The sequence below is a fragment of the Nicotiana attenuata genome, unplaced genomic scaffold (assembly GCF_001879085.1).
Source record: "Nicotiana attenuata strain UT unplaced genomic scaffold, NIATTr2, whole genome shotgun sequence".
Classification (NCBI taxonomy): Eukaryota; Viridiplantae; Streptophyta; class Magnoliopsida; order Solanales; family Solanaceae; genus Nicotiana; species Nicotiana attenuata.
This window is the reverse complement of record NW_017671567.1, coordinates 150019-211232: the sequence shown is the minus strand read 5'-3', so window position 1 is coordinate 211232 and position 61214 is coordinate 150019. Positions and strand designations below refer to the sequence as shown.

The following is a 61214-nucleotide window of genomic DNA, read 5'->3' as shown; positions in this document are numbered from 1 at the left end:
TCCCTTGCTCTCCAGGTGGGCTCCTGATTCCAAAACTTGAACTGTAGTTCCCTTGCTCTCCAGGTGGGCGCCTGATTGCCGAAACTTGAACTGTATTCCCTTGCTCTCCGGGTGGGCGCCTGATTGCCGAAACTTGAACTGTATTCCCTTGCTCTCCGAGTGGGCGCCTGATTGCCGAAACTTGAACTGTATTCCCTTGCTCTCCAGGTGGGCGCCTGATTGCCGAAACATGAACTGTATTCCCTTGCTCTCCAGGTGGGCGCCTGATTGCCGAAACTTGAACTGTATTCCCTTGCTCTCCAGGTGGGCGCCTGATTGCCAAAACTTCAACTGTATTCCCTTGCTCTCCAGGTGGGCGCCTGATTGCCGAAACTTGAACTGTATTCCCTTGCTCTCCAGGTGGGCGCCTGATTACTGAAACTTGAATTGTATTCCCGTGCTCTCCAGGTGGGCGCCTAATTGCCAAAACATGAACTGTATTCCCGTGCTTTCTAGGTGGGAGCTTGATTGCTGAACTTGAACTGTATTCCCGTGCTCTCTAGTTGGGCGCCTGATTGCTGAACTCTAACTATAATCCCGTGCTTTCCAGGTGGGCGCCTGATAGCCAAAACTTGAACTGTATTCCCGTGCTCTCCAGGTGGGCGCCAGATTGCCAAAAGTCTAACTGTATTCCCGTGCTATCCAGGAAGCCGCCTGATTGCTGAACTTGAACTGTATTCCCGTGCTCTCCAGGTGGGCGCCTGATTGCTGAACTTGAACTGTATTCCCTATTCCTTGAAACTCCGTGTTGATCTCCCTTGCTCTCCAGGCGGGCTCCTGATTTCAACAAAATAGACAAAAACAAAAGAGAATATTCTGCCCCAGTTTGGTAGCTGTCTGGTGCTTGCTTTTCCTTACAGAGGTTTCTCTCGAATAAATGAAATTTTCTGCCCCTATTTCAATCAAAGAAAAATCTTGTCAGTTTAATATATGGTGGTTGGTTTGTGGCCTTGACTTTGAGGGCGATTGCAATTTTCACTTCCCATGATAACTTTGATTTCCACTCGAAGACCTTGCTTGTTTTTGACTAACCACTTTCTCTGTACCCTTATCACAGAAAATACCTCTGATCCGTTCAACCCAATATCATTCATCTGTTACATTGTGTTCTTGCATTGACATATAATGAACCTTTGTGTTTCTCATTGTGACGACCCGACCCGTCGTCTCATGTGAACCGCTCCGTTTCCCCATGTTATGCTTCTTCATGTTTCATTATCAGTATTTGATGTGTTAGAGTTGGTTTGGAATGGTTTTGATAAGAAATGAGACACTTAGTCTCTTTAAGAAGGCTTAAGTTAAAAAAGTCAATCGGATTTGACTTTCATGTTAGAGGGTCGGATTTGAATTTAGGTGATTTAGTTAGCTTCGGGGGATGATTTGGTGACTTAGGAGTGGCGATCGGAATTGATTTTTGGAGGTTCGGTGTAGAATTAGGCTTGAAATTGGCGAAGTTAAGTATTTTGGCGAATTCCGGTTGTAGGTGAGATTTTGATCCGGGGGTCGGAATGAGATTCCGAAGTAGTTGCAGTAGCTTCGTTAGGTGATTTTGGATGTGTTGTGGCAAAATTTCAGGTCATTCAGAGGTATTCTGGTTGGATTTTTTGATCGAATGCGTGTTTTCGGAGTTTTAGAAGAACTTAGGCTTGAATGAGATGAGAAATGATGGTTTTAGTGTTGTTTGAGGTGTTTTGATGATTGGAGCAAGTTTGAATAAGGTATTGGATCATGTTGGTGTCTTTGGTTGAGGTCCCGGGGGCCTCGGGGTGATTTCGGATGGCTAACGGGATGAAAATTGAAGTTGGAGATTGGCAGGTTCATATCTGATATCTGGTATTTTTTCGCTTCTGCGAAAATGGACCGCAGAAGCGGTCGCGCAGAGGCGAAAGGAGGATCGCAGACGACTTTTGGGCCTGGTGTATGTTTCGCAGAAGCGGTTATGGGAGCCGCATCTGCGAAGCCGCAGATGCGGAAGGGAGACCGCAGAAGCGGTTTTTGAATTTTAGGAGATTCCGCAGAAGCGGAAATATATACCGCAGAAGCGGTAGTCGCAGAAGCGACAAAGGACCGCAGAAGCGGAAATAACTGATCAGAAAGGATTTAAATTCCCTTCGCGAAATATTTACAGAACACATATATCTACTTCGGACTTGGGGTGTTCTTGAGCGATTTTGAAGAGGAAATTCAAGGACTTCGATCAGGTAAGCATTCTTGGACTTAGAACACAATTTTATCATGCAAATACATGAAATTTCACTGAAAACTCAAGGAATTAAGGTCAAAAATGGTGGTTTAGGGCTTGAAACCTAAGAGAACAAAAATGAGAATTTGAGGGGTCATTTGGACTCCGATTTTGGTGTTCTTTATATGTATAGACTCGTGGCGAGATAAGGAATCCGGTGATGTAAAATTTATAATTTTTCGAGAAGTGGGCCCGCTGCTCGGGTTTTTGCCAACTTCGTGATTTTCGATGTTTTTCGAGTCTTTTCGATTGGGTTATATTCCCTTAGCATATTGTGACGTATTTGTTGTGGTTTTGGTCAGATTCGACGCACGAAGAGGTGAATTCGAAAGGCAAGGGCATAGCAAGCTAGGACTTTGGCCGGCTTGAGGTTAGTAATAAATGTAAATGCTGTGTTGAGGGTTTGAAACCCCGAATTTGCACAACGTAGTGCTATGTGAGGTGACTTGCACGCCGGATAACGGGCGTGGGGTAGAGCACCGTCAAGGATTGTGACTTGGTCCGTCCCGCTTAATAAAATTGATACCTATTTGATTGTAGATTTGTAATATCCTTATAAAAAAATGGATTAATTGTCATAATTGGGCTTCGTGCCAACTACTTGAATCCTTCAGGGATTATTTTAATGGTTTCCTACCATATTTATAAATATTAAACTCAGTCATGGTATTTAATACTGTGTTTGAAATCTCAGCCATTTTCTTAAATTAGAAATTAAGTTAATATTTTTAAACGAAATTTGGGCTGAATATTTTTATACTATTGTGTGATTTTTGGACTGAGTATGGGATTGGGCTGCACGCCGCAGCAGTATTATAATGATATTGATATGAGGCCAAGGGCCTGTTTGATGCCACGAGATGACTTATTATTGCGCTTGGGCCGTAAGGGGCCCCTCCCGGAGTCTGCACACCCCCAGTGAGCGCCGTCGATGTTAAATAAATGGAGCGGGCTGCACGGCCGCAGCGGGGTACTGGAGGTACCGGTTTATGTGTTGCATTGCATATTTAATTGTCATTTATTCTTATTCTGGTGTGACTTTATTATAACTGTTTTTAATGTTTACTGTATTATGCTATTGGTTCACGTTGTTATAGTTATAGCTTTGCTTTGTGTTTATTTAGGATTTCTTATCCTCAGACTTTATTTATGTTTATTACTTTTTGAGTTGGAAGTACTCACAATACTCCCTGCACCTTGTGTGCAGATTCAGGTGTACCCACTGAGGCTGAGTGAGATCTATCTCTGCCTAGCATCACATTCGGGAGATTCAAGGTAGCTGCAAATTGGCATTTGCAGTCCTGATCTTCCTTCTATTTTATTTATCTGTTTTCCACATTTCTAGAGAAACACTATGTAGTAGGTTAATACTCATGCATTAGAGGCTCAGACTTGTGACACCAGATCTGTGGGCTATTTAGTATTTTAGATTGGGGGTTTTTTCGGATGTTAGAAATTATTTCAGAGTTCCGCACTTAATTGTTATTTTTTTTTCTTGGAATATTTATTTATCCATCTAGGTATTTGGTTAAGGTTGTGTAAATGGTCGGGCTTGCCTAGCAGTGTGTTGGGCGCCATCACGACCGGGGTATGGGTCGTGACACTCATGAATCCCAAAGCACGTTAATTGTCGTCCCCTCAGTGTGCCTGCTGTTCTTTCCTGACTTAAAACACCGGCCTTGGCCTTGAGGTCTATTGCTCCTTCACTTGCCATAATAACTTTGATTTCTGCTTGGAAGACCTTGCTTGTCACTGGTTAACCACTTTCTTTGTCAATCTCATCACAGAAAATACCTCTGATCCGTTCACCTAACACCCTCCATCTGTTGCACTGTTCATGAATTGATATATACTAGACCTTTGTATTTCACATGGATCCCAAAGCATGTTGATTGTTACCAACTCAGTGCACTTGTTGTTCTTTCCTGACTTATGACACTTTGATGTGCTAGCCAGATCCCGTTTTGTACAATTGGAAAGCTGGTGGCTAATTTTGAAGTCATTTCTTACTTGTTCTGACCAAATAGACTCAGGAAGAGGAAGTAAACAGGACAAAAGGAACAGAGTAAAGGACAATGGAAAGAGATGATTCCTAACAAGAAAACTGCAAAGTAGAAACCTATCCGATGTGGATACCAACTCTAATGACCATGACATGCACCTGTGGATTAAGTGGCCTAATCTGTCAAACAAGTCTGATGTTCAACTCTTGTTGTACCTCTAAAACGTGAAACTGGGCTTCAATGCTCCGATTATCTAATCTGATTCACGATCCTTATTCGACTTGTGGTGCCCGAAGGGTTTTTACCATCAAGCCTCTCTCATTTTGTTCTTTTTCTCAACTCACCATCGCCTTATGGTGCCTGTGAAGGTTTTCACCAATAAGACTCTCTCATTTTGTTCTTTTCTTCTTATTTCCTCTGATTCTGCAGATGGCAAGGCATCAACCATGGTAAAAATATCATGTGCTCCTGGCATAGCTGACTCAAGCACTCTAAAAGATTATCCGGGAGGTCTTTTTAGACTATAATGTGGCTTTTGGACAGGTTAGAAAGAAAGAATATCATAAAGGCTCAAAATAACTAAGACAACGGGGTTAATTTATTTACAACTTTTGGAATCCGTTCTAAAAACTTTGCCCCAATTTCTAAAACAAAGGAATTTGATTCTCTTTTTCCTTCTCTTTTGATGGAGTTACTAAGAAAGACTGGCCCACTCTCGACTTCGTGGGATTATGAAATTTTTTTTTTTTGTTGGTATGACCGAACCCTAAGGATGCCTACGTATCTTGTGGTGACAAGAATCAGGTCAAACGCAGTTCACAAGACTACTTTTGTTGTTGCTATTTTTCTTTTTCTTTTCTTTTTCTCTTTTTTTTTCTTTTCTTTCTTTTTCTTTCTCTTCCCTTTTTCTTTTTTTTTTCTTCTTTTTTTTTTAAATCTCTACTTTTCTCTCTTTTTTTTGAATTTTCATTTTGGGAATGAACTTTCTAGAATAAACTTATGGGGGCATGAACTTTTTTTTTCTTTTCCTGTGACTTTAACTTGATTCCAAAAGAGGGGAGGTCAAAGAAATTAGACATAGGCTCAAAAGGGTATCAAATAGTATAAGTGTTTGGTTAGCTGAAAGAGGGCCTCCCAATCCCTGAAAATGCCAAGTACAACACATGCAACTTGAAATGAAAATTGAAGATCATGCACAATATTTCTTTTAGCTTCGGCATTGATATTAATGATATGCCTTCCACTTTACTTTAATGCCTTTTCAAGTACAGTACCCTCGTTGGGTGATTCCTTTTCACAATGGATATCCTCCGTCAATTCAGAAAAAACTTTCTTGACTTTATCTTGTAACTAGAGATGCACTTGAACTCAAAGTTGCTTGCTTCAAATCTTCTGAGATGCACACTACTTTAACGAATTCTTGCCACCCTATTAACTTCCCAAATTATCTGCCCCAGTTTCACAGTTCGGGCTTCAAATGATCTCAAAATGTCTTGACTTACTTCTCACAAATGTTCCCATCATCTTCAAAATTGTTTCATTGCTCCATGATTAGGCTAACTTTTAAAACCAAGCCTAGAATTATGCATGCATGTCATGTCACTAGAGTCAGCAGGGAAAAGAACTATAATAGGAGAAGAGAACTAAATAAAAAATGACTAGAAATAACAGAAGACAGGAAATTCCATTAGACAGACAGTGAAACGGTTCGAACAACAAAACAAGCACTAAACTGGGGTTACAACCCTGGGACAAACCTAGACAGCACTAAACGAGTTACTACAACTAAACAAACCAGGCAAATAAAAGGATAGAAGGGTTTGAGCCACAAGACAATATCCGGATTACAACCCTGAAATAAACCGAACAACAAAAATGACAACAAAATAAACCACCAAGACTCCTCCCTGGCTATTCAAGAGATGGAGCGTCTTTTCAATTACCAAGCACGACATCTTAGCCACTGAGTTCCACATCAATATTACCAAGACCATTACCCATTTCACCAAGTGGCTCCTTGACTCCTTTGACCAACCCTTCGTCATTGCCAGCCATCCCAACAATCTGTGCGTTGTCATGTACCTGTAGAGGATTATGTGTGATACTTGGGGTACTACTGCCTTGGACGACAATCATTCCTTCTTGAATCATTCTTTCTATTTCCCTTTTCAAAGCACGACAATCTTCAACATTGTGTCCCTGGGCATTGGAATGATATTTGCACATTTTAGCAGGGTCAAAGCTTCTCGCATGTGGATCTATATAATTTAGAGAAATAGGTGCAATCATGTCGTAATGCTTTAATCTCTCAAACAAACTTGCATAGGACCCTCCTATTGGTGTAAAATTATCTTTCAGCCTTTGTCCCTTCTACACCCTTGGCTTGAATGTGGGTTATAGGGCACTTGAAAATTTTGTGGAGGCTGGTGAAGCTTTTGCGGTGCTAGTGCTCGCCTGTTGGAGTGACCCAGCGGTTGGACAGATGGCCGGATGTTGTTCGGAGGATAATGCTGGGGTGGATTATGTGGAGTTTGGGGATGTTCATGGGATCGGTATTGAGGCTGAAAGCGTTGAGCGGAAATGCCCACTAGACCATCCTTTCATTGGCGGGGCTCAACAACATCTTTTCTATCAATGGGAGGACTGTCCCGAACAACTTGTTCGTTCCATCTGAGCCAAAAATCCTTAAAACTTTCCTTGGATTTCTTTTCCATCTAAGATAGGGAGGAGCGGTCTGGGACAATGTCTACATTGTACTGAAAGCGTCGCACAAAATCTTGAGTCATGTCGCCCAATGTATGCCACTTCTCGACATCTTGACGATTATGCCATTCCAAAGCTGCCCCAATCAAGCTCTTACTGAAATATGCCATCAACAAGTCATCTTTCTCTCCAACACTTCTCATTTCACTGCAATAAACCTTCAGGTGGGCTACCGGATCTCCAAACCCATCATACAGGTTAAACCTTGGCACTTTAAACCCCGCAGGCAGACGAACGTCAGGGAACATACACAACTCTTTGTAAGACATGTTAACCTGGTCTCCCCTCCCTTGCATGTTCTTTAAGGACTGTTCTATGCTTTTCAGCTTCCTGGATATCTCGTCTCGCCCTTCTTTTCCTGTGACTTTTTCATGTTCAGCATGAAGCTCATCCCGAGGGCTTTTCTTGTATGAGTCAGGAACCTTGTGGGCAACCTTTGAGGGGTAATATTGGGCATCATGGGCTTTGAATGGGTGTTCACTGTTGGGAATAGCGGATATGACAGGAGGGCAATTTTGGAGAGAGGTAATTGGAGGACGAGTGATGGAGCTACTAGGGTGGTTGGGAAAGCTGTGATAAACGGGTGGACCTGGAGAGTATGGGGGATCTTCTGGCACTATGACCGGAGTTTGGGTAAGGGTAGCATCTGAGAAGCTAGGTATGGCGGGGGTGGTGCCTTCCTAGTCATCCAGGCCTGATACATGTCCGTCATGTGTTGTCTTAACATCCTTACCTCATCAGCCAAACCAGTGTCCTGTTCAACTAACTGCTTTCGGGCACCGGTATCAACCAACCCAATTTTGTTGTTGTCCGCCATTGCCTTTGATTTTATGTTGTGGAGAGGAGTTACTACTTCGAGAACCACAAACCAACCACCTTTCTGCTGTGAAGATATCAAAAGGAACAAAAATGGGGGCATCCCGTTAGCATTAGGGCTTTTAACAGATAGGCAACCGCACATTGGGGAATGTAATGCACCTAAGCAGTTAACCGTTTCTATTATGCATTTGATCGGTTGCTTGCATCATCCCGGCTTTGCCCTAATTTCCGATTGCAACTTCTTCTTTCTCTTTTTTCACTCATGCCTCTCTTTGCTTGATTTCACGTTGTTCTTATTCTCTCATTTCTCTCTCTTGTTTTGCCATTGTTTCCTCCCTACGGTTTCTTATTTTTCTCTCTCTTTTTTTCCTCTCTTTTTTTTCTTTTCTTTTCTCTCTTTTTTTTTCCTTTTCTTTCTTTTGGTTATGGTCGAATCCTATGGAGATTGCCTACGTATCATGACCCCGCACGAATCAGACCGAGCGTAGTTCTGGGAGATAAGTGTAAAATAAATAATAAAAACATTTTGGGATTTTCAAATTTTTCATAAAATAAAATTGTTTTGATTGCAACGACTCATCCTATCACAAAACTAACAGACTCGAAAGCGAAACTAAAAGACTCCAACAGAAAGATGAAAACACAGACTCGAAAATAGACTAACAGACTCCAACATAAAGAAAATACAGACTTGAGTAAAATCATGAATACATCAAAGCCTCAAATGCTCCTGGGGCCCGCGGGACATCATTCGGTCTCGCCACGGGCCTACACGCTAAATCCCCTTGGAGGTGGTAGAGATCTTCCATTACCTGGCGGACAAAGGTCATCACAGTGGCAAAGAACATGGATCTAGTCATATCCTCACAACTACTGCACTTCATTGCGATGTAGTCAGTGATCCTTCTAACTCTCTCTCTTATGACACCCTTTTCTTGCAACAAACGCACAATCTGCTAGGCCCTGGCTTCCAAAGTTTGTTCAGCTACTTGATTCTGTTCGTGAAGCTGTTGCAAATCTTTTTCTAACTGTGCCATTGCTATATAACAGTGTTCTCTTTCAGCCTTAAAGTCTTTCGCCTACTTGATCATTTTGTTTTCCACGATGATGACTCTTTTCTTCAATCCCGCAACCTCATTGTCATATTTCTCTTTTAACTGTTTAACCAGGCGCGCTCGTTCCTCCGTATTCTTAGGAAATTTTGTTCGAGCCCTGGCTAGTTCACCCTCTGCTTCGTTCAAATCAAAACCATACTCACTCACCTTCTGCCTAAGGTTATCTATAAGCTTTCCATCTTTTGCACTTCTGGCGGGGTTTTCAGCTGCTATTTTCATTTCCCGAATCTGGGCTCGAAAGGCCTCATTTTCTTTGGCTAACTTTTTCTTTTCACCCTCATCCGTCGCGGCTTGCAGACCATTCTCAAATTTAAGATCCTTAACTTGCTTTTCCAGGTTTCGTATGGTAGCCCTATGCTCATTCTCCTTGGCCAACCAAGCCCACTGTTCTTGCGACGCCTCAACGAATTCCTGAATGTGAGGCTTTTTGGCTGGTCTTTCAGGTTCGGCCCTTGCAGTGTTCTTCTTTCTATACCAGGCAAAATAGGCGGGTGAGACCTCGCCTCTAGATAGGTCACGCACTCGAGTGTTCGCTGTCAAATACTGGCACTCGTTCCAAATAGAACGAACTGTTTCTTTATGAAATTGGCCGTCGGAGCTAACCTCGACCGCATAAACACTAAGATCTTCATCTGGGTGCGTCACCTTGCACCTTCCCAACTATCTCATCACCCGGTATGGAGCGTAAGGCTGAATGCCTCGAAGATCTATTAGGAGGAAGTAAGGACCGGTGGCGGGCATATACACAATTTCTTCAACAGGAAGCCAACCCAGTGTCCACTCTATTTGCCCCGCAGTGATGGAGCGAAGGCGGGCTACCCAATCTCCAAACCTTTCTGGTAACTTGGACCCTGAAATCCTTGTGTCGAACTCTTCAATGCAACTTTTCTCTGCGGACCCATAACTCATATAATGAGGGCGGTGACACAGGTGTTCGATCATCCACATCTGTAATACCAGATTGCATCCCTCGAAGAAATCCGCCCCAACTTTACAAGCTGTGGGAGCTCGGCATATCTCAGACACTATCATAGGGGCGAGGGTGCTCTTGGCGTTGGTAATCAAGATTTTGACGACTCCAGCCACCCGCAGATCGATATTCCCATCTTTCCGGGGAAACACCACGAGGCCTAAGAAAGCTACCATGAAAGCGAAATGCTTATGCTCATCCCGTTTTGCTCGGTTCCCTTTGCTACAAACCCCACTTTCCGGGTTGTCGAATCCTCCTACATACCCGTACCTCTGGTATATGAAACGTAGAGTGGAAAACCCGTCCTCCAACTCAGAGTACGGGACTCCCTTGCTTATTTTTAGTAGATCCATGAATTTGTGAGAGTTAACAGTTCTTGGAGCGATCAGATACTTATGCCTCAGACCTTCAGTACTTCCCACATAACCTGCCATCTCTTCCAAGGTGGGTGTGAGTTCAAAATCTGAGAAATGCAAGACGTTGTGAGCTGGGTCCCAAAACGTAACCAACGCCTTTATGATGTCTCCTCTAGGCCTTATCTTCAACAACCCGGTGAGACCTCCCAAATGTAGACTGACCTTATCTTGCTCTGATTTACCCAGATCATCCCACCACATATGCAACTCCAAAGGGATCTTGCTCATGACTGTTATTGGAAATTTTTTACTCGTGCTCATTCTGCACATTTATTAGGGTGATTAAGCAAAAATCATGATTCATTTGACTCAAAAACAAAGCTGACACTTTTTTCAGATTTTCATTTCAAAAGTAAAAACCCGGCTTTACAAATACGGCCTTTCAGCACTTCCGGGGAAAGATTTTAAGGCTGTGCTCGCTAACCGGCCAAAAATTTGAAAAAGAGACCAAAGGCGGCTGTTCTTGCAAAAACAGCCTTCCGGCGTCCTTTTGGGACATTCGGCTATTTTGAAAAGAATGGCATCACCTTTCTTATTTACGACAAGGCAATAAAATTTTGGTTCTTTTTGGGCTATTTTTGCAAAAGGGAATTTGGACCCGATAGGGGTTGCCTACGTATCCCACATCCGGTGGAATCAAACTGGCGTAGTTCGGGCAATTTTGATAAAACAAAAACCAACTTTTTTTTTCTTTTTTTTCTAAAAAAAACACAAAACTTTTCTTTTCTTTTTTTTTTTCAAAATTTCGGCAGAGTTTCAGTATATTTTGGACATTGATTTTTCAAAAATAGACAATTATCTCTCTCAGTCCTCCCATTGACTTTCCTTCTCAACTTTTCCCCTATAAGCCGGTCAACATGCAAATCCAAAGCAAATGAATGCACAAGTAGAAAGTAAGATACATCAGGATGGTCTTTTCATTTCGGGTACACCTGTCCTAGACAGACCCAACCCCTGTGTTGAGTCTCCAAAGTCAAATGCACATGATGCAAACAAACGTTCCTACTAGGGATCCGGCATGAAGCTGAGTTATTCTAAGTTCAAAACCTGGGTATGTGTTCTAGACTGTGTACCCGAGCGGACAACTCGAGCCGAGGAGGGGGCTACGTACCGGGAACCAAAAGGCCATCCGGCTTAGTAACTTGTTCGAGCCTCTTTCTTATTTCAAGGTATGACACTAACAGAATAGGGAGTCTCGACCAGCGAGCACATCCCCGAAGATGAGAAGAGAATGGTTTCGTAGCAGTTTATGTGCAGTTCAGATAATATCAAAGCGGTAAAAGCATCATTTAGCACATTAGGCCCAAACATATAATAAAATCAGATAACAGATAAAGCCAAAATATAACAATTCATCTAAGCTCGAATTCTAAACCCTGAACCAGAGATTCTGGGTTCTTATCCCCAACAGAGTCGCCAGAGCTTTCACACCTCCTTTTTACCTACACCCCCGAGGAAGGAATACAAGGGAGTTTTTTCCAACTTAAAGTGACAATCGAAACGGGATTATTTTATTAAAAGATTCAGAGTTGCCACTTGAGATATTTATGGTGTCCCAAGTCACCGGTTCAAATCCCGAATTGGGGAAAAGATTGACTCTGTATTACAGTCCGCGAACACCGAAATCCAGGTAAGGAATTCTGTTAACCTGGGAGAAGGTGTTAGGCATTACCGGGTTCCGTGATTCTAGCAGGGTCGCTCAACTGTTATAATTGGCCTATTAACTGATTTTTTAATACATGTTTTAGTATATGGTTCAATTTTAACTTCACCGCTTTATTTATTTTTAGGATAATTGCAACGTCATTTAAAATACGTCTTGAACCACGTCACATAAATGCACCCGCGGCTCTTGACATATTTTATCTAATATTGTTGGGATTTGAATTTGGGTCACATAAATGCGCACCCGAGTTTAGGAAGGTAAATTATTAAAATAACGTGCCTAAAGCAACTACGCGTTTGCAACTTTGCGAGGGCCATGGAAATTCGCTAAATGGCACGCCTCAATTTCTAAGGATAAAACATTAATTAAATGAGGGCCACGCATTTCAAGATTTTATTGGGCACGGCATGCCTCGATTCATTTCTAACCAAAGGGAATTAACTCATGAGGGCCATAAACTATATCCTATTTAATGGCGCACCTCAAAACTACTTTAAGAATCTGACTAATTAAGCACTAAAGAAAAGGAGATTTGTTCAGACTAGGTGAATGGGCCTAAGTCAATACGTACTAGTAACCAGAAAACATGCAGAAGGGGGCAAAAAAGGATCCAAGTCCTATTCGCAAGTATTTGGGCCCAAGGTGAGCCCAATTTCAGAGCCCCGGAGCTACCACAAACGGGACTCAACATCGAACCTTCACAGCGTACAAGTAGTGATTGAACGGCAAAAGATCGAAGTAACTCCAAATAGTCAGTCACGGAACTACCGTATACACAACAGTTTTAAAACATCCTTTAATTGACAAATGGATAATTACATGAAACTTTAGCAATGCCATGATTTTGAAAACAATTAAGGGTCCAATTCTTGAGAAACTATACAGCATATGACTCTGAATTTTTAAAGCCCTAAATTAACTTGAAATACTGATATTTAAACCTCACATTAACAAAACTTGTAGGATTTAAAACCATGATCTTAAAACCACCAAATCTGCTCAATTGACATGCAAACAACAGTAGACGACCAATGAATCATTTTAACATAACTAAGCTAAATTGAATTTCCCCTAACACTGACAGTCACCAAACCAGTGAATTAGAATCTAGTTTTCCATGAATCCCAGAAAATCATACTAAGCTTTCAACATAATCATTGGACATTTTAAACTCATTCAAGAGCAAATGTAAATACAGAACATGCTTGCAAAATACTTCAAACATACTGATCTCAAATAAGAATCATACATACATGTCCGATTACTCATACATATGACTACTGAACAATCACAGCTTTAAATGTGCAGGTGATAGCTTAGATAACATCTAAAACTACATATCTACTACAGAATATCGAAGCAGTAGGAGAAACAGGGGAAACTAAGTTAAAATGCAGCCTTATCGAAGCGGCATTATTTGATGAAGGAGATGAGAGAAGGGGTTCGTTTGGTCTTAGGTTTAACTGGGGATTTCGGAAAATCTTATGTGGGATAGGGGATGTGCTAGGGCCGTTGGATGAAACCAAATCAATGGCTCAGATGAAAGGATGGCAAAACGACGTCGTTTGGCTCAAGTGGGGATCGGACCGGGTTGGGCGGATCTGGGCTTGGGTCAGCCGATTTTTAGAGGGGAAAATTGATTTGGGCTTGGGAAAATTAATAGATTTGGCCCAAAATTGATCTCTTCAAATCCTATTTTTCTTTTCTTTTCTTTTCAAATTCAAATCCCTTTTTTTTCAAATAAGAAATAATATCCTAAATTAATTCTTAAAACTAAATTAACCTACAAACTATATTAATTACCCAACATAATATTCACCACAAATAAATTAACTCCCAAAGAAACTACCAAATTTAAGATTAAAAAGTTAAAAATGCAAAGTGAGTTATTTTTGTAAACAACTAAATTTATAATTAACTCAAAAATGCAAAATTAATCCTAAATGCAAATGCAGCGTATTTTTTGTATTTTTCATGAATTAAATAAAATAAACGTGCACAGACAAATGCAAGCAATTAGCAAAAATGCTACAAAAATCTACGAAATTGCAATTAATGTGAGAAATTTATTTTCTTGAATCTATGGGAGTAATTCGTATAGGGAAAAAATCACGTGCTCACAAGTGGCTAACAAACACTCTAAACATCATACTTGATAAACCCGCTCAAAGGGAGAATAGAGACATTGCACACACAGATGTCACGACATTCGTCGGCGAACCAGATGTCCCCCGCACAGGTAACACTCATACTACTGATGACGCAGGTAGTAAAGCACTCGCAGTCACTCTAAAGAAAATGGAGGAAATGGAAAACGAGAATAAGGCACTCCACGACCAGATGAAAGAGCATCAAGAAAGGATCAATAAAATACCAGGTGCCCCAAAGCTGTTACCAAAACGGGACGTTGGTCGGTTCATTGAGCAACCCTACAACGAGGAAGCATCCCCCCACGCTATTCCAAAAACCTTCAAAATTCCACTATACCTGAAGATATATGACGGTACTACAGACCCAGAAGATCACATCATCAACTACATCACAACCGTAAAAGGCAACGATCTTTCGAAAGAACAAGTACCATCGGTGCTACTAAAAAATTCGGCAAAACCCTAACAGGGGGAGCCCCGACCGGGTACTCACAACTACTAGCACAGTCAATAGCAACGTTCGAAGAAATGGCGGACAAGTTTGTCACCGCTCATGCAGGAGCTAAAAAAGCGGAAGCCAGGGTAAACGACATATTCGCCGTTAGGCAGACGCACGCCGAGGGACTTAGGGACTTCCTGCCCCGGTTTAACAGAGCGAGAATGAGCTTGCCGAATGTGTTAGAGAGGATGGCGGTAGCAGCCTTCCAGAATGGTTTAAGCAGGAATGGGTCGAGAGCGACCAGAAAGCTGTTAAGCAGGCTCATGAAATACGCTCCCACCACTTGGGAAGAAATCCACAACGCCTATTGCGCCGAGGTAAGAGCCGACGAGGACAACCTCAATGGCCCAATCCAATGGCTGACGTCAGTTCAAGCTGAAGAAAGGAAAGATCGTCGCAATGACGGTCAAAGAGATTAGTTGGGACCCCGCCTCGGCAGAGAGACATCGGCCCTACATCAGGACGTCCATCCCACCTCCTCCGCGGCACACAAATGCCCCCCCCCCCCGACTTACCGCGCCACACCAAAATGAAAAAGGTATGCCTCCACTCTTATTTGCTCACAATTTTTGTATTTCTCCTTCAGAAATAGTGTACGCAATAAAGAATCTTGGCCCAAAGGTACAATGGCCGCAAAAGATGAAGTCTGATCCAAGCACCCGGAAGTCTAATGTTCTTTGCGAATTCCGCCAGGAAAGGGGTCATAAAATCGAGGATTGCTTAGGTCTACAGAAGGAAGTAGTGAGAATGTTGAATTAGGGACACCTAAAAGAACTGCTGAGCGACCGAGGACGAGCTAACTTTGCCCGCGAATGCGAACAACCCCAGGGACCTCCAAAATTTCCCTCTCCCGCTCGTTCCATACAGATGATCATCGACGGAGGTGACGACACAGCAGTCAACCATGTAAAGTTCACCACTGCACACGAGCTCAAACGGCCGATCACTCATGAAAGGTATGATGACCTCGAAGATAGTATCATCTTCGATAAGTCAGATACCGACGATTTGTCTGTCCCTCACTACGATGCTCTTGTTATCACCTTACGTATTGCAGATACTGATGTAAAAAGAATAATGGTGGATGACAGAAACGGCACGTGTATTATCCATCCTCGAGTCCTCGTGCAGATGAGACTCGAAAATAAGATAGTACCGCTTTGCATAACACTAACGGGTTTTAATAATGCAATCGAGTGAACCTCTGGAGAGATAGTGCTACCGGTCCTAGCCGGAGGAGTCACCCTAGAAACGACGTTCCACGTCATGGACCAAGATAAAGCCTACAACGCTATCATAGGGCGTCCATGGATACACGCCATGCGAGCAGTCCCGTCAAGTCTCTATCAAGTATCAAGTTTCCTACTCTATGGGGGGTATTCAGAATCCGGGGCGTACAACGCACCGCACAAGAATGCTATTGCATCGCCCAGGATTGCGCACACACCCAAAAACTAAAAGGAGCGAGCGCGGAAGCATAGCAATCAGCAATGTCGGGAACCAAACTCGATGTACGAACAAACGTAATCAAGGATCCCGACGTCGTGGAAGCCTCCAAGTCAACAATAGAAGATCTCGATCCCGTCCAGTTAGACGATAAGGACAGCACAAAAAAAGGCTTTCATACGGCACAATCTCTCAGAGCCAGGTAAGTTCCATAAATTCTTAACTGACGGTGCCGATTTGTTTGCCTTCTCCCACTCAGATATGCCAGGCATCCGGAAAGACATCACCACACACAAACTGAATGTTGACCCCGACTATCCGTCTGTGCGGCAAATGAGGAGGAAGTTCAATGCAATCAACGAGGCCGTCAGCAAAGAATTTGATAAGCTGCTCGCCAATGTTCCGTCCGGGAGTCAAAATGCCAATGTGGTCATGGTGAAAAAGAAAAACGGGAAGTGGCGGATGTGTGTTGATTTCACGGACCTAAACAAGGTGTGCCCAAAAGACTCCTTCCTATTGCCACGCATCGACCAACCCATCGACGCAACAGCAGGACACGAGTTGCTAAGCTTCTTGGATGCCTACTCGGGTTACAACCAAATCCTCATGGAGGAAGAGGAACAAGAGAAAACTACTTTCATCACTCACCAAGGAACGTACTATTACAGAGTCATGCCGTTCGGACTAAAAAATGCGGGGGCGACATACCAATGGTTAGTCACCAAGATGTTCAAAAGATCAACTTGGAAAAATAATGGAAGTCTACATCGATGACATGCTGGTTAAATTGAAAAGGAAAGAGGACCACATCGATCACCTAAAAGAAGCCTTCGACATTCTGAGGCGGTACGACATGAAACGAAACCCCGAAAAATGCATCGTCGGCGTAACCTCAGGCAAATTTTTCGATTTCTTGGTATCACAAAGAGGCATCGAGGTCAATCCAGACCAGATCAAGGCCATCAAAGGAATACCCGAAACGTTAACCAGTAAAAAGCAGGTACAAAAATTGACGGGTCGGATACCTGCCCTTTTAAGGTTCATCTCACGGTCATCGGATAGATGCCATAAATTTTTTAATGTGCTAAAGAAAGACAACGGGCTCTAGTGGAATTCAGAATGTGTCGACGCCCTATGAAAACTGAAAACATACTCGCCGCCATTACTCGCCAAGGCAGATCCAGGCGAATGCCTCCTTATCTACCTAGCCATCTCCGAAGTCGCGGTAAGCGTAGTTTTGATCCGCGAAAACAAAGGTACGCAATCCCCGATTTACTGTATCCGCAAAACCCTAATTGATGCCGAAACGAGGTACCTTCACCTCAAAAAATTGGCTCTGGCGTTGGTCATAGCTTCATAGAAGCTTAGACCATATTTTCAATGTTATCCCATAAAGGTGGTAACGACTTTTCCCCTCAGGAGCATCCTACACAAACCTGAATCGGGTAGATTGGCCAAATAGGTCATAGAATTGAGCGAACACAATATAACACATCAACCGAGAACTGCGATAAAGTCGCAAGTACACGCCTACTTCGTCGCCGATTTCAGCGCAGAAATACTACCCGAGGTCGAGCGAGAAGCGCTTTGCACCTCCCCAGGGCAACCCGACCTCTGGGTCCTCAACGGCGGTGTATCTAATGCGTCGGGATCTGAATTGGGACTAGTACTTGAAGTCCCAACATGCGAAGTAATTCACCAATCCATACGGTGTCCTGAAATGACTAACAATGAGGCCGAGTATGAGGCCGTAATTGCAGGACTGAAGTTGGCCCTCAAATATGGTGTACGACGGGTCATCCTCCGTTGTGACTCTCAACTCGTTGTATACCAAGTTACTAGGACTTTCCAAATAAAGGAGCAGAGGCTACAGAAATACCAGACAAAAATCCATAAACTACTACCAGAATTCGAAGAATGCCGACTCGACCAGATACCCTGGGCGCAAAATATCAAAGCAGACGGTCTCGCCAAACTGGCGGCAGCAACCAAAATATCACCAAGGAAAATGTGGTCACCCTGCTCCACTCATCAATAGACCAAGTCAAGGTACATTCTATTAATTTAACTTGGGATTGGCGCAACCGCATCATAACATATTTGCAGGAGGGAACACTCCCGCAAGACAAAAGGAAGCCAAAAAGCTTCGAATACAGGTAGCCGGGTCCATCCTCATAAATCATGACCTCTACAAAAGGACGTTCGGCGGCCCTTTGGCCAAGTGCCTTGGACCAAATCAAACAAGGCGCGTGCTCGAAGAAGTACACGAGGGCCACTGCGCTGCCCATACAGGCAATCGAGCCCTCGTCAGATGCCTCACTCGGGCAAGATACTACCGGCCCACTATGAAAAGTGAAGCAACATATTACGTAAAGAAATGCGAGCAACGCCAAAAGTACGCACCAATAATACACCAAGCGGGTGAACTCCTGCACTCCGTCACTTCACCATGGCCGTTCATCAAATGGGGAATGGACATCGTCGGACCCCTACCAACATGTCGAGTTAAGACACGCTTCGTTTTAGTTTTAACTGACTACTTTTCCAAATGGGTGGAAGCAGGTGCATTCGCCCAAGTATGCGAACAACAAGTCATCGCATTCCTATGGAAAATATCATATGCCGCTTCGGTATCCCTAAAGAAATCAGCTACGACAATGGGCCTCAGTTCGTCGGAAAAAAGACGATCGAGTTCTTCGAAAAATGGCGCATCAAGCGGATACTCTCCACCCCATACCATCCTGCTAGCAACGGTCAGGCAGAATCTTCCAACAAAACAATATTGAATTTACTAAAGAAAAAACTTGAAGACACCAAAGGGCTATGACCGGAAATGCTACCAGAAATATTATGGGCCTACCGCACCACGCCAAAAACCAGCAGAGGTGAAATGCCGTACTCGTTAGTCTACGAAACTGACGTCGTCGTACCTGTTGAGGTCGGAGAACACAACTTGAGATACTCCAATGAGAGTGGGCCAAACAACGACAAAAACAGAATACAAGACCTGGACAAAGTGGAAGAATGGAGAGATATGGCTCATGTAAGGATGGTAGCCCAACAACAACAAGCGGAAAGGTACTACAACAAGAAGGCCAAAGTAAGACCACTCAAAGTCGGGGACTACGTCCTCAAGGCCAAAACACAAGCATCCAAAGATTCAAAAGAAGGAAAACTAGGAACCAACTAGGACGGGCCATATAAAATCACAGCGGCAGCAAGCAAAGGGGCATTCCAACTAGAATCAATGGAGGGAAAACTACTAGAAAACAACTGGAATGTCGCCCATCTCAAATACTTTCACTTCTGAAAAATGACGCCACCCAAGTTGTACTCTTTTTACCTCATCCGATTTTTGTCACAATTGGGTTTTCTCAGGGAGGTTTTTAACAAGCGACGAGGGGGACGTCTCGAAGTTCAAAGTATGATTCATCACCCCGCCTGCGGATGATATCTGTAGGCCGAGCTACGAAGGGACTAGATACAAAGAAACTTCTCCAATGTGTATGAAATCGATAGACAATACATCAATAAATGAATTAAAGCAACATTTTCTACTCAACATTTCTCTCCATCGATCTCCACTCGCAAGAAAGAGTTCGACATCGCTCGAACCACGACGGGTTAACATTTCGATAAGCTTGAAATAATATCCCTATGGCTAAGGCTGTCGCCAAAGGAAAAAGTTCGACATCGCTCGAGCCACGACGGGTTAATATTTTGATAAGCTCAAATTAATACCCCTACGACTAAGGCCGTCGCCAAAGGAAAAAGTTGGACACCACTCGAACCACGACGGGTTAACATTTCGATAAGCTCAAAATAATACCCCTACAGCTAAGGTCGTCGCCAAAGGAAAAAGTTCAACATCGCTCAAACGACAACGGGTTAACATTTTGATAAGCTCAAAATAATACCCCTACGACTAAGGCCGTCGCCAAAGGAAAATGTTCGACATCAACCACGACGGGTTAACATTTCTATAAGCTCGAAATAGTACCCCTACGGCTAAGGCCGTCGCCAAAGGAAAAAGTTCGACATCGCTCGAACCACGAGGGGTTAACATTTCAATAAGCTCAAAATAATACCCATATGGCTAAGGCTATTGCCAAAGAAAAAACTCGACGTCGCTCGAACCACGATGGGTTAACATTTCGACAAGTTCAAAATAACACCCCTACGGCCAAAGGCCATCGCCAAAGAAGAGAGTTCGATATCACTCGAACTACGATGGGGTAACATTTCGACAAGCTCAGAATAACATCCCTACGGCTAAAGGCCATCGCCTAGAAAAGAAGAGTTCGACCTTGTTCGAAGCGCAACGGGTTAACACTTCGACGTTAACTCAAAACGAACACCCTTACAGCAAAGGCCATCACCAAATGAACAACAACAAAAAAAATAGCTCAGAGATACACAGCAAAAAATCACTATTCCATTACAGCTGATATATTAACAAGTCTTTTATACAAAGGGCTCAAGGACGCCCTCGCAAAAATAGCAAGCAAAAATAAATACAACCAAAGCCTACGCCACATCATCCCCAGTGGCATATACCTCATTATACCAAAAATCGGAGGCGAACCTGTCCGCATCGTCGGAATCAACATCATCTCCACCAGGCGTGCCGGGGTCATAACCGCATGCCTCACGAGCCACACGTGCTTTGACACGCATATCTCGAAGTTCTGCCTCAGACATCCTCCCGTCGGCATGAAGAGACTTATACACGTTAAGCTGAGCTTCGGCATGAACCCACATCTCATACAAATCTCGTGGCACGACAGGGTCGGCCGAAGCATGAGATGTAGAGGGTTGCGACTGCTTTCGCACATCATCCGCCTTCAAAGCGTTAACTTGTTCGTTTAACACGGACAACTCCGCCTCCAGATCTTGGATACATCCCTCAAATCTCGCTACCTTAAGCGCAGATGCCTCCACCTCTTTATCTCGTTCTGATCTACACACACGAAGGGAATATTCCAAAGCCGCTACCTCAAAGACGGCAGTCGCCCTATCCCTCTCAGCACGAGCCAAAACTTCAGCCTTAGAGCTCAGCTCGCCCCTAAGGTCGACAACTTCCGCCATCCTCCTATCAAGCTCGACAGTTAAGTTCGCCGCCTGCACTTGAAGGTCGGCGTTTTTAGCCATGACCCCCTTACTCATCTCGAGTTCATCTTCCTTGGCCTTAAGAGCTGCCTCAAGTTCGCTGCATCGGGCAATGGCCTTCATCAGGTCTTCATACCGCTCTCTCAGCTCCTCGACTTTCTGCGCCAACTACTTCTCCTTCTGTTTATTGAGCTCGTCACGGAACAGCTCAAAATCATTGTCCTGGGTAAAAAGATCAGCCAATGCACGATGTTTGGTACCGTACTCCTTATATTTATTGGCTATTTTCCCAAAAACAGCCGTTCTCCGCCCATCCCTCCGATCGTGCTCAACCTCCATGATAAGGGTCTAATATACAAAGCAAATCCAAAACGAGGAATAGGTTAAGTACACAAAACGAATCCAAAAACAAAAGAAAAAGAGAAAAGCACTTACCCGCAGAGCCATACGAAAAATACTCCACGAAAGCTCTACATCGCTCATCGGCTTAAGCACCGCGCTCTCAGAAGCTGCACACAAAGGGGTGAATACCGACGCCTCCTGCTTATAGTTTGCCAACAATGCGTAGTCCACGGGAACGACTATGTGTCGATCGGGACCCTCCGTCCTCACTTCTACACATGTATGACGCGCCAAGTAAGCTCGAACATCTTCTGGATCGACATCCGAACCTGAACCATCATTCTCAGCATGCTCAACTCCGCCTCCTCCGACAGCGGACGATGCACCACCCTCTGCGGATCGTACAGATCCCCCACCTTGATATACCCCTTCATCCCTGGGGGACCTCCTTGCCAAAATGGCGTCTGCCATAAAAATGGCTCCTGTGCCCGACTTAGGCAAAGATGCCGCTTTCGACACACCAGTTCTGCTCTTCCCAGTATCAGTGGCAACGGCCTTGCCAAGCTCTGCCCTCCTCCTTTTCCTCGACGGAGATTCATCCCCATCGGAGGGCTCATCTACGAGGTGATAAACGGGTCGAGAAGAATCTCATCCCGTACAATGATGTCACGAGGAGAGTCTCTAGCCGGTACAGATTGAGCAAGACATCCTCGGACGGACTCGGCCAAGGCAAATTGCATCCCTGCTGATGCGACGGCCTGGAGAAATGCCGGGACTAGGGCCTTCTTCCTGGAATCCCTATGGCCTATCATCACAAAGATGTCGTATCAATGAACGATGGAAAATAGTAGGGGTGTGCATTCGATTTATCGATTCGATTTTGACGCTTATCGATAATTACTTATCGATTATCGATTTATACATATGCTTATCGTTATCATTTTAATAAGGTTTCGGTTATTTCAATTTTGATTTATCGATTTTTGGGGCTTATCGATTCGGTTATCGATCACACCAATAAGAAAATTTGCGGGATTCCACGGAAAGTATATCGCTATAAACACGCCTAAGTAATATGGACCAAAAGAAGCTAAAATAAGACGAACATCGTTTATAACATAAAAATTATGTCAACAAGCACATGCAACGAAACTAAAGTAAGGGATCAAATGTATGCCACCAACACTCCAACGGTATAAAAGAAAAAAAAAATACATCATCACGGCTAATTCTATTTTCCATTAATTTGAACTTCATTCCCTTGAGCTTTAAATATGATCATTCCTTAAATGCGGTAGATGAAATAATAGGGTTAGGGACATAGGGTAAAGGAAAGGGTATTATAGAATAAGGGTTAAAAAAAATTTAAAAAAATTTTAAACTTTTCTCTTTTTAGTATTTCTTATCGGTTTATCGATAAACCGATAACCGAAGAGGACAAAATCGAAATCGAAATCGATAACTCGATAAGGAAAATTTCGAAATCGAAATCGATAAATCAATAAACCGATAACAAATAATCGATTCGATTTATCGATAAACCGATTCGAATGCACACCCCTAGAAAATAGCCAAAGGTCAACACCAAAAGAACACTTACCAGACGAAACTCTCGGCCCGAAATGTTTGAGAAAGGCGGGCCAGTTTTGAGTCCCCGCCGCATAAGGCAGTACGCGAGCTACCCAGTTCTCTATATCGACGACAGGAAGAGGGATATGTCTCGCAGCTATACATAAAAGTCATAAATAAGTACAAATTAGAGGGAATGAAAATAAACAAACGATTACCAACACCTACGGTTGTGATTCCACTGCTCTGGAAATCCAGTAGGGTCCGATACCAGGTGTTCGATCCTAATGAAGAAGTACTTGTGCCAGAATTTGCGGCTTGCCCGGTCGCTCGTTGCGACCACCAACCCCCTGGTTCCACGATGCCGCAGGTGTACCATGGTGCCCCTGTGGAAACTCGGGGAAAATAAATGTAAAAGATGATGAAGGCTGACTTCACACCCCGCCATATTCGCATACTTTGTCAGCACTAGAAAATTTTTATACGCATATGGAGATAGCTGCGCCGGGCAGACTTCGTAAAAGCGACAGAATTCCTCCGCCAACGGAAGAAGAGGGAGGGTGTGACTGATCACAAAGGGATATACGTAGAAAGCACAATATCCCGGTCTATGGACCTCCACGAGATCCCTCCCTTCCGGAACCATCTCAACGTGGGAAGAAATATTGTACTTAGACCGGAGGTCATTTATATGGGCCTGCTCGGTTTCAGAAACCACCGAAACAGGGGAAGAGCCAGGTTCTTTATGAAAGTCATTCTGGGACAAAGGGTTCCGTGGGAGTATCTCCTTTACGGTGGGAAAGTTGTCCCCCTTCTCATTCGTCCTATCCTCGCCACCGGAAATAGGTGCTATGGATAATGGGGCGGCGTCAGAAATTTCCTGGTGGGTCCGATGCGTTCTGGGCATCTTGATGAAGAAGGGTATGTTGGTCAAACGTAAAACGAAGAATGGTGATTGAATGGAAAAGATGAGAAGAAAAATCACTAAAATAGAGCTGAAAACCCAACGAGAGATGATCAAAGAGGACAATGCATACACAAGAAAGGAAATGGCTAAAAGTTCTTGAAAAAACAAAACCTTCACCTATTTATAGGGTTGGGTGGCGCTAGAATCAAAGGGGGAGGCTGCCAATGGCACCAAAACCAAAGCGACAAACAATCAGTCTCTGTCTTAGGAAGACGCGTAATGGTGACGCACGTGGGAGTGACGTCATTTCCCGATAAAACTACACCAACCAGGATACCATGAAACGCATCGCTCTTCCTTTCCTCGTCAAACCGGAGTAATTCAACAGCCAAATTTCTCCACGGGTATAGGCAAATGTCCGCTTATCAAGGACGTACAGGGCCATGACCTCAACAAGCGGAGGGACTAACTGTATGTGTCCAAATTTGGCAACCACGACAGTTACGAAGTGGGACGAGGAACGAGGTTATCACGACGCAACATCTATGGTCGTCGAAATAAAGGACGACGACCAAGAGCGGTCAGTCAAGACGAGATGTCAACGGTAGTTTAAGCTTAATAGGAGACAGTAAAAATATGCTTTTCGAATATTCTTTATGTTGTACTTTTTAGGGTTTCTTGGGAGATTGGCCCTTATAAATAGGAAAGGTTAGTAAAGAAGAGGGGATCCCGGACAAAAAGACAAACGAACACTTTGTAAAAAGATTCATCTGAGAGTGAATAAAAAAGCAGCCTTGTTCGTTGATGGTAGAAAAAGAGATACATCATTATACGATATTGGGAAGATCCAAAGATTCCACAATCATCTCATACCGATTCCTTTTCTACGCCAATCATATTTACTAAGATTGATTGTGCATTTAAGTTGTCGCATTTATGAACATTTGCTTGATTTCTATATATTAGATAACATCATTCATCTTGCTTACTTCTTCCATCACTTGATCTAGATTTAATTACGCTTGACTAAGATTTATCTCGTCATTATCTTTAATTGATTTAGTCAAAAAAGATTTTAATATCTTTTGGTCAAACAACAGAGACTTCCTTTGAAGTTAAGGAAATCATATTAGTGATGGTGGCAGTAAAATATAATATCGTTCATGGTGGCGGTAATGGTGGTGGAAGCGAAGGAAATTTTAGGGATGGAAAAAAAATTAGAAGGACCCTTATCAAATATCAACGCCACGTGGCATGTCACGTGGCGCTGAAGTGGCATGTCACGTGGCATCTACCTTATCAAATATCAGCGCCACATAGGATTGGATGTCCACCTTGGACAAACTTAACGGACGAGGGGTATATTTGAACCAATAGTATAACGAGAAGGTTATATTTGAATCCAAAGTATAACGAAAGATATATTAAATATTTTCTCATAGTACAATGATATATTTGACCCTTTTTTGTTTGGAGTTTGAAGCCACTCCTATCAACATAGGTCGCCTCTGTCGGTCACTTTTTGAAGAAAACAAAATTGAAGAAGCACTTTTTTCTTTGAGATATAGCGACGTCTATTTAAAGAATTTCATGCACATAATTGAGTGGCATGTAATACACAGTATTGTTTTTGGATCCTACACTAAAAATATTAAAACAATCAGTATAACATTTGTAATCAATAGTGTCCAAAATACAAAATGGATTTTGGTCAGAGGCGAAGCCACGTGTCCAAAATATAAAAGGATATTTGATGAGGTAGGTATCACGTAGAATGCCACCTCAAGGCACCTAACCCATTTTACCCTTATCTTCTAATTTTTTTTTCCACCCCCTAAAATTTTCTTCCCTTCCACCACCATTACTGACACCATGAACGATATTGCATCTCATTGCCACCATCGATCACAAGAAAAGCCACTTGGAAAAGACGCACACTTTAACTCTGAAATTTCACATAGATCAGTCGAATAACTAGTCCAATAGAGAAAGAAAATCTGAATCGTCAACGTCAACATTGCCTAATTAACCGATCAAGCGAAAATTCCTTGCCTTCTTGATGATGAGCCTAGGTACGAATGACCATAGAACATCCAACTAATTAGGTAAAAATAAGCAACGAACTATACAAAGAACACACATTACTCAAACTTAGAAACATTACTTAATACGTTTATTTCTTGTTTTCCTTCCATTATTTAAATTTAATCAATTTAATATGCTTTCTCTTTATATTCAAGCGTTTATTGATTGATTTCAACCACCGCTTTTCCTTATATTCATTCTTCTTTAGCTTCAATACAATCAGCCATCACAAAAATAAATTTCTTTTCGCCGGATTTGGTGATGATTTCGTCAATTAAGACTTTCTGTGAAGTGATTAGAGAAACCTATATGTATCCCAGTTACAGAGACTTCCTTTGAACTTAAGAAAATCATATTAGTGATGGTGGCAGTAACATACAATATCGTTCACGGTGGCGGTAATGGTGGTGGAAGCCAAGGAAATTTTAGGGGTGGAAAAAGAAATTAGAAGGAAGGGGTAAAATGGGTTAGGGGCGCTGAAGTGGCATGTCACGTGACATCTACCTCATCAAATATCAGTTTCACATAGGATTGGATTTCCACCTTGACAAACTTAAAGGACGATGGATATATTTGAATCAATAGTATAACGATAAGGCTATATTTGGACCCAAAGTATAACGAATGATATATTTAAATTTTTTCACATAGTACAGTGATACATTTGGCCCTTTCCTGTTTGAAGTTTGAAGAAGCCACTCCTATCAACATAGGTCGCCTCTGTCGGTCACTCTTTGAAGAAAACAAAATTGAAGAAACACTTTTTTCTTTGAGATATAGCGACGTCTATTTAAAGAATTTCATGCACATAATTGAGGGACATGTAATACACAGTATTGTTTTTGGATCCTACACTAAAAATATTAAAACAATCAGTATAACATTTGCAATCAATAGTGTCCAAAATACAAAATAAATTTTGGTCAGAGGCAAAGCCAAAATTTTAAATTTATGGGTCCGAGATTTTAATCACTTTATGTTACTGAGTTCTCAATTAATAATTTATACATTTAATAGATTTTAAGACAAATACAGAGTTCGACCAAAGTTAGTGAGTTTGGTCGGACCCGTTTATGACACTCTAACTCCGCCCCGTTTTGGTGGATCAATAACAAAGATACATCAATAGTATTTATTATAATTTACGTTGGTTTTGATCCAAGAAAAAAAGTATAGACCATATCGCAATTAACAACTAAAAGTTGTCTGTATGTCAGTTTGGTTATTCGAAAGTGCCAAAATGCATCAATAAAATGGCTAAGGAGAAGGCAATCTCAGACAAAACTCATACATTATTTTAATCATATTGATGAAGAGATTTTTTAACTTTTTTTATTGATGAAGAGATTGCCGTCCTTGAGATTTGAAACGCAACCCTATCATAATCCTAAGCTTTTGAAAAATAATTAGGTGTCCCGTAATACTCCAACAACGGTCACACCCCCATAGAATAAGTCAATTATAGAAGGAAATCCCTTTTATTGGAGTCCGGCTAATCTGGACTTCCACCGCGTAAACTTCAATAAAAGAGAAAATGCTCCCTAATAAAAAAAAAATCCACTTTTCACGGGTCGAAGTGAAGCCTTGGCGTAATCGGTAAAGTTGTTGCCATGTACCAGGAGGACGCTGGCCGTGGAAACAGCCTATGCAGAAATGCAGGTTAAGGCTACGTACAATAAACCCTTATGATCTACTCTTCCCCGGACCCCGTGCATGACGAAAGCTTAGTGCATCGAACTGCCCTTTAGGATCGAACCCGCTAAAAGAAATCTCAATAAAACACCATAACTTCCAAAATAACGGTACGCCTCTGCCCTTTAAATATGCCATGCGCTGTCTCTTCCCAAAGTAAGGTTCATTTTGAATTATTCTCATTTAGCTATTAGAAAACTCGAGCCAACATAACATTTTAACAAACATATCATATCATATCATAGCCCATCTTTGCATCCTTTCTATTAAGTCAATGATCAAACACCAATCCACTCTCTCTCACCGTACTTGTTCGGTCTCTTATACAATGACCATAGATGAACCAGAGCCTAATCCCACTTCTGATCCCATCTCAGAGTGGTTGGATGGTACCTTATCATATATTCCATCGTTCCTCAATGAGTTGTATAGTCCTGATGACTTTTACGGGGACTCGTGGTGGGTTCCTGGTGAAAGTATAGACCAAGAACAACAGATCAACAACAACAACAATAATAATCTGACGGCCTTCAACACTAGATTTGACATCACAACCGCGAGCACTATCCCTTTGGAGCCGATCATTTCAAGTCAACCTACGCCATTGGTTTCATCCAAGAAAAGGAAAGGAAATGATTCTGACTACAATCCCAAGGCGTCGAGGAATAATCAGAACCGTCGGATCAAGGATGCAGATGATGGGGAAGCTATTGTAGACCAAAGGGTGCCAACTAAAAAATCAGCAGGACACAAGAAAGCAACACACAAGTCAACAGGAAATAATAGTAACAATAAAGAAGGAAGATGGGCAGAGCAGTTGCTTAACCCTTGTGCTGCTGCAATCACTGCTGGAAATCTAAATCGCGTGCAGCATTTGTTGTACGTTCTGCACGAGCTTTCCTCACTAAACGGCGATGCCAACCATCGGTTAGCTGCTCGTGGACTCCAGGCGCTAACGCATTATCTTTGTACTCCATGCTCAACCTCAGCACCTTGTGCTTCTGCTGGTGTTACTACTTTTGCTTCTACCAATCCAAAGTTCTTTAAGAACTCACTGATCAACTTCAATGACATTAGTCCTTGGTTTCGTATACCCAGTAGCATTGCAAACTCCTCAATACTCCAAATTCTTGAGGAACATGATCAACCCCCAAACCTACACATTCTTGATATTGGAGTCTCTCATGGTGTTCAATGGCCAACGTTGCTCGAGGAGTTGACCCATCGATCAGGAGGGCCGCCACCATTGGTTCGTCTAACAGTTATTACACCTACCATAGAAAAGGATCAGCTAAAGAATTGTCCATTTGTGGTTGGCCCAGCTGGTTACAACTTTTCCTCACAACTCCTTGCCTTTGCCAAGGCAATTAACATCAACCTACAAATCAACAGACTTGAGAATTACGCACTTCAGAATCTTGATTCCCAAGTGATAAATTCATCCTCAGATGAAACCTTGGTTATTTGTGCGCAGTTCAGACTCCATAACTTGAAACACAGCAGCCCAGACGAGAGGACAGAGTTCCTGAGAATATTGAAGAGTTTGGAGCCGAAAGGAGTGGTTTTGAGTGAGAACAACATGGATTGCAGCTGCAACAGTTGCGGGGACTTTGCAACAGGATTCTCAAGGCAAGTGGAGTACTTGTGGAAGTTCTTGGAATCCACTAGTGTAGCTTATAAAGGACGTGAGAGCGCGGAAAGGAGGATGATGGAAGGAGAGGCAGCAAAGGCATTGACAAACATGGGAGAGATGAACGAGCGAAAGGAGAAATGGTGTGAAAGAATGAGAAATGTTGGTTTCGCACGAGAGATGTTTGGAGAGGATGCCATTGATGGAGCTCGGGCAGTATTGAAGAAGTATGATAGCAACTGGGAGATGAGAGTGGATGAAAAGGATGGCTGCGTGGGTCTGTGGTGGAAAGGAGAACCTGTTTCATTTTGTTCATTATGGAAGATAGATACCAATACAAATGAGAGTTGGAACAGTCAATCAAATAAGAATCACGTTTAGTGTCCAGGCGAATCTTGATTAACTTGGCCAAAGTTCATCTTTTTGGCCAAAGTTCATCCCACAGGTTCAGGTCAGTGCATTTGCAGAGGCAACAAATCAAAAATTTTAAGTTCCTTAAACTTTTGATTCTAGGCAGGTGGTCACGTAAAAGAATATAGATGTGTAACGACTCTGTGAATTGAAGAAATAATTGAGTGTTTAGTACTCAAAAAATTTCAAGCAAAATGACTCCTAGCAAGTCATGCTGTACTACAACTTTCAGTAGCGGAAGCTAATTTACAATTGCTGGCTGTTACCATATTGGCAAGATTTTCTTCCCATTTATACTATAGTGAATATTGAATTTTAAGGATACAACAAAAAGTCAGCAAAATATGTATGTACAGGCACACAAACAACATGCGTGTTAGATTTTAGTATCTGATTACCCAATGGCACCGCGAAAAGCATCCACTATCAGTCCTATCAACCACCATCCTCACATGCTCCCACTTCAGGACCAATTGGTATGAGACTTCTTATGCGGTTTTCACTTGCATGATGCTTTACAAAATGCACAACCACCCTCCCAGCATGAGCTACTCAAAATCACGCACACTATTTGCTCCTCAAGAATCATATATCATTACAGAACAACGAATTGTCTGCCTACATACAGGACACTTGGGTGCTAAATCACGTTCAACTGACAAGGCACATCGCTGGCAACAAACCAGATGTCCACACGGAACAAATGCTGACCGCCTCCTTCTCATTAGGCAAATCACACACAACTGCCCATCGGGAACATCTCCAGTTTCCTCATCAGCACTAACCTGCGAATCAGCTTCATTGCTAGCAGAAGCATTTTGTTGCTGGACCTGCCTCTGGTGTCTCCGTTCCTTCCATCTATTCCAGTTCCTAAAATAAATAAATATGAATTAGATTTTCATGTGACCACTAGAGCAATATTGACATGGATGCTGCTGATAACCAAGTTTCCTTTAGATCTTTTTTATTCATGCTGTGTGGGAGAGCAATGGGTGTTTTAGACAGCATAACTAGAGTTGCAGGCTTGCTCATCCTGAGCAAACTCAATGCTTCTTCCAGCCCATAGTGGATTGTTCAAGCTGGCGTAAGCAAAGGAAGTAACTTAACACAGTAAGGAACCATAATTACTATCTTATTGCATGGTGAAGAAAGAGTTTGTGACCAGTAAAAGAAGTTGCTTGCTCTACGATTTCAGAGATTAGCCCATTAAACAAGCAAGGAACTATTTGCTTGAGAAACAGAACAGAAAATATCCTTCAAAGCAACCTTCTTCATCATGAAAGGATGACATGTGCAGCATAAACTCAAGAAAGGCACTGCATAAATCAATAGTCATTGAGAAACTTCCATAGAGAGCAAGTAACATCTTTTTGGCCAAAGTTCATCTTTTTGGCCAAAGTTTTTTTCAAGTTCGACGAAACAAGATGAGAACGTTTTAGGCCAGAAACATCTTTCAGGCGTTTCAAAAAAAAATCGAAGTTTTGAAGAAAAAAAAAGTAACATTTTTTCGGAAACTACATGTCTCCAACGTTTTTTCTGTTTTTTAGTCTTAAATTTCCTTTCTTTGGGAGGTTTTCTTTTTTTTTTTTTAGGGGGGGGGGGGGGGGGGGGGGTTAAGGAAGAAGGTGATCTAAATATGTAAATTTTTGCACTTTATGCGCTAACAAATTTACCCATCTGACCAGTGCCACAAGGAAAAGCTTTTCAAGGATGATCATTTCGTACTTAAGGTAGCTAAAGGGGTATTACTCCCTCCGTTCACTTTTACTAGTCCATTTTACAGAAAATGCATTTTCACTTATACTTGTCCATTTTAGCAAATCAAGAAAGAATTTTTTTCTTGTTTTACCCTTATCATTAACTACCATTCCCCAAATCATTTCTCAAGATTTTTTGAAATGTTATTATTATTATGGGTACATATTTCTTAAGGGGAATGCAAAGTCCATTATGGACAAGTAAAAGTGAACGGAGGGAGTATTCTTTTTGGCACCTCAATGACGATGGTCCTACTCAAACTTCAATCGCATCAAATATAAAACCAAACTGCCAATTGAATAGAATACAAGTCAACATGTTTATGTCGCACAAGTTCCATAAAGTACTATGTAAAAAGAATTGCACGCAAGCTATGGCAAGAGCTATATTCCAAATCAATCAACCAGCCCTTCAACCCAGTAGGATTTGAAGTTCATGTCATAGTTACTTTAAGTTGACTCAATTTTTGCAGTCACGAGATAAATTGAAGTAGGGATAGGAATCCACCAATTCTTGGGAGAAGATTGTTTTATATTTAGAACCATTCGTGCGAAATGGCCTATTTATCAACCCCTCAACATTTCGCCTTCCCAAACCATTTCCCCAGCAACAAGTTTCATTTAATTCTATTCTATTTCATGTTCTACTTTATATCGGGGTCGGAGAGCAAATCAAAAGGTCAACTATTGTTTCATCTGATAGGGGGAAATAAAGGAGCACCATGTAGATGACTTGATTATTTAAGAGAGCAGTATTCAACCACAACTCATGCTCTGTAAGCAGAATCAACCTCAACTCATGCTCTGTAGGCAGAATTGTAAAATACTGTATGACATAATAAAGGATTTTGTTCTGCCTAGACCTCCCCTTGACCCCAGTCCACAACAGGGGAAAAGGGCAAAAGAGAAAAAAAGAGTAATAATGAGATCTTCAAGACATGATATCCACAAAGGCTAAAAGTCTAAGTATCTGAGAGACGTAACCAGTTTACCTCACAGCAGCATAGCCAAGGACACCAACTGCAAATGAACCAAGCACAACTCCACTCCACAGCAAAACTTTTGTTTTAAAGGCAAGATCTACCAGCATTTGATCCTTGGTCATGTCAGACCTACCAAAGTAAAAAGTTAGACTCACAACTTTCAACAAATGAAATAATCAGGAAACGAGAGAACACCAGAATTTTTAGAACAAGAGAAGCAGCTGATATAACAAGTCTGAAGATATAAAGCATCAAATATGCAGAAAACACATCATCAGAACTTAAAGAACTACATGCTCCAGGCAGCAAAGTTTCCTCTGTGTTTATTAGATATATATACACTTGCATTTTGTAGAGACGCAAATACTTTATTGTGTATATCTAACATGTGTATCGGCTGAATCGAATCTTCACCAGGACAGAACTTGCACTCTACTATGCAAACCTACCAATGAGTATATCACCCAAAATATTTCAAAACTCATGGTAATTCTATCACAATTGAACTGACAAAAAACGACAACCACAAGTATCATGCTTGAGCACAAATATTGAAATCTCGGAAAATAATTTCATATTTTAAAACCATCTCATAATAACCAACTCATGTATGGTTTGTTATGTAGACCTACCAATGACTATTCACCCAATAATATCGTGAAGCCTGTGCTAGTTCTTACCAGAAGTGAAAAGAAGAAGAGACTGTTATGTTTCTGATAAATAGAAACTGCGGCTTAAATATCATGCTCATAGGAAACTCCAAACATGCTATTTAAGAAGACATTTAGTATATTCCTGAATGCAGAGTCAAATTCAGGAATTTTTCTTTCCTCTCATTTAAATCCTTTTTGTATAATTCACAAAAGCATTTTTCTTCATATGTCACTAAGAAATCCTCTTAACCTTCTTCGGACCCGGCTCGTATATCCTTCTATACATGATCATACTTTAACTCGGGTGTAGAAAGAGAGGATCTTTTGAATAACAAGTATTCATTTTCACCAATAAGGTACACAGACTTACTTCAAATTTAGGGTCACACAAAGAAGAAAATTTCATCTAAGAGAGGTTTGAGGAAATTTTGGAAAAAAAATTAACGAATGCAAGAATGACAATTGTCAACCTCATTTGGCAGAACAAGTTGTCTAACTAGTGCCAGGTGAAAATTTCGTAAGTCATAAAATCCTATGAAAAGAAAGAGCATCATGTTTTATCAACTTATTAAAATAACTATTCTGTACGCCTTCCTTACAAGAAATAGGGTAGGTCCTTGCATGATTTGATCTCAAAAATCCCATCTTTTGAGCTGCAAACACCAACAGCTGTTATATCTTTTCCAAGTGGCAGAATTTTTTCTTCATCCAATACCCCAACCTTTGAGACGGAAAACAGTATGTTGCATGAGTTGCAGGAAGATGGACAAACTTTAAAAGATCAAACAAATGGTCAAGAAGCCTATATACGCAACATAATTTTCAGCTTACGGGATAGGGATGACCAAAGAGCGCCTGGAGGAAAGTGAGCGGAGTAGCGTTTACAGGCTGCAAGTGATGATAAACTGTCACAAGAGGTAGGGGATGCCTTGAGCCATCCATGTTCACATTAACATATTCAGGTTGTGGCCACCTCCCAGCTTCAACAACAACAAAAGGAACCTGAGCCGAAGATAGAGACGCACAAAAGCTTATATTATGAAAACAAAGAAATGACACTTACTAGCAGGCAAAAACACAGCAGCTACAAACATGGAGTGTATTAACTAAATGAAATATAACAAGTAGGAGAGACTTTTTATGCAGAGAAATTACAACCAGAAACAAGCCAGAAAAGAGGGCAATGCTCCAATAGGAGAAAGGGAAAAGAGAAACGAAAAGCTCTCACATTAGCCATTCATTGAAAAAAATCCACTTTGTTCCTTCAATTGAGATGGTTCATGCAAAAAATGTGATCGTGTGAGAAACAACTAGTCTGGCCATCTCGCATGTTATTCTTCATTCACAACCTTACCAGGTAGACGAGTACGATATACCTCCAAGGATGTCAAATAGAGAGTACATAAAAATCTTAGATGGGAACATTAAAAGTCGAACAAAAAGAGCAAAAGCAGATAGATAAACTGATAAAGTATAAAAAAAGTTGAGAAGTCCGGGATAATAGCTTCAACAACAACCTAGTTGAATCCAACAAGTGGGGTCTTGGGAGGGTAATGTGTACGCAGACCTTACCCCTATCATGAGAAGGTAGAGAGGCTATTTCTGATAGACCCTCCGCTCAAGAAAGATGAAAAGAAACAGTAGAAACAAGTAATATCAACAAATAGGGACCGAAAGATAGAAACAACAATCTCAAAGCCAAAAAAATATATGGAAGGACGCAGTAGCCACAACAAGCAGTAACAACATCAAGATACTAAGAGACCGCATCAGAAGATAATAAGAATACAGCATGAAATACTAGCAAAAGACAAGAAAACTACCATACTAACCCTAATACCCTCGGTATGAAACAGAAATACGCTCGACTACCTACTAACCTTATACCCTAATTTTCGACATCCACAAGGACCAAGGAATAATAGCTTCCTACAAAATATTTTCACATAACCAGCAGAAATTATGGCAAAAAATAAAATTGACCAACATTAGCAAAACTGGCTCGACATTTCTTTTTACACTTCACTTGTGAAAGTAAAAATAGCAGTAAATTCAAGAGCCTTGCATTACTGAAAATTTCACATTACCATTCTCAAAGAGGAAGAATCTTGTTCCTTCCAGTATCTTGGAAATATTGAACGTAGATCACCAGTCCACCCAAAGAAGCCTCTCCATTCATTGTAGATACACTATAAAAGACAGACAACGAACATCAGTGTTCTGCCAAATTCACTGGGAAAAAAAGAAGAAGATACACATAAGAATTGACAATACAGCAGCAGGCAAACATAGGTTGCAAAGCAAATAGTTGTGTCAATTCAGGATCATATTTCCAGGTTAACAATAGCAAGTAGTTCCTGTTTAAAGTACACTGTTCAAAAAGTACTTCGAAACACTGAAGGATGTCCATTAGCATTAGATAACTGCTGTTGATATTTACAAAGTAACAACAGTAACTACTGCACATCAATCCAAACAACTTAGGATAAGCTATATGAATCCTCAAAATTCAGCTCTGTTTTAACCCATTTCATTACAAAAGGTATTGTCTTTAAGACATACTACCTGGGGCGACCAAGGGGTCATGGGACGAAGATGGAATGCAGCCCATGACAACCCCTACACACAGGCAGCCAAGCGTAGCATGCACGCTCTATGATTTTCACCAGCTTCTCCTCTCGTAAGGATTAGCCCGTGTCCTCTATCTGTGTCTAGGGATTCCTGGGACACAAGCTAAGCATATAATTGTTTGCTCTTTCTTTCAATTGAGCATCAACATTTAACTGAATGTAGGACAAGTTATTAAAAATACAAGAGCAAGCAGTTCATGATAACCAGCTTGCGAAACCGTGTGAATCAAATAATGTAATTGACTTTTTTTCACCACACTTGGATACCGTTATATCGGATACCATTATAGCATGTGTCTGCAGAGACACATCCTAATGCATCCATTATTAAGAGAATTCATCATAAATTTGAGTAATTTTACATTGACTGTCAACCAAACCTAAAAGCCTCTCTAATCTTAATCCTGTATCCAGACTCTCATATATTCAGAGTTAAGTGTGCACAAACAAGTTAAATATGAAATATGCAACCTTCTTTTAAAAGAAAATAACAGAAAAATTACAGTGTTTGTCTATTGCAAGATATCATCTTTTTCATCACACCCAAATAATGATGTTACGTGCCTAAAAAAGCATATCTTAACGCATCCAATATTGCACGGATTCATGATAAATTGACTTAGGTAGCACTGACTTTCAAGTTTTCACACAACTATAGCCCTGTTCCTTTATCCGGACTCTACTATAATTGGAGTTAGTGCACAAAAATATTGAACATGATAAGTATTAACTTAAAATAAATAAAACGAAAATAATTGAAGAAATTACAGTTTGAGTGCGTTGCAAGATAACGCCTTGTTCAGCAGACTCGTGAGCGGAGAGAATATTAGCCCTTAAGCTCTTCCAGTTACCCTCAACAGCAGATTTCGCCTCCACTGTACCGCGAATGATCACAAGCTTACCGCCATCATCGGATTGATCAGAATTGACATTACTTTCAGAAGACGACGAAATTACGGAACGGAGATCAGAGACGCGGAGGGACGGCGCGTCGTTGATTTTGTGAAGGGCGGAAGAGTTGGCTTTGAACATGAAAATACTCCGTACGGCAATGTACGCTAGGGCTAGGCCGACAAGTGCCCCGTCCGCCGCCATAGCTAGTTTCACAGCCGCCGCCGCTTGGTCGTGTACTGACATGGCTGGTGATATGGTCGCCTTTCGAATTCCCGGTCGTCGGAAAGATGAATTTTTAGTCGCTATTCGTATCGTTAATTGGCTGTAGGGGTGATTGGGTTTGGGTCGGTTTTTTTGTAAAAGAAATCAAATAAAGTAAGTCGGTTTTTCAAATATTGGAACCAAACCAAATCAATTAACACTATGTTTGGATCGTTGTTACTCATTGTTTCGTAATGTATTATATTGTGTTGTATTGTATTGTATCGTTTTATGGATACAACGTTTGAATATATTGTATCGTTTACTGTTGTTAAATAACATTTTGTTATTTGGTTTGATTGTATCGTACAGTACTGTAACTAATAAGTTCACTAAAATACTCGCAATTGTTTTAAATAAAATTTATCAAGAATTACACATAAAAATAATTTAAGACAACCTCTTTCTACTAATTTATGATTAATTACGTAGCTTGAAAACAAGAGCAAAAAGCTGGGGAAAAAATAGGTTAACTAATATTAGCAAAAAAAAGAAAAAGAAAATTGAAACGATGGTAAGAGACAAAGAATTGAACGGGGACTTAGATAAAAAGAACGGGGCAAACCAACTCTAGAAAAGATGGAAGAAGATAAAGTAGGTCAATAGGTTGGAGATTTGGAGTTAAAATTAAAAAAATTAAATAATAAAATAGAATTATAGAGTAATAAATAAGGGCATAATTTGAAAAGAAAATAGGAAACGATCCCACCACACCAAATCGGCTGTTTTATAAAATGGGGCTTTTGGTAGTTCCGGAACAATGGATTTGACAATACGATACCATCAATTTTAAATAAACTATCAAAACAAACATTGTTTTAGAATAACAATACAATACAATACAAAGGGTAACAACCAGCCAAACAACCTGTAAGTCGATTTTTTATCGATTCGATTTTTGTCTTTTTTTCGGTTTTTTCGGTTATTTATCAGTTTTTTTCTTAAATATGAGATATACACTACCAAATACATATTCCGACGATTATATTTTCAACGTAACACTATCAAATCAATTGCTCTTTGAGAAATCTATCATTTACCAAGATATATTGATGATAATTGAAGTAAATAGTGATGAATAATTTAAGTACTCAATTACAAATTTATTATTTTTATCATGAAATAAATTCTTGTACTTAGCAAAAGAAAACTACCAATCAAACTAGAATGTAAAGGCAAAGAATTAGATTATTATAATAGCAAAGAACTAGACTAAAAATACAAACGACTAATATGTACGATAAAAATTTAGAAACTTTATATAAAAATACATATATATAGGTGTAATAATAAATTTAAATAGCTACTTTTATAGTCGGTTTGGTTCAGTTTTTTTTCGGTTATTTTTTTATTAAAACCAAAACCAAACCAAATTTGATCAGTTTTTAAAATTCAAAACCAAAACCAAACCAAACCTAAAAAGTATCGGTTTTTTTTGGTAGGTTTGGTTTGGTTTTCGGTTTGGTTCGATTTTTCGGGTTTTTATGAACACCCCTAATTGGCTGAGTGGAAAAAGAAATAAATGTTGGCCAAATGACACTGCCCCGCGACCGAAACTATTTATATCTTGTAGCCATAAAAGTGTATAAAACTTATATATTTTTATATGGAGAATGGTTCAAAATACCCCTAAACTATTGGAAAAGGTTTAAAAATACCCTTCATTCACCTATGGGCTAAAAATACCCCTACGTCTACCTTTTTGGTTCACTTATGCCCTTTGACCGTTAGGTCAATGCTGAATTAAAAATAATTACTCAAAAAAAATATTTTGCAAAATATTTTCATTTTTTTAAACTAATGCACCAGTAGTCCACTAATTTAGTAAAGTCTTCTTCTTCTTCTTTTTTTTAAGTTTACAAAAAACAATTCAGTTTTTACAAAAAAATATTTTTTTCCAGTTTTTAAAACATTATTTTTGTAAAAAATGAAAAAAAATTATGAAAACAAAAAAAATGTTTTTAATAAAATATTTTCGTTTTTTAAAAAATGAAAAAAATATTTTCAACAAATTATTTTCGTTTTTGAAAAATATTATTTTTTTCATTTTTTTAAAGCATTTTCTTTTTTTGTAAAAACTGGCAAAACAAAATTGTAAAAACTGAAAAGAAAAATTTTGTTTTTTAAAAAAAATTGTTAAAAAACTGAATAAATGAAAAAAAATATTCAAAAACGAAAATATTTTGTTGAAAATATTTTTTTTCAGTTTTCAAAAAACAAAAATATTTTATTACAAACAATTTTTTTTCGATTTTTATATATAATATATGGAAATGTATATATATACACAATAATTTATATCTATATTTATCTATCTATACTATATTAAAAGCACGAAGGCCCTATTGAAATATCGTTTGCCTTTTTTTCCCTTCATAACTGCATTTTATGTTGGATATACTTGTAATTGTTATCATTATTTTTCTTTTTGGTCAAAATCAAAAAATGTCGTGTGCTTCCTTTTAGGTCTAGAATTCTCTAAAATTTACACTACATGGGGTTCTTGCCTAACGATTTTTTTTCCTTTGGTTTGTTAGATATACTTGTAATTGTTGTCATTAATTTTTTTTTTTTTTGGTTAAATTGCAAAACTTTTATTTAACCAAGTGAAAATATGTATATCCACCCGCTCATTGACTCTAGAATCGGGTCCTACAAAAATAACCTATTTTGATAGTTTAAGTTCCATATCCGGAACTTAATATCTATGTTAACATGGATACCTATTTATCTTTTCTAAGACTCCTCTACATTTACAATAGCTCTCACCTTTAATGTGTAAATGTAATACAATTTCTCTAACTATATCCCTACTTTCTCTTCTTGTCTGTTGAAATCTTAGAAGGTTTCTTTCCATCCATGTTTGATATATTGCTGCTACAAATGCACTTCCCAGGATCTTCCAAAGTTCATTTCTGCTCTTTGTTCTTGTTGTCAGCCATGCAGTTTCCTCATGCCATCTTCCTACTTGACGATTTATTCCAAAGAGTTTTAGCAGCTGCTCCCAGATAAACCTTGAATATGAACATTCAAAGAACAAATGTTCATGAGTTTCCTCTGTATCAGTCATACACAAAACACATTCCTTAGGCACTGTTATCCCCCATTTGCTTAGCCTATCCACCGTTGCTAGTCTCTGATGCAATGGAATCCACAAAACAAACTGATGTCTAGGTAACATTCCTTGTGTCAAAAACAATGTTTTCCAGTTGAGCTTTCGATATTCTGGCATAAATGAAGTATACGCTTTACTGATTATATACTTCCCCTTTACTGCATATAGCTCCAACTCCTTCACTCCAGTAGTTAGCCATCTCCTTGCTTCAAATATTTTCCTTATCACCCAGCTATCTTGTTTAGGAGTTTCCATATTTTTCAAATCCTTCTTCTTCATATAGTGATTATGCATAAACAAAAGCCATAACTTGTCCTTCTTTTGTGCTATTGCCCATAATAGTTTACTTATTGATGTCTTGTTCCATACTGAGAAGTTTATTATATTCAAACCTTCTGCTGCTTTGGGTCTACAAACACTTTCCCATGCTATTGGTGCCTTCTTCCCTTCAATGCTTCCTTTCCATAGAAAGTTCCTGCATATAGCAGTAACCATTTCAAGTACTTTCTTTGGAATCAAAAAAACTTGTGCCCAATAGGTTTGCATTTCAAACAACACACTTTTTATCAACTAAACTCTTCCTGCATATGACAAAAACCTGGCTGTCCAGCATCTAATTCTTCCTGTTGTTCTATCCACCAGTGGCATACATTGGTTGATGTTGAGCTTCTTTGAGGACAATGGAACCCCAAAGTATTTGAATGGTATTTCTCCAATGGTCAGCTTCTTTCTTCAGAATTTCTTCTCTATACTGTGTAGATATTCCTGCCACATAGAGTGAGCTCTTCTCCATATTTGCTTGTAAACCAGATACAGTCGAGAATTTCTCAAATTGTTTCATCATCAATTCAATAGATACCCTGTCCGCTCTACAACACATTAGTAAATCATCAGCAAAACAGATATGAATTACTCCTAGTTTTGCACAATTGGGATGATAGTTGAAATCTGGATTTGAATTCAATTGCTTCAGAGCCCTGTTCAAGTACTCCATCACCAAAACAAATAGATAAGGTGACATTGGATGACCTTGTCTTAGCCCCTTCTTTGCCGAAAACTTTGGTGTCAAACCTCCATTAATCAGAAGTGAATAAGAGACTGTACTTACACACTCCATAATAAGGTTGACCATTTTGTATGGGATACCCATTCCAGCATTAGAATCCTTAAGAAATTCCAGTCAACAGAGTCGTATGCCTTTTTTATATCCACTTTTACTATACATCTTGGAGAAACTGTTTTCTGGTTGTATCCTTTGATCAGTTCATGGGCCAGTAGGACATTGTCCAAAATGTTTCTTCCTTCTATGAAAGCCAACGTGAAGGTCCCACCAAATAATCTACTACCAACTTTAGTCTGTTAGTGAGCAGCTTAGCAATGATCTTGTACATGGTCGAGCAGCATGCAATAGGTCTGAACTCCTTTACAAAGTTAGGATTTACCACCTTAGGAATGAGTGTGATAGTAGTACAATTTATTTCTTTAAGCAGCTTTCCTGTATCAAAGAATTCCATTACTGCCTTTATGACATCTTTACCAATTACTTGCCAGTTTTCTTTAAAGAACTCTGCTGGATATCCATCTATTCCTGGAGCTTTGTCACTTGGTAATTCTTGAACCACCTTTATAATCTCCTCTCTTGATACAGGCACCATCATTTCTTGCTGTTGTGCTAGTGATAAACAGGGTCCATCTCAATAGTAACATCAATTCCAGTCATTACTGGGGCAGCTTCACCTAACAACTTTTTGAAGAACTGTATGAACTCCTGGTGGATCTGCTTTGGATCAGTCACCCTCACATTCTGTTCTGTACAAATAGAAGTAAATTTATTCCTTGCTTGCCTAGCCTTCAACTGTGCATGGAAATATTTGGTATATGAGTCTCCATGTTTGATCCATATAGCCCTTGACTTCTGTCTTAAAATCTTCTCATAGACTGCATCCCATTTTTCAATTAGCATCAGCACTTTCTTTTCTTGTTCAATGAGATTTGGATTTAAATGATCATCATTTATATCCTGTTGTATACCAATTAACTCCTCCTTCAATTGTTTGAGTTTCACCTCCACTGATGAGTATTATCTCTCAATTCCCCTAGTATGAATCTCCAATAGCTTTAACTTTCTGCATATTTTATACATGGTGTGCCCTTGTATGTTTTGGTTCCATATAAGCTCAACTGTTCCCTTAAATTCTTCTTGTTGTAGCAGTATATTTAATAGTCTATAAGGTTTCCTCATCTTCATTCTGTACACCTCTGTATTCAACAATATAGGTGTATGATCAGAACATCCAGGAACTAGATATACTGCTTCAATTCCTGCATATACTCCAAACCAATCTGCATTTCCAAACACCCAGTCTATATGACTATAGATCCTGTCCTCAGCCCCTCTCTTATTGCTACATGAATATTGTATCCCTTTTTTATTGATCAGTCCTACTCCAATATCCTCAATGCACTGATTGAAGTCAATTACTTCATTTTGATGAACATGTGCTCCATTTATTCTATCCTCTACTGTCAGTATACTATTGAAATCGCCTAGAATTAACCAAGGACATTTAGTCATTGCATTTATACTCCTTAGTTGATCCCATAAAGCTTTCCTATCAACAATAGTATGTAGACCATACACAATAGTTAAGTAACTCTGAAAATCAGAATTATTATCTTGTATATGGCAATGGACCAGTTGTGATGATTATTGCAGCAAATCTAGCTTCATTTCTGCCTCTTTCCAACACACCCAAATTCTGCCATTAGGTGCTTCTGAATAGTTTTCCATCACTTTCCATTCTCTTTCAAACTTCATCTGAATTTTTTTTTTTGTTCTTTATTTCACTCTAGTCCCCAAACATCCTACCAAATCTACTTTATTCTTATTCAGGAAGTCTTTGAACTCTCTCTGTTTAAAGGACTTATTGAGTCCTCTAATATTCAAGTACTGAATATCATATTGGTGGAATGGTAGTTGGAGTAGGCCCTTTTGTAATCTCTTGTATATGCTTATTGCTTTCAGTCCTGTCAGGTGGTTCATTCTCATGTGTTGGATTGTGGGTCATGGGTCGCTCCATGTGGGCTGATCCGACCTGGTTAGGAGAGATAAGGGAGAGAGGTTAAGGGGAGTTACCACTAGACCACAAACACCCACTAAACTGAACGTGCAAAAAGGGGTGAGTGGTGGGTTATCTTCCTTAACCGCTATTACTCTCCCTATTTATGTGAAGGAGACAATATAAAAAAAAGGATGGTAAGAATTTTCTCTGACTCAAGAATTTTTTCTGAATCTCTTCTTCTCCCAACGAAAAATACACACAAGAAAGGGCATCTAATTGGTGGAAGATTAACTTTGTTTCCTAGTGATTCAAAGTTCGGTTTGGGGCAATTATTTCGGTGGTGAGTTCAACAATTCTTTCGCTGCGTTGACAGGTACGTTAATGTTGTTCTCGCCTCGCGATTATTAATCAAACAATGGTATCAGAGCAAGCGTTGTTTTTTTGAATTGCCTCGTAGAGAGATACTGCCTTGAAGAATCTTAATTTTTCTATACGCTAAAAGATACTGCCTTGATAGTGTGTTATGGTAAAACCCAGTTTCGCTTCTAACAATTAGGCAATTTTCTTCATTCTCTTATTCCATTATTGGTGCCAATAATTTATTGTTAACAGATGGGTATATACAAGAGTCCCTGTATCAACCAATGACAGATAAAGGGACAAAATCTATTCATAACTTTTGCCACATAATACGAGTATTTACATCATAATATTTACTTGATGATGACACATTAATTAGTTATATGATGTATCTTCACTAAAAAAGATATTACCACACTCAATTCTTCACATCAATCTGTATTAGTTAGTTATGATTAAGTGATAGCATATTGAAGTAAGAATATGCATTAACTAATTATGGTTAAGACGTAGAAGTGTGTATAAGATATATAACATATATATTCAATGATTTGGTGTTCATACTGCGGGTAAGTTTTACTCGGTGTGCTGAAGTGTCCTGTCACGACCCGGATTTCCCACCCTCGGGAGTCGTGATGGCGCCTACTAATGAGAGCTAGGCAAGCCAAATTTAATTACTTTTTCATTAATAGCATAATCCCTTTTAACAATTATCGGCAATAATACAAAAGCAACGAAATTAAATAATAAGCGGAAGTCTTAATATTATAGAAAACTGAATAGAAATGCGGAAGATTCAACAAAAGCCTCTACCCAAGACTGGTGTCACAATACTCACGAACTACTAAGAATACCAAATACAACGTCTGAAAGAGAACATAAACTGTTCGTCTCGAATACAATGAGATAACAGACAGAATAAAGGATAGGGGAGACGCCGGGCCTGCGGACGCCTGCAAGGCTACCTCGGATCTCTCTGGACTGAAGCCCTGCTCCCACACTACTGCTGCTACTGTCCGAAACCTAGATCTGTGCAAAATAGCACAGAGCGTAATATCAGCACAGATCCATGTGCTGGTAAGTGTCCGGCCTAACCCCGGCGAGGTAGTGATGAGGCTAGGACCAGACTCCAGATAAACCTGTGCAGATATATATACAAGTACAACGGAGAAGTAGCAAGAAAATAACAATTAAAGCTGGGGAAGGGAGCATGCTTCAGGGGCAACAGATAGAAATATAATATCAGGTAGAATAACACGTACATCTACAGTTTAACTTCTAGCAATAAATGAAAAGATAAGGCAACTTTCATATTCAACTCATCTTGTTGCAGGCGTGCAACTCGATCCCATTTCTCAATATCACTCGTGGTAGGCGTACCACCCCCTCCCATTTCAATATCACCTGTGGTAGGCGTACCACCCGCTCCCATTTCAATATCACTTGTGGTAGGCGTACCACCCGCTCCCATTTCAATATCACTTGTGGTAGGCGTACCACCCGCTCCCTTTTATTATCACTTGTGGTAGGCGTACCACCCGCTCCCTTTACTTTTAACACAATACACAGTACAATCCCGGCAAGGGAACAATCAAATTAACACTCTTCCCGGCAAAGGAACAATAACAACAAGTCAAACATCCCGACAAGGGAGAGTCAGCTATAACCAATCCTATTCAACTTCTTCTTGGCACAACTAATACCAATATTCAGTCACAACTTTCATAGGATCAAACAAGGGTATACAATTATCAAATTAAGACTCACGGTCATGCTCGACACCGACGCATGGATACTCGTCACCATGCCCATACGTCGTACTCGACACAAAACAAGTAGCAATTATGACTCAACTCCTAATCCCTCAAGCTAGGGTTAAACCAAACACTTACCTCGATGCTTTGAACTCAACTCAAGTCTCAACTATAGCTTTACCCCGTGATTCCACCTCCAATCCGCTCGAATCTAGTCATAAGTCACTTAATTACTTTAACAAACACTAAATGAATCAATTTGAATGAATAAAAAATGAATTTCTCAAAGTTTTGCCCAAAAATTCCAAAATTGCCCCCAGGCCCACGTGGTCAAAACCCGAGGTTCGAACCAAAACCCGGTTACCCATTCCCCCACGAACCTAAATATGTGATTTGTTTTGAAATCGGACCTCAAATTGAGGTCCAAATCCCCAATTTTAGAAAAACCTAGGTTTTACCCAAAACCCCCAATTTCACCCATGAAAATCATTGATTTTAAGTGGAAAACATGTTAAATGATGTTAATGATTGAAAGAATTGAGTAAAAATCGACTTACAAATGATTTGGAATGAAACTTGTTCTTGAAAAATCGCCTAAGGAGTTTTGGTTTTGAAAGAATGATGAAAAATAGTTCAAATTCGACTAAGTATAAAATTTGCTGGGCCTCAGATATGGGAATTGCGAACGGAACCAAATATGGGAAATGCGAAGTCATGTTCGCATTTGCAACACTTATGTCGCATTTGCGATAGTCCAGACTCTGCATTTGCGAGCCTGAAGGTCGCATTTGCGACTGGCTCACTTTCGCATTTGCGAACCAATTATTCGCATTTGCGACCCATCTACAATCTTCCCTTCCTCGCATTTGCGATGCCAGGCTCGCATTTGCGAGGCCTGCTTCGCAAATGCAAAAATTGCAGGACTGAATGCACCAGATTTTCTCTAAGTTCAAAATGCACTCCGACACCTATCCAAAACTCACCCGAGCCCTCGGGGCTCCAAGCCAGACATACATACCACCTCAAAATCATCCTACTGACTTATCCGTGCGATCAAATCGCCAAAACAACATCATATACATCGAATCAAGCCTCAAAACTCGTGATTTCTTCCAAATTTTCATAAAACATCAAATTTCCATTTTAAGTCCGAAACACGTCAAACGACGTCCGTTTTCAACCAAACTTTATAGAAAGTGCTTAAATCACATATAAGACTTGTACCGGGCGTCGGAACCAAAATACGGGCCCGATACCATAGTCTTCTAATCAAATTTCGTTTCCAATTTCCTTAATTATTTCCAGAAAACAATTTCACACAAAAATTTATTTCTCGGGCTTGGGACCTCAGAATTCGATTCCAGGCATACGCCCAAGTCCCATATTTTCCTACGGACCCTCCGGGACCGTCAAATCACGGGTCCGGATCCGTTTATCCAAAATGTTGACCAAAGTCAAATTTATTCATTTTAATATCAAAATTTAGCATTTTTCTCACATAGTTCATATTTAAGCTTTCCGGCTACGCGCCCGGACTGCGCACACAAATCGAGACAACCCTAAACGAGGTTTTCAAGGCCTCAAAAGTACAAAATAGGTAAGGAAACAGGTGATGATCCTTTGGGTCGTCACATGTCCATAGATGGTTGACACTATATAAAACAAATAGTCTTGAAGGAATTTTTTTTGAATTTCTGTATTGAATTTTTTTCTGAAAAAATTAAATGGCTTAGAGTATGGAACCCATAAGATGTTCATGGATTTAAAATGGAAACCATTTAAATCATGTTATTTGTAGTATCTTTCTTTGGAAAGGTTTTTGACTTATATAATCACCTATTGTCCTCTCATAATTAATATATATATATATATATATATATATATATATATATATATATATATATTGACAGAATATGCCAAGTCAATATTAACATGAATGGTTCTTCATCTTTTGGTCATGTTTCAGTGATTGAACACATGGGTTTTACCTCACTAAGTATTGCATTCTTTTCCAGTAGATAACTCTTGCTTTCTTAATATTAAAATAAGTTTAGTCATAATCCCTCAATTAATATCCTTCCACAAGTAATTGTGATATATGTTGTCACATTGAATGGTTGTAGCCATTCTTATTGTTTGCTTGGTCCTATTTCAGATATGGCTGAAGAAGGACAAGTTCGAATTACTCCAAGTGGGAGTTCTCGAAGTCAAGGAAGAGGACAACGTAGAAGGGTACGTCGTCGCAGGACTTATTTCTATAATGATTCAGACTCGGAGCCTGAAGTCATCAGGAATGTCCCAAGGGCGAGACAAAATAAGTTAAGGGATCGAAGGGCTGAAGAAGGGAAAGAGAAAAGAAATTTAGGGAGTTTAAGAAATTTAAGATGGGCCCTGATGTTTCCGTTCCTGAACATGTACACCTCTTTAAGATAAAAAGAGCTGAATTGGCTAATTACGTAGAAATTACTGATTGGGAAGCATTAGCTATTTTAGCGGACTCTCTTCGAGAGCCTTGTGGTGAAATTTTAACTGAGATTTATCATGATGTTTGGCCTAGTGCACCTTTTAGCGTATAAGAGCAAGAGTTTGTGTTCGATTGGTATATGGATGTCCTAGCAAACATGTAAATTTTTATTACGTGTTTTATTTTAATGAAATTTATATTATGTTTTTTGTCTCACTAGTTACATACATTGTTTATTATATCTTTTTTGTAATGGATTGAGACTTAAAATATGTACACACTAAGAAGTGATCTTAATATTAATTAAAAAATATTTAGATATAGATGATGAATGGAAACGTAGTGACCATTCGATTCTATACTAAATGTAGAATTAATATTATAATTAATTTTTTTGAGTGTGTAATCACATGCATAAATTAACTAAAGTATATATTGATGAGTTAAACTAGTAATATTGTCTCTAATAACAGACATGGCATCAAAAAGTATCATTGCTGACTTGAACAAGGGTGACAAACTAAAGGGTGAAAATTACGATATCTGAAATCGTAAGATGTAGTATGTACTCGAAGAGCAAGATGCTCTTGAAAGTATTAACCATGTAATGAGTCACCCAGAGGAGGGTAACATTGCCCAACACAGGAGGGATCTGGAAACTTACAATGTTTGGAAAAAGAAAGATTCCACTGCACGTGGAATAATTGTAAGTTCAGTTGCTGATGATCTCATCCACGAATGTGAGCAATATCCTACTGCTCAAGCCATGTGGGCACATTTAAGGGAGGCATATGGGGGTACGACTGTGACTTGCCTTCGTCAGCTGACAATCAAGTTTGACACGTACAAAAAGCATCATGATCACGGTGTCAAGCAACATCTAAGGGTGATGTCAAATATGATTGCTCAACTCAAAAGTGTTGGCCATGTTCTCTCTGATGAGCAGCAGGTTCAGGCAGTGATTCGGTCTCTTCCCAATAATTGGGAACATTTGAAGGGTAACTTGACCCACAATGATAGCATCAAAACTTTTGCTGATGTTGCCCGTCATGTGGAGCTTGAAGACGAGCAGCTTGGTGATGCTAAAGCTGTACCTAATGCCTTTGTGGTAGAATCAAGTGGTACAAAGAGATCAAGCTTCAAGCGCAAGAGAAACTGGAAAAATGACGGAAAGGGTAAGGAGACCGGAGAAGGACCCTCCAAGAAAAGAAACAAGCCAAATTCCAAGAAAGGAAAATGGTTCTACAAGCAGAAAGACAAGAGCAAGATGAAGTGTTACAATTGCCAAGTCCCAGGGCATTTTGCTCGTGAGTGCACTGAGCCGAAAAAGGTAGCATTTCAAGGCGCATCTCTTAGTGCTATATATGTTTCTAGCACTGTTTTACTAACTGAATCTTATCCTGTGTGGATTGTAGACTCAGGGGCCACCGACCATGTGAGCCACGATAGAGAAGCATTTATAGAGTTTCGTTGAGTTTCACCTGGATCAAAGCATGTATATGTGGGAAATAATGCTAATCTTGAAGTCAAAGGGATAGGCACTTGCAGAATGGACATGCGTGGTGGCCGATCTTTGATGTTGCATGACGTCCTATATGTTCCAGAGATTCGACGAAACCTAGTATCTGTGTCTGTTCTTCTAGATTTAGATTTCAATTTGAACTTTAGTCGCAGTGGTCTTAGAATTACTCAAGACAATGTTTTTTATGGTTTTGGACATCGTTATGATGGTTTTATTGTGTTAGATTGTAATCCTTCTACGTATAACTATTATGTTGACTGTTGTGTTATGGCATGTTATTCTAGTAACAATGATGTTGATGTTATTACATGGCATGCAAGATTAGGTCACATAGGGCAGGATCGAATGAATAGATTGGCTAAGGAAGGACATCTAGGTCCTTTCTCTAAAATTGAAATGCCAACTTGTGAAAATTGTCTTGCCGGAAAGATTACACGTAAACCATTTGGAAAGGCTAAGAGAGCTCATTTTCCATTGCAATTAATCCATTCTGATTTCTGTGGTCCAATGAATGTGAGGGCTAGGTCTGGTGCTTTATATTTCATTACGTTCATTGATGATTTCACATGCTTTGGCTATGTCTATCTGATCTCTCATAAATCTGAAGCACTTGAATGCTTTAAGAAATATGTGAATGAAGTTGAGAATCAATTAGACAAAAGGATTAAGACCTTAAGAACCGATAGAGGGCGTGAATATCTTTCAAAAGAATTTGAAGGATTGTGCAATGAAAAGGGAATCGCCAGACAGTTAACTATTCCATACACACCTCAACAAAATGGTGTAGTAGAAAGGAGGAATAGAACACTACTAGACATGATAAGGTCCATGATGGCGCAGGCAACTTTACCTATTTCCTTTTGGGGAGATGCGTTATTGACTGCAACTTATATATTGAACAAAGTGCCTTCTAAATCAGTTTCTTCCACTCCTTATGAGCTATGGACTGGTCATAAACCAAACTTAAAGGATTTACGACCTTGGGGTTGTGCTGCATATGTAAAAGATTCTTTTAGCAAGTTTGGTAAATTAGGTCAAAAAGGCAAGAAATGTATCTTTATAAGATATTCAGAACACTCCAAAGGGTATGTGTTTCATTGGTGAATTAGAGGACGGAAGTGTTACTGAGATTGAATCGCGAGATGTCACTTTTTGGAAAATGATTTTCCAAAGAAAGGCGAGGTAAAGAATGGAGAGCCTCTTTATGAAATGTTGAACTCAGATAGTCAGCAAGTGTCTTCTGACACAGTTGATCATCAAATTGATCAAGATCTTATTCTTGATCCGAGTGGGAGTGGGAGTGGGAACTCTCAATCCCGAAATCCTTCTGACGAACTTGAATTTCAACTACGAAAGAGTGCAAGGAAAATATACCCAACGTACTTATGAAATTGAAGATTATATTTCTTGGTATCTCCCACAGAAATGGATGAGCCAAAGTCTGTGACTGAGGCTTTATCGAGACCTGGAAAAGATGAGTGGATGAAAGCAATGAAAGAAGAATTAGAGTCCATGAAAACCAACAAAGTCTGGGATCTAGTTGATCTTCCGCCTGGGCGTAAAGCCATTGGGAACAAATGGGTTCTCAAAGTTAAACACAAAGCGGATGGGTCAATAGAAAGATACAGGGGACGATTGGTGGCAAAAGGCTTTACTCAAGAAGCTGGAATAGATTATGAGGAAACATTTTCACCAGTTGTGAAGTTTACCTCAATTCGCTTACTTTTGGCTATTATTGCACGTTTGGATTTGGAATTACATCAAATGGACGTGAAGACAGCTTTTCTCAATGGAGAACTGAACGAAGAAATCTACATGGAACAGCTTGTAGGCTTCATCATTAAAGGCCAAGAAAAGAAGGTCTGTAAATTGAAAAGATCTATTTATGGTCTGAAGCAATCTTCAAGGCAATGGTATTTGAGATTTCACAAGGAAATGATCTCATATGATTTCACCATGATCGATGAAGACCATCGCATTTATGTGAAGAAGTCTAATGGGATGTTTGTAATTCTTTCTCTTTATGTGGACGATATTTTATTGGCTGGAAACAATTTGGAGTATTTGAAAACTATCAAGTCATGGCTCTCAAAAGTCATTTGACATGAAATATATAGGCGAGGCAGACTATATCCTTGGAGTTAAGATCAAAAGAGACCGTCCCAAAAAGTTATTGAGTCTATCTCAAGAAACTTATATAAAGAAAATTTTGGAACGTTTTCGCATGAATGGTTGCAAATCCATGGATACTCCTATAGCGAGAGGTGAAACTTTAAGCCTTGAAATGTGTCCTAGGAATGAAAATGAAAAGGAAGACATGTCTCGAGTTCCATATTCAAGTGCTGTCGGGAGCTTGATGTACGCTATGATGTGTACTCGCCCAGACATTTGTTATGTCGTAGGTCTGGTTAGTAGGTATCAATCCAATCCTGGAAGAGATCATTGGAATGCTGTGAAGAGAATTTTCAGATACCTGAAGGGAACTGCAAATTATTCACTATGTTATAGTGGAAATGATTTATACTTGAGAGGATATACAGATGCTGATTGGGCTGGTGATCGAAATAATAGAAAATCAACATCCGGTTATGCCTTCTTACTTAATGGTGGTGCTATATCATGGAAAAGTAAGAAACAAACCTGTACAGCCCTTTCAACGATGGAAGCTGAGTTCGTGGCTTGTGCGTCTGCAGTACAAGAAGCTGTTTGGTTGAAGAGATTCTTTGAGCATTTGGATATTACAATGAACTCTCAGGCTCCCATGACTCTATATTGTGATAGTCAAACGGCTATTGCATATACAAAAGATCCAAAGTATCACAGAAGACCAAACACATTGACATCAAGTATAACTTTGTAAGAGACATGGTAGCAAGTGGAGAGATAAATTTACAGTAGATTCCTACGCGAAGCATGATAGCTGATCCTTTTACAAAGGCGATATCTAGAGACCTGTTTGAGAAATATGTTATGGCTCTAGGTTTGCGAAGGATATGAACATATTTATGTATTGTAAAATGATTTTAGTATTATAATATGCTCATCAATATTTGACTCTTGAATTTTTCTATATCTCGTATGCATGTGATGAATATTTTGTTGATAAAGTGTGTCGAACAAGTCGCGAGATTGGCTCTCTCACACGGGCAATCGCCTCTTGCGTTAAGAATCGTGAAGAGATGAGACCTTATATAACCTTGGATAATGCGGGGTTATATTTACTTGTAGAGGTCGTTCTTGATAGCTTACGAATTTCACTATTCGATTATGACTTGTTGTAATACCCTATATATTTTTAATAAGGGTGTATTGGTCATTAGCATAATAATAATAATAATAATAATTATTATTATTATAAGAAACTAAAAACAAAAAAAAAGACAAACAAACAAAAAATGAAACTAAATAAACAAAACAAAAAAAGAAGAAAGAATACAAATGGGCTTAGCCCATTAACGTGACATAAGTCACTAGGGTAGGAAAAAAGGAAAAAAAAAACAAACAAACATCTATCTGCCAAATTGAAAGGGATTAGGGGAAGGGGAAACGCAGACAGAAGCAACGGGTTTTAGAAGAAGAGAAAAAAATCCCTAGAAGAAAAGCAAGAAAGCATCGAACTGGAAAAAACAAAAGAAAGAGAGTCTCGGGTGTTTCTTTAGCACCGAAGATCGTGTTTCATCTAATCTTTGGCATACAATTCATTGGGTTTCAGCAATACACTCCAGGTAGTTATATGTATTTCTTCCTCTTTTAAGACAATGAAATTTTATATACATAATTCTGATAGGGCTGAGTATATATAATTTTGGAATTGGATTAAGAATTTGAAAGATGAAGCTAAGGAAAATCAGTTTTTTTCCAAGTTCTGTAATTAGCTGGACTCGATGGTATTCATAGGACACATGGTATCTAAGAATAAAAAAAAAGGTAGATTCTAAGAAGATATAAACAATTCATAAATGGCCGAGACCCATTTCCCCTACAGAGATTACTTTTGGCTTGACAAGCTACTATAGGCATTTGTGTAGGGTTTCTCTAGAATAGCACCATCATTCACCAAGTTAACATTAAAAATTGCTAAATTTCAGTGGATGGAGAAATGTACAACGAGAAAGCATGTTTGACAATCACACTAATGTTAGCCTTATTCCAATAGGCTCTAGAGGATTCACAATGTTATGTGAAACTTCGAGGGTAGGATTAGGATATTTTCTCATGCAAAATAGTTGCGTGATAGCCTATGCTCTAAGGAAATTGAAGAAGCTCAAGTCGTATTATGCCATTCATGATTTGGAGATGGTCATATTGGTATTTCCTTTTAAGATTTAGAGACACTATTTATAACCTATGAGATTTATACCTAGTACAAGAGCCTAAAGTACATAAAGTACATTTAAAACCAAAAGAGATATAAATATTTAGCAATACTGATGGAGGGAACTACTGAAGATATAATTGTATTGTTTTGTATTGTTCGGGAAAGATAAATATTATAGCTTATGCAAAAAAAAAAATTATGGGTGATTTTGCGCATTTAGCTCCTGTAGAGATACTTCTGGACGAAGATATGCATAGACTAGAGGGTACACGTATTAGATTCGATGTGAAAAAAAAATCAAAGACATTATTTGCTATTGGTCAAGCCTGATGTAGAGTGTATAAAGGCTAGCCAATAAGAGGATGAACAATTGTTTAATTTCCGAGATTAGTTTCTAGCTGGTAAAAGCAAGGATATGACTATTAGTAATGAGGGTATTCTACGACTAGGTTATTAATGTGTAGCAACCATATATGGGTTGAGACAAGTTATTTGTGATGGAGCTCACAACTCTAGATACACTGTATATCTCAGGTCTGTAAGATGCACCATGACTAAAAAAAATAATAATAATATTGATTGGTTGGAAAAGAAAGAAAAAAAATCGTTAACTTTGTTTCTAACTATTTGACATGTCAATATGTTAAGGCAAGCACTTGCGACTCACAGGCCCACTAAAACAACTCAAGATTTTGAAGTGGAAATACAATAGAACAATACATTATATGACTAAATTACTCAAACCATTAGAGGTATGATTATATGTGGTTAAGTTGTAAATTGGCTTACCAAGTAGGCACGTTTGTTGCTAGTCAAACCTCTTATAGTGAGGTAAAATATGCATAGAATACATGAACAGAAAATTATCTGACTCAATAGAGCTCTATTGTCCATCAACTCTAATAGAGGATTGCATTCACTTCAGGATTTGAAAACCTTTTCAAGAAATACTAGGTACACGAGTAGATCTTAGTACTAGTTTTATCGAACGCAAACGCAAAGTTCGAATGTGCTATACAGATCTTGGAGGATATGTTGAGAGATTGTATTCTTGAGTTTGGAGTAGGTGAGACGCTTATCTATCTTTAGCTGAATTTGCTTATAACAATAGCTTCCAGTCCAGATGGAATCATATGAAGCATTATATGGTAGAAGATGTTGTTCTCCTATCGGAGGGTTTGAAGCTGGTGAGACTAACTTATTGGGACCCGACTTAGTACAAGAAGCTATTGACAAGGTCCAATTGATTAGACCGTGATTGCTCACAGTTTAAAGCAGAAAAATATCTTATGCGGATAAGAGAAGAAGAGACTTAATGTTCACAATTGGAGACAGTGTTCATACAGGTATCTCCTATGAAGGGCGTGGTGCGATTCGGAAAAAGAGATAAGTTGAGCCCGAGGTTTACAGGTCAGTATGAAATACTTGACCGAGTGGGAGCTGTGGTATATCGTTTGGAACTTACTCCTTAGTTATCTTATATTCATCTAGTGTTTCATATCTCCATTTAAAAAAAAAGTATATCAAACTCCTCTCAAGTGCTTGAAGCACCTACTATACCACTCGATGAGAAGTTGTTATCGATAGACAAGTGAGGAAGTTACAGTCAAAAGAAATTGTGGTTGTTGAAGTCTTGTGGAGAAATCATACCATTGAAGAAGCTACTTGGGAAGTGGAAGGTCATATATGAGTCAAGTATCCCCATTTGTTTCAGTCTACAGGTACGTACTTGAATTAAATTCGGAGACCGAATTTCATAAGGTGGGGAGGATGTAATACCCTATATATTTTTAATAAGGGTGTATTGGTCATTAACATAATAATAATAATAATAATAATAATAATAATAACAATTATAAGAAACTAAATACAAAAAAAAAAAGACAAACAATGAAACTAAATAAACAAAACAAAAAAAGAAGAAAGAATACAAATGGGCTTAGCCCATTAACGTGACATAAGTCACTAGGGTAGGAAAAAAGGAAAAAAAAAAACAAACAAACATCTATCTGCCAAATTGAAAGGGATTAGGGGAAGGGGAAACGCAAACAGAAGCAAGAGTTTTAGAAGAAGAGAAAAAATCCCTAGAAGAAAAGCAAGAAAGCATCGAACTGGAAAAAACAAAAGAAAGAGAGTCTCGGGTGTTTCTTTAGCACCGAAGATCATGTTTCATCTAATCTTTAGCATACAACTCATTGGGTTTCAGCAATACACTCCAGGTAGTTACATGTATTTCTTCCTCTTTTAAGACAATGAAATTTTATATACATAATTCTGATAGGGCTGAGTATATATAATTTTGGAATTGGATTAAGAATTTGAAAGATGAAGCTAAGGAAATTTGGAGAAATTCATGAGACTTTTCCGTGAATTAACTAGGTATATCATATGAATAGGTTGTATTTAATAGGTTTTGAAGTATTCTCAACTACCAGTAGCGTGAGTAAGTATAAATTGACGAATTAAGAGTCAAACATGAAATCCAAGGGCTGAGTATTCTAAATTAGCTATGAATTAGCTAAAACAAGGAAATTAACATGAGATCGATATTATGTAATTATAGATTGATTGGAGGAAGTTGTACGAATTGCTCGGGGTGAAGTATTTGGTATTTCGGCACGAGTACGGTAAGTAGTAACCTTACCACAATTTGTGTTTTCATAATCTGCATGGTTTCTATATGATTTTGAAAATAAATGTATTACCGATGCTTTGAAATTGCATGTGGGACAAGTCCTTTACTTGATATGGTACCGAACAGTTTACTTGAGATGTTTACCGATTAATCTAAATGTTTTCACGTTTACTAGATATGTTGTACCGTTACTTGAGATGTTACAGTTATTTGAATGATTCTCACTGTTACTAGACATGTTTTATTGTTACTTGAGATATGATTACTGTTACCGAAATAAAATTACAAGATTTGATAGAAATGATCATATGCCCTTTATTATTTTGAAAATGCTTTTGTACGAGTATTTACTGTTTACAAGAACGAGTATAATTGGGAGGAGACTTGAAGGATCCCATAGCTAACGGCGGGTTCGTTAGACCTGGTGCACCTTGTATTTACAGATTACCAATTACAGTTATAGCCCTCGCTAGTGGGAAGGTAGAACTAGCATACAGTTACAGTTTTCCCTCGAGTAGGGACCTACAGTTATATTTGACTCCTTTTACGAAGGGGTCCACACAGTGTTACATATTACATGATCCTTTCTTGGAAACCTCCCAAACATAAAGATTTTATGAGACAGTGTCTACCGTGTTTATTATAGATTTGTTAAATTGATTTCCGTCACAGGAAGTACATGAATAGACTGATTATATTTACTGTTTTGAGAGGGCATTTTATTTTTATGATAGTTTCTTATTATTATTAAATAGGCATGTTTTCTGACTTGTCACCAATGAAAAAACGGTTGTGGTTGAGTGTTATTACTCACTGAGCTAGCGACTCACTCCCCGCTATTTTTTACAGAGGTAGCAGTTGGCACGAGCGTGAATTTTGTTAATTAGAGTACACGATTTGATAATTCCTGGTGAGCCACGCACTTGTTCGCGTGGGCAAAGAGTTTATTTATTTGTTATCGTCTTTTCTTATGAACTCTTAGAGTTGCTCCATAGTCATTCTTATTGGTGTCATGAGTATTATTCGTTATTATGGACTTATGTTGAATATTGCACTTTTTTTTATCAAATTTGGAGATAAATTAAGATCTCTGGTTGTTAGTGGGTTGATTATTAATGGTGGAGACTTGTTTTGGTTAATTGATAAGTTTTTGGTTGGTTGGTTTGATATTAGGATGGCTGGTTGTTGATTTTGAGACAGAAAATTATTTTTTTGGATAGTCCTAAAACAGGGGAAACTTTGTCCGATTTTTTATAAAAATACCGATGAGTCTTACTTTGGAGCACTTGCTCCTAAGCGCCGGTCATGATCCTAAATTGGGTCGTGACACTTGTTTTGTAAGCCAGATACGAGTTTCTCTAAGAAGATGGTTTGAAGATTATTGAAGTGAGGAACTCGGGTTAGACACTTGAAGGTGTCCAGACCAAGATCTGTACGGTGTTGGAAATAATAAGACACACGCGCCAATATAAGGTAAGAACACCGTGACATGTGTTTCATACCACGTGTGCTATCGACCATGGGATAATGGAAGAATGAATCCCTGCTTCTTCATTGTGTGAGATCCCAAAGAAGTTAGAGTAACTTTTATTGAAATACCCTTTGACCTTTTACTGTCTCTTGATGTACCAATCAATGTTGCTACTTTAGCATGCCACTAATAGCCATGATTGATTCGGCAATGCATTGCATGTCTAGGAAAGCAGTTGATTTGGAATGGAAAGATTCGAGTAGAAAGGGAAGACGACTAAAATTTAGTAATTTAACTTGTATTCATAGGTCGACCTTTACACTTACCATGAGGGTATTGGGTGTAATTGTGGATACAATGTTATATGAGAACTCGAGTTTGCCTCTTTCGAGGATGAGAGATCGAATAAGTAGCTACTGCAATAGCAAATGATGTCTGGGGTATTGCGAGTTATAATATCCTTATGCCAGTAGTGAATCCTTTCCATATGTGATTGGATTTCTACATAGAGCTTTAGTACAACCTTTAATTGGTTTTGGAATTTTACAGCTCTTTATGCTCGCAGGCCGCACCAACTATTTGCCAGTATGAAAAGTGTGTCAAAGACATCGATCTAGCCCACTATGAGCGAAGTGGGAGATGTTGGATTATGGGTCATGGGTCGCTCCATGTGGGCTGACAGGACCCGGTTAGGAGAGATAAGGGAGAGAGGTTAAGGGGAGTTACCACTAGACCACAAACACCCACTAAACTGAACGTGCAAAAAGGGGTGAGTGGTGGGTTATCTTCCTTAACCGCTATTACTCTCCCTATTTATGTGAAGGAGACAATATAAAAAAAAGGATGGTAAGAATTTTCTCTGACTCAAGAATTTTTTCTGAATCTCTTCTTCTCCCAACGAAAAATACACACAAGAAAGGGCATCTAATTGGTGGAAGATTAACTTTGTTTCCTAGTGATTCAAAGTTCGGTTTGGGGCAATTGTTTCGGTGGTGAGTTCAACAATTCTTTCGCTGCGTTGACAGGTACGTTAATGTTATTCTCGCCCCGCGATTATTAATCAAACATCATGAATTCTCAATACTGCATACTTGTTTCTTTTGTTAGCTCCTCAAGTTCAATAGCTGGTTGCCCTTTTGTTTTGATTTGCCATGATAAATAATAGCATGTTTGCCTCTTTCTTCAATCTGCACTTGGACCTCCTGTGTCTTTTCCTGTATATTCTCTTCTCCATTCTTTTTCTCCTTAGCAAGTGTTGCTGTATTTTCTTCATTTTCATCTGCTTTAGTTTTCCTCACCTATTTTTGCTTTTTGTCCTTTTTCCTCTGCATCCCTGGCTGTGATTTCCGTTTGCATTCATCATTAGGATGCCCAAACCTGTTACATTCTTGACAGAATACTGGTTTCCATTCATAGTTCACTCTTTGCACCCTAATTTTACCACTGTTCTATGGTCAGCTCATCCGGCACTGGTTGTGTTATATTCATCTCAATTATAATCATTAATTTTCTTTTTGGCAAAAATAAAAAAATGTCGTGTGCTTCCTTTTAGGTTTAGAATTCTCTAAAATTTACACTACTTGGGGTTCTTGCCTAACGACTTTTTTTCCTTTGGTTTTGTTTCCTTTAATTTTAGGATTCTTGCGTTTTTGTTTCCTTTATTTAGGATTATTTGGATTCTTTCTTTTAATTATGGCATGTATTTTTTCCATTGTTCATTTTGTATCGGCTTAAAATGTAATTCTTATTGTCTGTTTTGTGTAGGTTTAGGATTCAATTTAATATAAGTTTACTTACCATAGTTTATGGTGACGTTGTGTCTTCACTTTATTTATATTTAGGATTCAATTAAGGTTTCTAAAATTTTAGAACCAAAACAGTTAAAATAAGGAGGAGCTAACCACTTTATAAAAAAAGTCACTATTCTACATTTTTTATTATAAATTGTTTATAGTAACAAGGTTCGTATGGGTAAGTCGTAAATTTCTGTGTGAATTGAGGTAAACTTTCTACCGTGTTTTATATTCTTAAAGTTATGTAATAATGGTCTTTAATGCATTACTCATAAACAACTACATATTGAAATTTGAAAGTTTGTCAATTGTGATTTTATTTACAATCTCATATATGATCCTTGGTTTAAATTGACTAATGTACTAATATTGTACAAGTTCTTTGGATCGTTGCATTTGTCACATAAAATTGGTTAGACAATCTAACTCATATACATTGAATATTTTATTAATTTAAGATTATTTTCACTTTGTGTTTGATTGTTTTAATTACTAATTGTTATGCCAGCTCAAGTTGCTCATATTTTATAAGAAAATAAATAAATTTAATTACCTTTTTTAATTGACTATATTATACATATCGCAATAAAATTGTGTTTTTAAAAAATATCCCTTGGCAGTTGTTGTCCTTGCATCTACCCAAAATTTGACAATATTTATTGGTTCAGGTAAATAATTTTTCTTATCCATCTCTTAAATAATATTTTATTTTGTTAGCAATGTTGTGATGTCTAATTTATTACGTTCTAAAAGTTATATAGCTTTGTTGCAGTTTAGCTGCGATATTTCTTTTACTATTTGAGCTTTGAGATAGAGGTATTTTTAATATTAATTTACTTAAACTATATGCTAAGACCTAAGTTAACTGCTTTAGTTTTATTTAATATTTATGCAACTATTAAAAATTTAGTTTTACTGTGCAATAAGGTGTGTTCTCGTATATGTGAACAAAAACATAAATATCCTCAATTTAATACGATCTTGTTCAATATATTATGTCCAAATATAAAGTCAAAAATACCTTTTCACTCACCAACAAGAAATAATTTATGTTTGTCAATACTAGTGATGATGGATTGTAGTTCTCCATAAAAATAATTACAACATTAGAGGACCATAACTAGGTTAGAAGGGGTGACACGGTAAGAAGCGTCTAATGTTAATAGTTTAGTAGTACGCGTATTATAGTTGGATTAACATATGTCAGTGCATTATAAAAAATTAAAAATTAAAAAAAGAAATCTTACGTTAAATCCTTATTAGTGGTTCAAGTATTTCTTTTAAATCATCTTTTAAATAATTTTTAAAATTGAATATTGTCTAAAAAGAGATAATAGGTAAGATACAACAATATCATTGTTATTAACTCATAAAATATATTATTTAAAATTACAAATGCTATATCACTACCTTAACTAATCGAAGTGTTGACTTTTGCAGGCTCAGAAGACATCCACCATATTTGAAATCACCTATTATATTAATATAATTACACTCATTTTTTATTTCAATTGCATGTTGAATTTATTTAATGTTAATTGCTATTATACATAGTTCGTTCTCGTCATATACAATGTTCTTACCAACAGACGCAATATATATATATATATATATATATATATATATATATATATATATATATATATATATATATATATATATATATATA

General features: G+C 39.1%; 4 protein-coding genes across 4 annotated transcripts; 1 reads left to right on the top strand and 3 right to left on the bottom strand.

Moving 5' to 3' along the window:
• Positions 1 to 27987: 27987 nt before the first annotated feature.
• Positions 27988 to 30143, top strand: LOC109209027 (nodulation-signaling pathway 1 protein-like). The gene has a single exon (XM_019372190.1). The coding sequence runs from the start codon at positions 28107 to 28109 to the stop codon at positions 29841 to 29843; it is 1737 nt and encodes a 578-aa protein (XP_019227735.1). The 5' UTR covers positions 27988 to 28106; the 3' UTR covers positions 29844 to 30143.
• Positions 30022 to 37163, bottom strand: LOC109209028 (E3 ubiquitin-protein ligase SPL2). The gene is made up of 6 exons (XM_019372191.1): positions 36665 to 37163; positions 35354 to 35455; positions 34098 to 34268; positions 33866 to 33987; positions 32623 to 32742; positions 30022 to 30743 (listed from the first exon to the last, which is right to left on the bottom strand). Exons 1-6 carry the CDS (start codon positions 37031 to 37033, stop codon positions 30452 to 30454), a joined length of 1176 nt encoding a protein of 391 aa, XP_019227736.1. The 5' UTR covers positions 37034 to 37163; the 3' UTR covers positions 30022 to 30451.
• Positions 37164 to 40797: 3634 nt separating this feature from the next.
• On the bottom strand, positions 40798 to 41821 carry LOC109209032. The gene is made up of 2 exons (XM_019372197.1): positions 41513 to 41821; positions 40798 to 41331 (listed from the first exon to the last, which is right to left on the bottom strand). The coding sequence occupies exons 1-2, from the start codon at positions 41819 to 41821 to the stop codon at positions 40798 to 40800; spliced, it is 843 nt and encodes a 280-aa protein (XP_019227742.1).
• A 17-nt stretch (positions 41822 to 41838) lies between these two features.
• LOC109209031 lies at positions 41839 to 42741 on the bottom strand. The gene is made up of 2 exons (XM_019372196.1): positions 42424 to 42741; positions 41839 to 42186 (listed from the first exon to the last, which is right to left on the bottom strand). The coding sequence occupies exons 1-2, from the start codon at positions 42739 to 42741 to the stop codon at positions 41839 to 41841; spliced, it is 666 nt and encodes a 221-aa protein (XP_019227741.1).
• Between the last annotated feature and the right edge of the window lie 18473 nt (positions 42742 to 61214).

Coding starts and splice junctions, on each gene's coding strand:
- LOC109209027 (XM_019372190.1), top strand. CDS start 28,107: ATGATCAAACACCAATCCACTCTCTCTCACCGTACTTGTTCGGTCTCT.
- LOC109209028 (XM_019372191.1), bottom strand. CDS start 37,033: ATGTCAGTACACGACCAAGCGGCGGCGGCTGTGAAACTAGCTATGGCG. Junction 35,456..36,664: donor TCTTGCAACGCACTCAAACT/GTAATTTCTTCA, acceptor TGTCTTTTATAG/TGTATCTACAATGAATGGAG. Junction 32,743..33,865: donor AAGGACCTACCCTATTTCTT/GTAAGGAAGGCG, acceptor TTACTTTGGTAG/GTCTGACATGACCAAGGATC.
- LOC109209032 (XM_019372197.1), bottom strand. CDS start 41,821: ATGGTGCCTGTATCAAGAGAGGAGATTATAAAGGTGGTTCAAGAATTA. Junction 41,332..41,512: donor TCACTAACAGACTAAAGTTG/GTAGTAGATTAT, acceptor GAATTTCTTAAG/GATTCTAATGCTGGAATGGG.
- LOC109209031 (XM_019372196.1), bottom strand. CDS start 42,741: ATGACTAAATGTCCTTGGTTAATTCTAGGCGATTTCAATAGTATACTG. Junction 42,187..42,423: donor CTATATTGTTGAATACAGAG/GTGTACAGAATG, acceptor GGTATACAACAG/GATATAAATGATGATCATTT.